This window comes from Vanessa atalanta, chromosome 10, assembly GCF_905147765.1.
Source record: "Vanessa atalanta chromosome 10, ilVanAtal1.2, whole genome shotgun sequence".
Classification (NCBI taxonomy): domain Eukaryota; kingdom Metazoa; phylum Arthropoda; class Insecta; order Lepidoptera; family Nymphalidae; genus Vanessa; species Vanessa atalanta.
The window spans coordinates 9,743,185-9,815,273 of record NC_061880.1 but is presented as its reverse complement, the minus strand read 5'-3'; the positions used below and the strand labels follow the sequence as shown (position 1 = coordinate 9,815,273).

The window sequence follows — 72,089 nt, the reverse complement described above, 5'->3', positions numbered from 1 at the left end:
TAGATAGTTATGAAATACGTACACTACAATTTCTTACGTACGTACACTCGCTTCAGATAGACTGTAATGAAATTGTAGTGATCTAAGGCAAAGGTTACAATTAAAAAAATCTATCTGTACTAATATTATAAATGCGTAGGTCTGTTTTTCTATCTGTTAACTACTACTGAACCGATTTTGATGGCTATTTATAATGCAAGCTTGATATTCAGGGAAAGACATAGGCTTTCTTAGGATCAGAAACTGACGACCAACCGAGCGAAGCTGTAGGCAACGGCTAGTTAAAAATCAAATTATATTTTTTAACGATTCTAAGGCTATATTACAATTTTATTCCGGTACGAAAGATTACGTAACAATAAAAAAAAAACAATTTTTAAAAACATTTGTTACGTAATCTTACGTAACAAATGTTACTAAAAAGTATATTCCAGTTGTTAATAATTAGTTGATAAAAAAACGTGACCGTGTTACAAAGTTTTCTTTTATATAAATGAACATATTTTTCAGTAACATGAAATAAAAATACAGTTTTTGTTTGTAAAACATTAAAATGCATTGTCCACGGTCTATAAATATTTGTGAAGACATGAACAATCTGGAATACTAGGTCTCAACTATCGCATGTGTAGCATCTCTTATGTACTTGCATAGATATATACGACATTAGGCTGACGTCGTATGGCGTGCGATACTTTAAGTATTCATTTGCTTATATAATATTTTTTTAGACTGATGAGCAAATCGGTTTTCTGTCATCTACAGATACAAAATCTTTTTTATCGGTATAGATGGCAAATACGCCACCTGATGGTAAGTGGTCGCAACCACCTACACTGTAAGAAATTTTAAACATTCCTTACATCGCCAAACTGCTAATATGTTATAATATCTCTGTCGTGTTATATCCTGGCGTCTCGTGGCACTGGTCCACATATCCTTCAAACCGAAATACAACAATACTAAATATTCCTCTTAAACTGTAGAATATCTGATGAGTGGATCGTGCTTACCTTGACGGACTTGCACAAAGCCCTGTCACCAATTGAATGTCTTAATTATACATCAATTGATAAAAGTATTCAATTTAAATACGTACAAGTATACAAGAAATTACAAGGATAATTTTTTTGCGAAGGACTTCCTACTCAAATATTAATTCCAGCCAACATTAAAAATACGGAGACGATAATTAATCAAAATGGTGAATAAAATGTCGATGCAGTACATAAAAAAATATTGTTGTTTGGCGATATAATGACTAGTTAATGTGAACCACAATGATTAAAATTAAACGCTTATTTTTTTCACGGTCGCTAACACAATACTTATATCGGATAATAATATTTATTCAGAACGAATTTGCAACAGCTTAGTATAAATAAAAACTTACCAAAGGTGTAAAATTCAAAGGTGTTTCAATATATACACATTAACATGCACACATAGAAAATAGACGTTACATAGACATGACATGACATGACATTACACAAAGATAAATTTGAAATTAGAATATGTAACTGTGAGTCACTATTAAATATTATAGCATGATTTACGAAAGCAGATTAACATTCGTGTAAGTTTCCCATTCACAAACCTGCTTGCAATTCTCCGACCAAAGGTAATACTGGATCTGAATATAATAACAGACAGCGTCGCGTTCTAAGCAAAGTAATTGTTAAATACTGTTTATATCTTAACATTAGATATCCTGTAACTGTAATCGAAATAAAACAACAATATTGAATATTTTCTTGCTTTCTGCTATTGTGTATTGCTAGAAAGCTTTTAAAATTGAATAAATAATAATACACCTAACATTACATTACATTACATTAGCAGCCTGTAAATTTCCCACTGTTGGGTTGGAGGAGAGAGGTTTGGAGCATATTCCACCACGCTGCTCCAATGCGGGTTGGTGGAATACACATGTGGCAGAAATTAGATACATGCAGGTTTCCTCACGATGTTTTCCTTCACCGCCGATCACGAGATGAATTATAAACACACCTAACATTATTTGGAATATATAAAATTATAGACGTGAACTCCGCTTTCAGTATTATAGTAAAAATATATTACTATAATACTCTATATACATAATGATAACACATTTTTATAAATAATTAACATAAGAATTATTATCATTGATATATAAATAAAAATTGAAAAAAGTTATTGTACATATCATGACATTGGTGGCATACAAGACAATTTAGCAAGTAATGCACGGATTGGTGAATTCAAATATCATTTATGGAATACCAAACAGAGTTTCGAATAATACTATTATTCCTTCTAGTAAATTATTATAGTATAGAGAATAAGTAGTTTTTGTATATAGAAGAGTTTATTGTAAACAAATTTGAGGCACCAGAATTGAAACAGATACCTTCATGAAGAATTGTCTAGGAATGCGATTTCAACAAAGACATTCATTCTTATATAGACTAGTGAATTAAAAAATGTGGTACTTATTGGTAAGAAGGTAGTTTTCTTTGGCTTTGTTGTTCAATATTTACAAGGAGTTACCAGTTTAAGAATGTGAGATGATGATATTCTTCTGATGGCTTTCGGCCTTCGCGGCTGTTCTCAAAGGAGATTGTACAATTTTGTAAACATAAAAGTTCACTTTCTATTTCCTCATTGCCATATCCGATAGAACAACAAATCTGACAAGACATCATGACATCTTTTAAATCTAGACTACTCCAAGAAATTTCTACAGAAAAAAACTTGTCCTAACTAGGATTTGAACCTAGGGATAGGTGGCCTTCTTAAATAGATATTAGATCAATTAGACAGATATATCTCAAGCTTATAATTATACTGGCTCACTAAAATATCAAACTGGATCAGAATGAGTGATAAAATTGTTTCTCCCAATTAGAAGATATATTAGGTTCTATTGGCTTACTGGTATGACATTACCAAATAAGTACTGATAGTACATTTAATTATTTTCTGTAACAATCTTACACGGCTGTTCTAGATGATTCTAAAGATTTAATTCTACCGAAGAAAACTTTTGCTGGTAAGCAGTGCAGTGAATGGGATATAGTTATAGTTTGCGACAACCTTGTATAAGACGTTCGCGTGCTTTAGAACTATTTGTATCGCAGCGAATGTGTAAGCAAATTAAACTTTAACTTTGAATTTTATTACTGTCTTTAAAAAAGGTTGCATCAGCTATTCTAGATACCAAGATTAAGGCATGTCAAGATACTACGGCACAAATTTATGGCAAACAAAATAATTTATGCACATTAGTAGTACCTAACGACGTCTGTAAACGTTTTTGATAGAAGGAAACCTCCCCTTCTCCTAAAGAGAAGGAATTTACCTTTTTCATCCTGCACTATGGGTTGATATGTATTGGTATACGCTATAATAGAGATGTGTGGCAAAAATTATCCGGCGAGCCGATTTCCTTATGATATTCTCCTGTGCTTCGATACCATTAAAAAAAAAAAAGAAAAATAAACACAAATTAAGCGCAAAAAATTAATCAGTTATTAATCTGTTGTCTTTGTTTCGACGAACATTTCTACGATTACGTATTCTATTCAATGTACTATCTCGGGTCTATTAGTACTAAAATCGACATGTCGACAACGACAACGAGATCATGTACAAACATGTATCGACATTATCGATACATGTTTGTACATGATCTCGTTGAAAAACTCGATCGATTTTTATAGAAACTTCTATGATGCTCTACCGAATGAGGTTACATTCTAGAAAAAGCATTATTTAATGATGATAATACCTACACCTTAGGAATCAATTATCTTTAGGATTTTTCATATTTTGTAACTGATAATCGTAGCCGAATTGGTATCAGAACCAAATACAGTACCTATATATAAGTATTTAGATTATATATTTGTTTTTTCATATGTATTAATAATAATATTTATTTATTGATATATAATTATATATGTATTATATATTTACATTTATTTATTAGTTTTAGTTATAGATAAATGTTATTTTATTTATTATTACTGTACCACCCTTCTCATATTCAATGAGTTATCATCAACAACGTTCGTTGTCTGGAAGAGATCGCTATGTAGCGATACGGTCGTCAAAATTGTACGCTCCTTCATGTAGTTTTTATCCATGTTTATTATTTATTTTCTCTTTGTGGTGTACAATAAAGTATAAAGTAAAGTAAAGTATTTTTCCGAACCCACAAAGTGTCATCATTCAAAGTTACATTTTTTTTATGTCATACGTGGCAAACGTGCAGGATGCTCACCTGATGGAAAGTGACTACCACCGCATATGGACATCTGCATCACCGGGGTTCTTGCAGGTGTACACTTACTCTCCACAGTATATTTATACTGTGGAGAGTAAGTGTTGGAATATATATTCCTATGAAGTCAAGGCTGCGGAAACTTGTTTAACAATCAACGTAACGTATTTCAAGCATTATATAAAGTTGGATATTCAACTCGATTTTGCATGGATACTTAAACTTTTTTTTAAATGTATGGATGTTGCACGAATATGTTATACGAAATATATTTTATGTTAGATATTTTTTTATTCTGTTAACGTTACTATAGTAGAAGTAAAGGAGATGTCCAAGTGGTTCCAGGATATGTGAATCGTACCGAAGATTGCGAGTTCAGGGACCTATGAATTTTTATGTGCTTAAGTTGTATTTATAATTCATCTCATACTTACCGGCTGAGAATGTCATCGTGAGTAAACCTGCATGTATTATATAAAAAACCAAATGTGCATTCACCAACCCGCTTTAGAGCATCGTGGCGAAATGATTTCTCCAAGCTTTTCCTCAAAAGAACATGTAGTCCCAGTCCGCTGCAGGGTTCAAACTATTTTTTTTTAAATGAATTTAGGCTTGTGTTATTATCTCAATAAGTAAGGTTGTAAGGGTTTATTCATAGCTTAAATCAGAATATATTGTTTAAAATAAATAAGGTGAAAGCTTGAAGACAACGTGTATACCTATGGTTGTTTTGATCCAAGTTGCACTATTTCAATAGCAAACTTTGTTAACAAATTAAGTTTGAATAGAGGATATGATTTATTTTGACTTTCCTGTAAAAGGTTTATATACTAGACTCGTTCTGTAGAAAATGTATACGATGATCAAGTATATTTAATAGAAGAGAGTCAGAGGTCTAAGTCTACTTGGTCTCTCCCTTAAAAGATCCCCCCCTTAGAATCCACTTGCCCTTTACCATCATATTTATGACTCCCTTAAAAGATCCTCTTCAGAATCCACCGCTTTACCATATATGACTTAAATTACTCTAAACTACAATATACATTATACAAATGTTAGTTTAGTGCCAAACAAGAAAACCAAAAAACCTACCTACCCTCAAGCTCATCAATACATTTTAATATTCCTATAAATACTATAATTTGGTAGTTCATGGATAATTTGTGTGATTGCAACGATTATTTTTCAACAATTTAAACTTAACCAAAAGGAAAAGAAACTTTATAACACAATGTGACAAATGATTTCAGATAACACTTACACGATAACATAAGCCAGTGTTCTGTTTTATTTCCTTATCTTTTCATCTTTTCTCTTGTCTTAACATTGAAACAAAAGACGCCATATCATATAAAAAGAACACGAAAACTTGTCAAAGTGCAAACTGCATAGTACTGTAAAGGAAAGAGCGCCTCGTGTTGTTTTCTTTTTGTACATCCGACTTCCGGTGAATCTTTCACATTGACTGGATGAACTTAATACAACAGGAAGAATTATTATTGTTTACTTATTGCCCGTGGCTTGTCCCCTTTTTGTGAGAGGGTGGTGGGCGGGTAGTGGTATAGTATCGGTCGTCAGGTGTTTGGTATAAAAAGCAGCCTTTGTCTTTCCTTAGAGTTCAACATATAATATGGGTATTAATGTTAGCAAAATTGCCAGAAAAAGATCTAATTTGAGAAATGGTATTCGAAAATTAATTCACTTATCATATGTACATATGAAACGAGGCCGAGATAGCTCAAAAAAAAAAACGTCGTGTGTTAACACTAGCTAAGTATAGGTATATATATGAAATAAACTCCAAATCTTCTTAGAAGAAGAAATTTCCAGCTCAGCTGTAGGTTATAACTTTACTCATATCTCTTTAAATTGCCATTGTTCTATGCTATACCTTAGAATAGAATTATTTTATGAGTGTTGACGATATTTTGAACATATCAACCCCAGTGTGAAAAGTGCCTTAAAACTGTCAGAGTAATGTCAAACTTTTCACTTAAGCTATTCTTCTTGCATCTGCGAATCCACTGTTACGGCTTTATGACTTAACTTCGAAATAGCTTTGTTATATGATTTTACATAATAAATATGAAATGTTAAGAGCCTTTCACAAAAATACCTCATATAACGCATCAAATATTTTTACGAATGATGCTGTGATATTTTGCTTTCTTATTCAGAACAGTATTTCAAATTAGTAGTGCGCCAAGTGAAGTGACAAGTCGTGGTCATGTCTGCACATAGATCTATGTATGACAAAGGTGACCAAAATGAGAATGTTTCCTATATATGGAAACACACAAATATACGAATAATAAGTGTTTGGCGGTAAATCAGAGTGGACCCTGGACTCTACCCAGATGGGATTCGTGTTATTTGTCGAAAATGCCGTGAACATGTCTAAAAGTTCATACTAAATAGTCAGTATACACTTCTAAAATATCCTAATGTTTCCGGGGCGATACAAAACACTTGTGTAACTCAGAAACAGTAATTCCCTCTACGATGTTTCTATTGTCATTCTAACCGCCATATAGTTCGGCCTTCTGAAACGTTTAGTCACTCAACTCCAGGACCACAGACGTAACTTTAACTTTAAACGAACTTTGATTTGTAATATAATACTGACTCGCTCTGGGTTCGCATGGGTAGTACTAAGTATAGGGTCGCAGACTTTTCTTTAAATCTATACTTTAGGCATAATTCCAACGTATATTATCAGCGGGTGCAACAGCGAGTGGCTTGCAGATGCGTTGCCGGCCTTTAAAGAAGGAAAGCAAAATGGATTATAATATTTAATTAGCGTTTAACACGATAACACGCATCAAAAAAAGCATGCAAGCAAGCATAAGTTTATTTTCAACATTCAACGGTTCCAACATACTTGATTGGAGGATTTTGTCCAATTCCGTCGGGGGAGATACAACCCACTCATCACATATTCTATCGCTAAACTAAGTATTGTTAAGTTCAAGGGTGAGTAACCCAGTGTAACTAAAGGTACAAGACAACTTCGTTCGCTCGGAATGCTTAAAATTTCTTCCAGTACCAATTTAAGTTGATGCATTATCTTTGCTGTTTACAGTGTTAAAGGTTAAAGTATTAAAAACAGTTTGTAATAAATCATTTTTACTTTCACTAACAAGTTAAATATGCGTCTTACAGTAGTATCCACGCTAGTTAACATTCTGTGGTTGTTCGTGTTTAATAGCTCAAAATTTTCTTCCGTTTACGGTTTCAGTTTACGATGTACACCGGAGTTCAGCCATACTGGGCCACGCTTATATTGCTAAACCAAACAGAGTAATTACTCGCTTTAAGTTATTCGAGTGCTTTATTGTATACAATTATATAAATCTACTACAGAAGCAGCGGGTACATTTTAATATATTCTTTATTGTTAAATTTTATTTTTATTTAAATTACGAAGTTAGTGGTTCGTAGTAATATTTACAAAAAAAAAATCTGGAATAACATGTTTTGGGAAGTTTAATAAGTATTAAGTCCTTACGTATGAAATTGGCGTTTTGTATGGGAAGAATATAAAGTCATTTTTTTTAAATATATTTAATTAACCAAAGTATGCACCGTTGTTATCTGTGCACTTTTGCCATCTTATAGGTAGTTCATTGATCCCTTTACTAAATAAATCATGAAGGCGATCATGAAACTCTTTGAAGGCGGTTTGGACTGCCGCATCGGAGTTGATTTTTTTTTTTATCTTTGTAAGAAGTTGTCCAAATTCCGGAAATAATGGTAATCTTGTGGAGCAAGGTCCGGCGAGTACGGTTGATGTCGCAGACATTCCAATTTTAGTTCAACTAACTGAGTGGTTGTTTGTTGGGCAGTGTGTGTGGCAGTGGCCTAGAGCGATTGACCAATCTCGGTTGTTTAGTAGCTAGTTCTTCCTTCATGGCCTGCAGTTGCTGACAATAGATATCTGCCGTAATCATTTGGCAAGATTTTAGAAAGCTGTAGTGAACGACACCGGCCCTAGACCACTAAACACTCACAAGTTACTTTTTCCGAGTCAATGTTTGTTTAGGGCAGGATTTGGCTGGGTCTCCAGGGTTCAGCCATTGCGACGAGCGCTTTCGATTATCGTACAGTATCCACATTTTATAACAAGTAATGAATCGATTTAAAATCCCTTCATTATTGTGTCGGTTGAGCAAAGTTACACAGCAGTCGACGGTTGTATGCAAGTTCGACTCACTCAATTCATGAGGTACCCATCGTTCAAGTTTTCTTAGTTTCCCGATTTGCTTCAAGTGGATTAATAAAGTTTTATCACTTACCCTGAAGCCTGCAGCTATTTCTGAAGTGGTTTGTGATGATTCCGCTTTCACAATAGCCTTTAATTCTTCATTTTCCACTTTGGTCTCTGACTTTCCACGGGGTTGGTTCTGAAGGTCGAAATTTCCTGAAAGAAAACGTTGAAACCAAAAACACACCGGGCTTTCTTTTGTGACACCAGCGCCATACATCAATAATCCTTCGAGCTGTTTCTGCAGCTGTACCACGGTAGAACTCGTACTCGTAAATATACCGATATTTCATGTTTTCCATTGCACGGTAACAAGCGACACCAAAGAAAAAATAATGAGGAAAAAACAAATGAATGACTGTTTTCAAAATTCAAATGTACCAGCTAAATGAATTTATAAGTTTGAATTTGGAATTATTAACCAACGAGGAGATATTTCATATTAAAGTGGTCAGTACGACAAAACGCTAATATCATATGTAAGGACCTAATATTTTTTTTTGTTAATAAAAAAATACCCCGAGGAAGTAATGAATAAAGTGTTTTGTTTTTAATAATTATGATATAATTATAGATTAAGAAATGAGGTTTCGATTTTAAATAAAAATGGTCTTGTACGGCCTCTTATAAAACTATTGTTGTTATTTATATGTAATAAAATCAGCTAATTCCTAGCATAATTGCACTCGTACAGCCAAACAGCTTAACAATACGAGTATAAAATTTTCATTCAATAAATATTACTTATAAAAACGTCAACAATGTTCGTAACAAAATAATCAACTAACAAAACATTCATACTGTATTAAATTTCAATGTTTTCTTATTATCAAATAAAACAATATTATGATTTTCTCTCGTAAATATGACAAAAGACTTTCTCCTCATTAGGCAATGCTAATTTAAATTCACGTTACGACAGCGGATAAATTGCTGTAAAATTCGTCTAAAAGCGTTTTAATAAGCAGCGTTAAGCGCACGTTCCGCTTGCTTTAAATTTAATAACATACACGTATAAGATAAAATTATTTAATGATCCCCTTGTTAAGCGACATAGCTTTATGACATTTTAGTATGTTAGATTTATTATCACCGTTTGCTGAAATGTGAAACTGCAAGGGTTTATGCTAAGTAGATTTGTTAATGTTGTCTTAGATTTTCGCGATTATTACACATTGAAATGAAACTAGTTTTTAACGGATTTAATCGCGTATATTAATTATTTTAACATCCCGACGTTTCGAGCACTTTGCAGTCTGCCCGAGACCACGAACACTGCAAAGTGCTCGAAACGTCGGGATGTTAAAATAATTAATATACGCGATTAAATCCGTTAAAAACTAGTTTCATTTCAATAGATTTGTTAAATAATGAAGTTAATTTTTAAAGTGTCAGGTATTTACCTCTTTGGTATAGTGGCTGTTCTAGGTTCAAATCCCCGAGCCGATAGAAAGTTATAGGGTTTATTGAAAAATTCTCTCGTCAGAGGTTGAATGTACAGTCCTGGTCCTCGGAAGTACGTAAAGTCGTTGGTGAGCCGACGTGATCGAAACTGGTCAGGACGACATCATAATCAGGTTAACCTTACTAAAATAATAAGTAAATATTTAATTCTCATATCCCGGTGGTTTTTTCTTGGTCAATATTTGTATACTCAAATATTGTCCAAGAAGATTGTCTTAAGTATAAAAATAGATGTTGATATATACGTATTTTTAGGATCGCGAATCTTAAAACGCTTAAGTTGGAATATTGGTACGTTCCGTTATGTATTTATAGAGACAGTTTTCGTACTAACCACTTTGTTGTAACTTTTCACTAGATGGCGCTGTAGCACATTGACTAATATAACGTTCAACTGATCACTCCAGATTATGAAACAGAAGATGGAGCGTGCGAAATATTATAGTGAGGCAACAAAGCGAATACAACTTCAAAAGTGAATACAAATTCCTTTTAGTGCGAAACAACGCGTTTTTTTGATAAAACGTCAAAAGTTGTTATTATTTTATATCGAGGTAGTAAGAAATTATTGTTTATTCACACTACCATCAAAAGTAACAAGAATACACACTTAATACGGTTATAAAACTTGAGTATGCAGTATTATTTAAAATGGTTTTATACAGTATAATGACATTGTATTACATTTCACTAAAATTGCTATTGAAAATTAAGAAAGTGTTTACCCAATTTTTAATACATCTGTCAATTATTTTTTTTTTGCATTAGCAGCCCGTGAATGCCTCACTGCTGGGATAAAGGCCTCCTCTCCCTTTGAGGAGAAGGCTTGGAGCATATTCCACCATGCTGCTCCAATGCGGGTTGGCGGAATACACATGTGGCAGAATTTCGTTGAACGATTTTTCGACGATGTTTTCCTTCACCGCCGAGCACGAGATGAATTATAAACACAGATTAAGCATATGAAAATTCAGTGGTGCTTGTCTGGGTTTTAACCCGAAATCATCGGTTAAGATGCACGCGTTCTAACAACTGAGCCGTCTCGGTTCGGCGTTATATGAACGCGCCAATCTTTTTTTTACACACACTACTGATATAAAACATTAAACAGACACAGAGAAATATCAAATAGATGATGATAATCAAAAGAAATATAAATTCGTATAACAGTTAGGAAAGTCCAATTCAATTACGTCACTGAAATGTATATCAGGTTTCATGTTATCTGAAATTGGGGCACATATTAGAGCGTTTAGTGCAGGGAAATCATCCTCTTCATTATATCGAAACGTCACTTGTCTCGTCGACATCGACGCGTCACGTCTATTGGCACTTCTACGCTAATTACAGCTGCACTGACATCCTAGATATTGATGGTTCGTACGTCACGGATTTAGTGCTTCGGAAAATACTTGGAAATAGATTATTGATGTCCAAGAACTATTATTAAATGTTTCGAATTTACTTTTACATTTAATGTAATGTTTACATTGAGACGAGACTACTCAGTGCTTAGAATATGTTTATCTTAACCGATGATTATGGGTTTTAATTTGGACAAGCTTGCGGATTTAGTTCATCTCGTGCTCAATACTGAATGAAAATCTTACGAAGAAAGCAATCCGAATTGGACCAGCACAGACCAGCACGATGGTTCAGCAGACCTTTTTCTCAAAGGAGAAGGATTAAGTGTTTTAATTTTAACCTTATACATACAAAAATTAATCTGCTATCTTTAAAAGTGATTTCTGTTATAGTTTATATCGTATGAAAAAGAAATGAGAACAAATTAAACTTTATGTTTATAGAGAGCAGGAGTCATGAACATTATTCAGTGGTCAGAATTTCGGGTGGGTATCGTCAGTCGTTAACGTAAAGTCTATTGAATCATAAACATTTTTTATAACCATTTTAATTACCCGTATTATCTTTACGTATACAAATATTATTAATATATTTACACTGATTATATTTTAAACAGAGTTATTATTGTTTCGTGTATACAAATACGTTTGTGTGGGCTTCAATTAATGTCTATTTTATTACCTTCAAAGTAATTAAACATTAATATTCAGGGTATTTTGTTGTTCCGAAAATTCAGAGCAACAGGTCTAAATAAAATGCTATCTCTTTCTCGCTTGCGGTGTTAAAAAGGATAGCAAGTCATCTATTCGAAAATAATCAAATTCAAAACTGTATTTAATAAGTTAGGATATTATTGATATAATTACGTAAAGAAACGTTGTAATGGCTTGAATGATGTAGTCCTGGTTTGTCACTAGGAAAGCGAGGGTTTTTTATATTATACTGAACTGTGATGTTTGTATTTATCTTAGTAAATATAAACAAATAAGACGACCAATAAATAAACGATAAAAATGTAATTTAAATGAGCTGATGAATTTGTAAATGAAAATGTAGTACCTACGTAATCATAGTATAGGTACTACTATACTTAAAATGACTCTAGTATTTTCTGATTTAAGTACGGTGATTAAAACGAGATTAAACTTATGTAATAAAATTCGCTACATATTTTATTTGTAAGAGATTTATTGTTCTTTTATTTTAAATATTTATAAAGTATGTTCTTCAAAGAATTTCGAGCTTGTCTGTCGGCATAGTCAGCAACCATTTCTTTATAATATCGCAGTAAGCAGTAACAATTGCTTCAATGATGGGGTTGCCCATTTCCTCTATGATTTCCCTCCAGCTTTCATTTAAAACATCATTAATCGGCTTAGCTGCAACCAAAATTATAAAATAATGATAACATTTCTGTTTTAAATAATGAAATATGGTTGGAATCAACGTAAATATTAACAATTATTTTCTAATGCAACATTTTGAATACGTGTATAGTTGTTATAATCAATTCGGTATTAGATATGCTTACTAAGAACGCATGTAACTAATTTGTGATAAGCATTTTTTTTAATGTTGGTACTATATTTAATAGAGTTAATAAAAAGTATATTAAATTTTATGTTTTGCACATTTTTTATATATTTCATAATTAATGCAGTGCTTACCCTTTGACTCATCACCTCCGAATAGATTATCAAATTTTATGTGTACTTTTTCAACCAAATCATAAGTGTATTTGAAACCAGTGACTTTCCAGTAATTTTTTCCGTTTTTTTCGATTACCTTATATTTCGCGTCGATATTTACCACTATATTGTCTGTGAACATAAAATAAAATCATCAATAATCTTTAAAATGGTTACATAATGCGGAAGAATGATCCTTTGGTCACGGTACTTGGTGGTAGGGCTTTGTGCAAGCCCGTCTGGGTAGGTACCACCCACACAAATATTCTACCGCCAAGCAGCAGTACTCAGTATTGTTGTGTTCCGGTTTGAAGGGTGAGTGAGCCAGTCAGGCACAAAGGACATAACATCTTCGTTCCCAAGGTTGGTGGCGCATTGGTGATGTAAGGAATGGTTAATATTTCTTACAGCGCCATTGTCTATGGGCGGTGGTGACCACTTATCATCAGGTCGCCCATTTGCTCGTCCGCCTACCGATATCATAAAAAAAAAAAACGTCGAAGTTTTCAACAAGTCGATTTTTTTTACACGGTAACTCAGATATCGATCTCAGAGTGATGACTGGCCATAATGATATACAAATTATACATACTGGTTTTTAATTCGTAGTCTCCGTTGCCTACTGTTTCAAAGAAGAGAATCTTTCCTAGCAAATCATATTTGCCAGTTATATGGAGAGGGACGCCTAAGGTCAATTTCACTGTTTGTTTTTCTACGTCACGCCTGAAAGAAATAAAAGGATATGTTATTAATTATTAATCCTACATTGTAATTGTCACACTAACATTATAGTAACGAAAACAATTGTATTGCAAATAACAAGATTATATTAAGGTAGTACTTCGTATTACACACTTGGTGGTATCGCTTTGTGCAAGTCCGTCTGGGTAGATACTGCCCACTCATCAAATATTCTACCACTAAACAACAGTGGTCAGTATAGTCGTGTTTCGGTTTGAAGAGTGAGTGAGCCAGTGTATCTACAGGCACAAGGGACATAACATCTTAGTTCCTAAGTTTGGTGGCGCATTGGCGATGTAAGGAATGGTTAATATTTCTTACAGGGCCATTGTCTATGGGTGGTGATGACTACTTACCATCACGTGGCCTATAAACTCGTCCGCGAACGTAAGCATTAAAAAAATTTAACTATTTCAGTCTTCATTTGTTTTATAAAACAAATGAAGACTGAAATACGATAAACATTCTCTGAAAAGTGAGAAGTAGGGTTGTAATTAATAAAAATATTGTATACTCACTCCAAATACATGATTTTTGTCTTGCTCGCACCACGAATAACATTATCTCTTAGTTCTATGCTAAGACTCGGTTGTTTCGATTTTATCTCAGGGACGAAGAGTGGGTCGGTACTTGGAATTCCTAATTCTTCGTTTCCGAGTGTGAAGTGAGGTATAGTTTCTTGTGCGCTTGATTTAAGGCAAGCCTTATCATCCGCTTTGCATGGTTTAACAACGAACACTATAACAGATTATTATTTTTTAATTTATTTTAGACGGCCAACCTTTCCATTAGATGGTTAGGTTAGGTAGTCAACATCTCTTATATACATTGACATAGCAAGAAATATTAAATATCAGCAGTTACGGGCCTATTCTCAAAGTTAATCCATTTTAATCTATTGATGTTTGCGGAAGAAAAATAACTGCTTAATCGGTGTTATCTACATATTAGGCCTGGACAACTCAACATAACGATTGTTGCTTTATTTTGCATAAATGGCTAAAATGTATGAGAAGTACTTATATATTGTACACAAACGTAATGTGATGTTGAATTATTAGCATTAGCATTGTTTTTTAGCATTAGCAGCCTGTAAATTTTCCCACTGCTGGGCTAAAGACCTCCTCTACCTTTGAGGAGAAGGTTTGGAGCATATTCCACCACGCTGCTCCAATGCGGGTTGGCGGAATACACATGTGGCAGAATTTCGTTGAAATTAGACACATGCAGGTTTCCTCACGATGTTTTCCTTCACCGCCGAGCACGAGATGAGTTATAAACACAAATTAAGCACATGAAAATTCAGTGGTGCCTGCCTGGGTTTGAACCCGAAATCATCGGTTAAGATGCACGCGTTCTAACCACTGGGCCATTTCGGTGATGTTGAATACAGTTGTGCAATTGACTCATTGAATTGAATAGAACAAAGTACGATTTCGCTTGTTGACAACTGTTGAACGGATTTTGTCTTGCCTAACGAGTTATATAGACTAAGATGTTTAATGTATACATTATATACAGATTGCATATATTAAAGTCAGTTAACATAAAAAATAATACGACTACTAAAATAATCGTACAGTATTTTTTTTAATTATAATATAATTAAATATTGTGAACAAAGTACTCTACTTTAAAAGTTGATATTTTTTCCTTATTATTAAAATGGTTATAACTCAAATACTATGATAACGTTATCGATAAAGCCCTTTGCGGAATCATTTGTCTAAATTCGACTTATCAGCAAATTCCAAACTAGAATCTATTTGTAATATCAGCTATCTGAATGATGTATTTTAATCTTCGGCTGGTAGTGAAACTTCGAAAGTAAAATAATTCGTTTCGCTATAATGAGGCCAGTCGAAGATCAATTCGTTCTGTAATTGTTTAAGTATGTTTCATATGTAATTATTAGGTAGAATTTAACAACGCACTAAAATATACCATTGTTTCAATAAACGACACCATCAAACTCAAGCTCAAACTCAAATTCCTTTATTCAATATAGAAGCATTACACTTACTTGTTGATAGTCAAATTAAACACTACCAACGGTTCGGAAAAGTAAATACCCTGACTTGAGAAGAACCCGTGAAAGAAACTCAGCTGGTCTTTTTTTTTGTCAATCTAATTAAATACATATACTGAATATGTAGCAAATAAAATATCAAGCAAAACCAATTACGTATCACACGAGCCGAACAAAACTATTAAGTAAGGTGACCAATACATATAAACCCATGCATATATTATTTCACTTACTACAATGAAATCAATTTTCAATTTATTAGAATTAAAATTAAAAAACCATCATCTACCTGAATGAAAAATTCAGAATAAAAATTTATGAAAGGAAAACAAAAAAAAAAAAACAAATATCTAGAATCGGTTTTGTTTAATACTTAAATTGACCGTAAGACTTCGGATCTGAGGATTCATTTGCCAAATCTGTTGGTGAGGCTTAGGTCTTGGAGTATAACGAATGTACATGTGTGTTAATGCGATATCATTATATCGTTATGTATAGATTATTATAGATGAACAATATTTTTTGTAAAGATTTTTAGACTTACTAATCTTATTAGTAGTCTAATATATAATATACGACCATGCTAATACAATGAACTAAAAATATTGTCTTAATATATTTATTAGATTAAAATGTTTTATGGAAATCCAATATTATTAAAATTTAAATATTATTAATATATGTACGTCTTGAATCGTATGACAATAAAAATCACACCCCATATTACATTTAAGTAACTAACAATGAATAATTTATTTGAATATTTTTAAATAATAGTAAAATGTGTTTATAACAACAAATTGTTACCTGCGTTAGCGTTTGTATCGATAATCAAAGAGCCTAAGAAACAGGCTAATAAACACAACCACTTGAACATTTTTAATGAATTCAAAAATAAATTCGTGAGTATTATTTAAAGGTTATTTAAATACTGATGTCGATGCCTTCGATTCGTTTTTATATATAAGTACTGATGTTGAATAATTTTGTTTTTAAAACGAGATTGATAATCTTGTCTGTTATATGTACTAGGTACGTTCGGGTCAAATTATACTAATTTTAAGATGTATTTATTGGATGTAGATGTATTATTGGATTAAGATATTATTTTTTATACTGATATTGTTACTAATTAAGTAAGACCGTCTGGTAGTCAACTACTCTTGACATATTCAACCGCCATAAAAGCAATACTTAGTATTGTCGTGTACCATTTTAAAGGGTGAATGACCCAGTGTGACATTCACCCTTTGAAATGGTACATGGCGACTATGGGCATAAAACGTAATAAAATTCCGGAGGTTAGTGGCGAATTGCCAATACGGGGGTGAGTAATAATTCTTATACTGCCACTGTCTAGCGGCAGTGGTGAATACTTTCCATTAGGTATCACTTGACTACCTATTTTAAATAAAAAAGTATATACTTATGATGTCGTAAATCTTTATGTCGACGATTAAAGGTTCCCAAAGATGTCATATAAAGTTGTACAAAAACCCCATTAATAACGCTTGTCCACATTTAAAACAGCGATCTTTTGTTAAAATCCTCATGCCCTACCCACTTGGCCCTATGAACTCTATTTCATAAATTATTATTGGTAAAACATACAAAAAGCTTTTTATACCATTTTTTTTTAAATAAAGTTGGTTATTCATTCAAATATATTTTTTTATTATGACATTTAATACCTCTTTCGACTGTGAATCGAATGATGATCTTATTTTGAATATGTTACATATCTAGGTTTCATAAAATTACAAAAATATTAAAAAATATATAAAGCGAATATATAGACATCTTTATTAAAACCAAGTTGGCCAGTGGTTAGAATATTGATTATTATTTTATTTTTTTATTTAATATACAACATCCACGGGCTCACAGTTGCCCGTGCCTTTTTTTACATTTTATTTTTATAAATTGTGGTGTTATTTTTTTTATATATTTTTGTTATATATTTTTTACTAAACATCAGCAGATCTTCGCTATATATATATAAAAATACTGTATATAGTAATTTATATATATATATATAAATTACTATATACAGTATTTTTATATATATTGATTATTATTAACCGATGAATGCGGGTTCAAAGCTAGGTAGAACCAGTAAAGTTTTATTCCGTGCTTGGCGGTGAAAGTATTAATTGCGGGGAAAATTGAATGTGTCGGATAAAAACCTGTCACAGGTATATTCAATTATATTATCCTATGGTACGTAATGTACTCAGCGTTTACATTGACTCCACAACGCGTAAAGAGTTTCGGAGATATAACATCTCCTCGTTTCACCCCTCTGTTCATTTAGATCGCTTTCGTTTTACAGTCCTGGATTTAGAATTTCTCGTAATTCACAAAGACCATACACAGATGTTCATTATACTCTTCGGTCTTATGCACAGTCTGCCGAATAGTGTGGATGTGGTCTAGGGTGATGCAGCCTGATCGAAAGCTGGAACTCATCAATTCGTCTGGCAGACTGATAATCTCAAGCTTAGAGATGTCCGTAGGGTATTTTTCAAGTGGACCAATGACATGAAGAAGATGGTAGAACTCTGCTGGATGGTGGAGGCGAAAAACCGGAAGCTTTGGCTTATTTGGGAGAGGGCTATTGTCAGTAGTGTATTGCGTTTAGCTAATAATGACCCTTAAACATCTAGTTCAGATACCTATTATAAAACGACAAATAAAGTGCTACTTCGGTTTGGTCTGAACGCAATAAAATCCAAAAACTACCGTTCTCACTAACGGGCAGATTATTCATGAAGAAAGTTTATTTATATAATTTATTAAGTATTTTGCGTAAATTGACTGAAATATGACAATGATTGTTGAAGATATTGAAAAAATGATGCCAACACAGCTAGCGGGCGCCGTGTGAAATGTTAAATATATTACTGAATAAACGTTCTATGTTTACCAGTTTTTTACCCGCAAAGACAGCGAAGGCGAAGGCCAGTACGAAGCCACGAAGGCTAGCCAGTAAAGCATAAAAAAATTGCTTTAATTATGCTGATTGTGGTCGGAAATATAGATAAGATTCATCTTAAAATAACTTTTTTGTATTTAATTAATGTTTTAAAAAACTTGTTTTCTAATGTTTGTGTGTTTATGTAATATAACGAAAAAAACATACTGACTGGAATGGAATATTTTGATATTTACAGTATACATATATATTAAATCTACCGTAGCTCATTAATCTAAATATTTTTACATATTTAATGTTTTCTATTTATATTTTACAAGTCACAGATAACTTAGCATAAAAGGTATGCTTATCCCTTGAATTATTATGAAAGATTTCACACCCGAATAGGAAAGAACAATAACTCAGACACATAATAATTTACAGGTCGACACGTACAATCTGAACCTGTATTGCACTCTAAGATTGTTAAAATATATAATAAAAAAAACAGTACGAACTATTTGGTATATGAGAAGGCACATTTCATAAACTTAAATATATATATATATAGTGTAAACTCTATATACCGGCACTCAAGGGACTGTGTGTATTTCCACGTTACAGAGTAGTATTGTTTATTTGTCGTTAAATGGAGAGAAGAATTTTTTTCCATATTGTGGACATGGTAGAGCAACTAAATCCAAAGCCTGCCAATATCACTTATATTCTCTCTCGCCTCCATACAGAATGTATCAGTAAAACTTTCGTTAATACACATTGATTTTCTCTTACTTGCCACGTTTAGAGTTTGAAAGTTTGTGGCAACTAAGAATATGATAACGTATAGATAATCCATGACTCCTTATAATAACAGTCTAGGCGTGCAAGCAAATCCCAAATTAAAGAACGGATTTCTTAGAAAGTTCGATATATGTATAGTAAAGTTTTGTTCGAATACGAATTTCCACCAGCGTCCTTTGTGGACATTTTATTTCAGTTGCTTTGAAATAAGTTCCTAGTTGTTATACATTTTTGGAGGGCTAAGAAAACGGTTATGTTTTTAAAATAATGTACAGTACAAGTTTTAGAACAATTTTTATTTTACGGCATTTTTGTGGAAAAACAATCAAAAAAATATTGACATAATGTCGTTTTTCCTCTCGCATTTTTAAATTTGGATAAATAATTATTGTTTTAATATTGACAAGTGACCAATGTTTATTTGTTTTTATAAATCAGAAGAAAAAAATAGAATTTAAATTGACTTTTTTTGAAAAAATCTAAAAAAACGTAGCAAACCGAAAAATGATTCACTTTCGCATTATATATGTGGGGGTTAAAATTATCGCGAATAGTCACGCCTATCACCTCCTAATACGTCGAATTACCAATAACCCTCTATATGATGCATGAACTCTAAACACGGCGCAGTTTTTACTAATTTTGGCAACTAAAAAAGAAATGCTTTATAGGGTTTGTGGTTAAATTGAGTGACGTTACATGGAGCTTACACTGTACATATATCATGACATAGTATAAAACAAAGTCACTTACCGCTTTTTGTCTGCCCCTGTCTATGCTTAGATCTTTAAAATAACGCAATTTTGATGCGGTTTTTGTAACAGATAGAATGATTCAAGAGGAAGGTTTATATGTATAATACATGTATAGTGTAGTAGAGAAACAGTGATAATTGTGGAGGTTTTTAAAGTGATGTCGTAAATAAACACACTTTTTGCGCTTACAGTGCAAACGCTGGCTGAACTCTACGAGAAAGATAAAAAATAATGTAGTACAATATTGTACACCTTAAAAAACTCTACAACAACGTCTGCGATGGTATGTGTCTATCTCTTAGGGATAACCTACAGTAACCATTTTGTATCCTTTAATTTTTACGAGGAATAATGGCTTATTTTCGTCATTAATCCTTATCCCATTAAGTAACAATTAGTTCTTAAATAAAGTTCTTAAATACATTGTGCGTTTAATATCGATCAATATGGCCCTTTATATCATGTAATTTAAATTAATATTTTCGAAGATATTACAGATATAAAACGTAGGAACATAGCGGTTTGTATTGTCTAATGACTGGAAAACTGTGGACGTTGTATATAAAGACATACTTATTTCGATTCAGCATTGCACCCATGCGAAGCAGGGGCGGTTCGCTAGAACAGATATGATATAAAATGATAGATAGAAAATAAATAACCAAATGAAATAAAAATACAATTAACATATTATTAATATTGATATTTTAAATTTTGATTTTTATTTAAATACTCAAAGTAATAAAACATTCCTTTGTTAATATCATAAAAAGAAGTTCATCCGAAATAACATTCGTAATCGATCACTTAAATCCGAAATAAAAAAATATATTATATATTAGTTTTTTATGTTTATACATAAAGGACATTTTTATTAATTGACCAATTAAGTGATTTGATATTTATGTATATTTATTCTTAAATAAATAAATTTAAAACACTCGTTAGTGAATGTTAATAATTTTATAATAGATTCAATCGAACCTAAATAAATAATTGGATTATGAATATTATTGGTCGTAAATAAAGATAAAAATTACAGAAACCTTCTTTGAAAATAATGAAGGATTTAAATTTTAATTGAATGTTTAAACTTGTGATGGAGATTTTAAATATAAGATAGTATTAAAATGTTTTTTTTTTCAAAAAGATCCTCTAAAATTAAACAACAAGAATCTTACCGAACATTACTGTTAATTAAGATTTTAGCGTCAAAAATCTTAACTAATATAGTTAAATGACGTGTTCTTTTTAATCTTCCTAGTTCAGGTAGGTACGGATGACTTTAAGGTTTTATTTTATAAATGATGGGGTGTATAGAAAATATAACAACGCAATCAGGGCAGAATTAGCTAATCTTACCAAATGATTATGGAAAGCCTCACGTCTATTTACACATGCTTTATTTAAATTTCCGTGGAAATGGTATATACCACCGAAAAACACTGCTTTTTTTTATTTGTCATTTATGAATTTCCAAAAACGTTGAAATGACTTTTTTTGTCATCAGCGGAACCCTAAATATAGAATTCCGTATTTCGAACCATACAAACTTTCATCCCCATTTTTACACATTAGAAATGATGATTATCTGTACAAACCCTCTATTTAATCTTATCCATAAGGATTTTTTGCATAAAATTTCATCCTATAGAGACTTAAAAGTTTACTAAGTGGATTAGGCCCACCGGCTTAGGCTGAACGTTTGTCAGTCAGTAAGTATAAAAAGGTGTTTGAAACATATGTATTTAAAAAAAAAAGTTATAAATTGTAAAGTATATAGCCTACTCCAATCGCAGGAGGAGCGAACTTAACATCTTTGACATTGAATTGACACGGTTTCGGTCAATATCTTGAATAATTATAATTATTAGTCATGGATTCGTAAAAACTGGCGGTTTGATTTTTATTTTGTTTATCTTCCTCGGTTGGAATGGGTGTAATTATTAGCAGGAAATCCTTGAATAAAATTTATTTTAATTATGATTGATAATACGTGGCAAATAATTGGAATTACATGTATACTATAAAAATACATCGATATCTAACTCGCAGTGTAGAAAAGGTGAAAGAACCAAAAAAAAAATCACGGATATGTTATAAATAATTTGCCAATTTTTAATACTATATCTAAACCCGACTTTACCGTTTAAGAACTGATTTTAATTCATAGTTCAGATAAATAAAATAGGAATTTAGATCAATGTTAAAATATATATTCAATGCTGATTGAAACATGTAATAAATGCACCACGGCTATTTAAACTAGTATAAAAGTGTATTAGCATAATTAATATACTATGTAGTTCGAATTTATGCGTTAATTTTCTTTTGTATTAATATAGCTATAGAAGAAACAAAAAAAAAGTCAAGCAAGTCCTTTAGATTTCTCATTGCTGGTTCAAGGCCTGCTATGTTTTGAGGAGAACATTGGAACAGCGTAGCGGAAAATACTTCGAACCTAAATATACACAATCATACATGAAGTTAATAATAATATATGCATTGAGAAAGTTGCCCTTCGAAATTCGAAATAAATAAAAAAATACTTTTTGTATGATATAAAGTAGACATCATCATATAACTATCAGTTTTTTTAATTAACGCATTTGATTAAGTTAGATTTATCTGGTATGTAGAAAAAAAACAATCGGTCGGACAAATAGAAACCACCGCCTGAACTGATCCACCGCCCATAGATCTAAAAGTCAAAAGTCAAAGTCAAAAATCTTTATTTAATATAGAAGTGTTACACTTTAATAGATAATGAAAAATTTACCACCGGTTTGGAAATAAACACCTCGGACCTGAGAAGTCAAAGTCAAAGTCAAAGTCAAAAATCTTTATTCGATATAGAAGTGTTTGCACTTGCTTATTGATTGTCAAAAATCTACCACCGGTTCGGAATTTAGCACCTCGGACCTGAGAAGAACCGGCGAAAGAAACTCAGCGGGATATATTTTTTTTCATTCATTTCAGGCCTGAACTGTTGCGTTTTACACAATTCAAGGTCACAGACTCGATTATTTTGCATTCATAAATAATTTGAGAAACTCATAATAAGTTTATTTGGTCCGGTGGGTGCAGTAGTAGACTGCTGCATTTGTAGAAAATCTACAAATGCAGCGTGTGATACAATTCTCTAAACTTAGATTTTAAGATGAATAAAGGCTCTACTGTACCCAGTAGTTGTTATAACATTTTCTAGAATATTACGATCAAGACAAGTTACTATTGCAGCTTTTCGTTTAAAAATGCACACATTGGATTGTGTCTGGAACATAGATAGTGCTTTCCCAATAATCGAATCTGAGTTACATCCCTAGTATTTGTAATTAAATTGACTGATTTACCTATCGAACCAGATTACAGCGATTCAATGTTAGGCAGTACTATAATTGGCAGATGATAGGCGGACTTAGAGAAGACAAATATATAATGGTTATATCTGCCGAATGCCTTCTTGGTCTCATGGCTAGATATAAGGCTGCAGATAACGAGGTCCTGCGTTCAAACCCCAGGTCGGACCGATACAAAGTTAGTAGGTTTTATTATCGAAAAAATCTTTAAAAAAGTCTAAATCTATATATTTTACGATACATGTATTCCGAAAGAGGTGCTTCGTATAATTATGATAGAACTTGATAAGTTCGTTAATTACATATTGTAAAAAATCCTTTAATCAGGTTTGAACGGGATTAAATCAAAAAATACCAAACGGTAGCTATTCAGTAACAAGGAACTCGAATCAAACCGCAGAACTATAGTGTGAAATATCAGAATATGATATTTCACCTTTACTATATAAAAAATGGCGGATCATTGTAAGTCAGGTGTCAACATTTCACGAGTGAGATACGAAGTGATTTCTTACAGAATCGCACTGCTGATTTGAATACGTTTTTCACTAATGGACGGAGTGATTCACGAGCAAGGTTTAAATGTATAATTCATTAAAATTTTCTGTAAATTTGTGGGAATGTGATAATGATTTCGTAAATAAGTATTCCGACCAATAGTGTTGTATGTTATGATAAAAAATTTATTCAGGCCCTTATTCTATCTGTGCGAAACTGGGTCTGTTAGCTAGTCAATAATTAATGATTACACGAACTTACATCCATGTGAAGTTCTATCATAATTATACGAAGGATTCGTCCGAAGAAATATCTTTAAGCTTATAAGCTTGGAATACATGTAGTATTGCGTAGTCATACGCCAGTCTCGCACTTTTGTTGAGACAATAATTTTTAATAAACTTACTCAGCGTACCTTCATTTAATTTAGGTCAATCGGAATAAGGTAAATGAGAGGGAGGAATGTTAATATATGCGGACGAAGCTTTCGTAAAATTATGGAACTTCCCATACAGGTAAGTATAAGTCAACAACATAATACAATAAAAGATTGATTGACGAAATGAATCAGATTAGTTTTCTATTAAAAGTCGATGCGTGTTATAGACAGCCCTTAGATTGTGGCTAAAAAATCCTTTGATATAGTGACAGCTTGCCAGTAAGTAAGCATAAACTGTATAGTGGCATCACGGCACGTTCTGCATACACCGAACTATGGGATTCGATTAGTTTGATTTACATGCAGGTACGATGCTGATTGGACGGAACTTTGTAATGGATCATTGTATACAATTCTGTTAACTGTTATTCATTTTAAAATGAAATATATCTTGTATATGTACATAAAAGTATATGAACAAACTGTTCTATGTTTTTTGCGGAGGCTTATTCCACTTCTTGTGGTGTAAATTATAAGCATTCAATTAGAGAAGGCTTTAGCCCAATGGTGGATTTGTGATTTTAACTTTGAATTTTGTTTATTTATCAGTTATATATATATATATAAAAATATATGTTTGTTTGTAACTTTAAGTCTGTTAAAACAACTATTAAGTAATATTTAATATCTACATACTTAATAAGTTTTTATTTTGAGTTAATTTCTTACAGCGCTCAGCCTAAACCAGTGGATTCCTTATGCAAAACAGGTGGAAAGAATTTTTCAAAATTAAAAAACAGGGATAAAAGTTCGCTTTTTTTGCGTGTCAGTTGAAAACCTGCCATGTGTATTCAATAACTTGTACAGGTTGTTAATTAACTTTTGACTTATGAGTAAAGGACACAAATGAGAGACAGTATGAAATTTTCCAAAACGACGAAAATTTGTATAAAAGTTTGCCATTTTTGATTTAAGAATGAATTAATTAATTTTGATGGAAAGGGTCGATAACCCTTTACAAAATTAGGTGGGATTTCGAATTCCGGTGAGATATCCCACACGGGTAGTTAATAATAAATATTTTTTGTTACAGAATAATATAATACAATTATGAATAGCCATATTATATAAACAAATGTTTCGAAAATAACCGCGAAATACTAAATGCGACTGAGCAAAGGGACCATTATATAAAGGGTATATTTTGTTATTAATTTAATAAAGTCTACTAAAAAATTAAAAGCTACTAGTATTATATAATATAGATATAGGCAGTGTTACGGAATATACTCGACGGTAGGTTTCCGCTTTCTGAGCATATATTTCTTACTAATGTAGTAAAATTGGTTACGAGTTGATTGATCGGTAGTTGTAGACTAGATGGATGGGGAGAAGACGAGAATATAGTAAAAAATAATCCTCTTTGATATTCTATAAATATTTTCTGAGCAGCTTAACATTATTTAGTTGCGTACACATAAATCCTTTTTTATAGCGAAGGTTTTTAACTGGTTACTGCACTGACAATGAAATATTTCAACATTTACATTGCCTCGCCAATCCTGGGATTTAAGATGTGATGTCACTTTGCTTTCAATAATGCTAATTATTAGTGTTTGGTGGTAGTATGTATAATGAATGGTACACAGACGGGCTCGCACAAAGCTCCCATTCTAATCTCTTACATTGATGAGATACAAACAATTGTATTGCTTCTTTAGTAGTCAGTTTACTATTCAACAGTCATCTCTTCGTCTTCATCATCTTAGTCATCTCTTCAAATGCATCTAAAAGTCAAAAGTCAAAGTCAATAATCTTTATTTAATATAGAAGTGTTACACTTGCTTACCGGTTCGGAAATAAACACCTCGGACCTGAGAAGAACATCTCATTTCAATCTGCGACTTAGATATCTCTAAGAGGCCTGAACTGTTGCGTTTTTTACAATTCAAGGTCACAAATACGATTATTTTGCACTCATAATTAATATGAAATTAGCACGTTCCGAAAATTATTAAGCTTATTTATAAAAAATTGAAGATTGATAAAACTATCAAAATAAAAAAAAATATTTGACTGAGAATAAAAAAGCACTAACTAGTTTTGTATAAATATTTAGATATAGTTTAAATAGATAAGCCTACTTATACAGAACTGTTGATTGTATTGAATATACATACAATATGTACACATTGTTACCGCTTCTTGTTGTAATGTCGTGCCATTGTATTGATTTCATTTTACAAAGATAGTGCGTGGTTAATTAGTGGAAGTAGTCATATGTATAAATATGTATATAAAAGCTTGGTGTAGAAATAATGCACTGAGTTTTTATGTAATTAATTTGTATTCCTAATTCATCTCGTATATTACAGGATGTAATTTTATCACAATCTTTTATTTATATAACATGTTTTTTTTTAATTGCGAATATTCTGGGAAAATTTTACCTCCAGTTTTTGCCATGTTCACGCCAATGATGAGATGAATAAAATTTTTCTGTTTTTTTTTTTTAACTTATCTTCTTAAATAAAACATCGGTGTGCCTATTTCCATTAACATCGCTTCTAAGAGCGATCTAAATATAAAATATAAAAATCACACCAAATATCTCAAGTACTAAACGAGGATAAATTCTATGTGAAAATACCTTTACATATTTTATGAGACGGAGACTTAAGAGTACAGCCGGAAATATTATATATCTTCCAGTACCGACTGCATCTGCTATTTCATACAAAATTCAACGTGTTCCATCTTAGCATCGATTCCTAGGCGAAGTTTGTTCCGAATAGACGTTGGATCTTTAAAGTTGGATCTTTCTCTAAGTACATTTAAAGTAAAATTATCTGAGACTTACCTCTGAATTTCTATTCAAAGTTGACATTTAAGCCAACTACATTACGATTCTTCAGTTGGCTTTAATTTGTTAGAAATTTGGTAGGTCGTTAACGACAGTGGGTTCAAAGTTACATTTACGCGTATTAAAATAAATCGTACAGAAATTAAAATATTGTACCTGTATTATGTTAGTAGTATATACACATAACATTTGGTTACAAATAAAATAATACTCTTTTATGCTTCGAAAAATAAAAGTATCATCGAATGTTTTGAACAAAATATGTTTGTCATAAAAAACATTGTTGTTTTCATCACGGTTTTTGAAGCAATCGGAGAAAAAAATGTACACGACATTACTTTTTTTTTTATTTCGAGAGATTGAATACAACCTGTATTATATAAAAACTGTCATATAAAGCCGTTTATTTCGTTCAATAATATGTTTAAAAACTCTGTTTCCGAATCATTTATTCGTTTTATTTTGTGAGTAGAGTTATATTTATTATTCCGGAAAATAGACATCAAAAATTGAATTTTCTGGAACTGTAAATAAAACTGTTTATTTTTTATTCTTTTTATTAAGGAAATATACATTAATATTTGAGAAACTATGAATAAACTGTTATAAGAAGGCTCCTTATATTTACTGTGAAGAGAATTTATCGATGTTTGTTGAACAAAGAACAAATTGTAATCTAAATAAATAATAGGAAATTATCCTGAAAAATATCCAATGCATAGTTCGATCTCGCATTTGTACAAGATCCACTATAAACAAGCACGAAGCACGCGCGCCCCTTTTAATACATTTTTGTTAGGATTTCTACTATAAGAACATTTTTCATTTTGTCTATTTCATAAACGTTAGTCATCATGTTTATTTTATAAAAAGTATTGTTAATTTAGTGGCTAGGCTTCAAACATTGAGGTCCTCTGTTCAAACCTTAGACCAGAATAAGGTTTTATTTGTGTGAAATTTGGTATTGGTTGGTCTAGTGTCTAGAGACTTCTCTGGGGTGAAAGTCGCAGGTCCTGTGGATTGTAATGATACTTATAGTGATTTTCGTTTCGTTTTTTTTCGATTGTCGTTTTTATATCTGCAAATTTGATGGTCATCTTTTACATTAAATAAACGTTTAACTGCTGGGAAAATTCTAAAACTTTTTCTATGGACTTTAAGATTGGAATCTATTCAACAACGCTTTTCCAACGGAGGTTGGATAAACATATGTCAGAATTCCATTCCAGACATGCAGATATCACACTATTTTTTCCTTAACCATCGACTACGAGAATAACTAATCACAAGTACCAGAACCTGGTATAAGATATACATAGATTTGGGATATTGCCAATTACTGGTAGTCTATATCAAACTAATTTAAGTTGCTAAAATTTGCAACTTTAACCTAATATTATGAAGTATTGAGCATCGATATAATTACGACATAAAGTATTATCGTTGTATATAATGTTTATAAATCTTCTGTGTATATTTAGACGCTTAACTTCTTCTAAATACCTGGAACAATTTTGTTGATTTTTTTGTATACGTTTGAGTGGATATCAAGATGGCTATATTGACCAAGTGTGTGACTTTTTGTAATATTAAAATAAAATTTTAATTGAATTGAAAATTGAATTATTTCATTTTTAATTTTCTTGAACATGATGAAGTTGGGACAGGCAGCCTGCCCATAAAAAATATATATTAAAAACCTAAATTGAAGGGATTGTAAGGCCCATTGAAGAGTTTAACCATCTACTTGCTCTATCATCAGATATGTTCGGTGATGATGCACAGTTTAAAATCTATAACAATTTAAGTAGGTAACTTCTGGTTGTAAATATGGACAAAGGTGGCGTACTATCAGTGCTATCAATTTAGACGTCAGGATAATTAATATAAATAAAAAAAATACGAATGGACGGAGTTCGAAGTATTTATTGATTTGATCGATTTAAAGATTTGTGGTATCAATGAATATTTTGGTAAAAAACCTAGTTACACATTTGTGTGTAGTCGAAAAAGGTATTAAGTGTGATTTTTACAATTGTATAAGGAATTAAAATGAAATGAATTTCCTTCCTTTCATTTGAATTCCTTGCGTGGAATGTAATTCATAACGTTCCATTATTGTCGAAGTTGATACGTAAACGTATACCGTTCTATTGAAATTAGTGAAATTTAAATACTTAAGAATTATATGAAACATTGAGGCATTTAAAACAAAAGAATTATTGGCTGGACGCGTTATATATTTTTAAAATATGGCCAATTGCATTTTTATTTTATATTATTTTTGATTTTTAAATAATACACATAATGACCTAATTGACCGAAGTTGGATCGTACGTTCACCGTGTACCTTATCTCGATGGGAAACCAGTTACAACGACTTTGATTTCAAAAAACTATTTGTTTACAACCTCTTTCCTTCTTTTTTATTTATTCTTGATTACGTTTTTCTTTTTTTAATTGCCGATCGACAAGTTATAACAAGTGGACATTCAGCTTAAGGATGATTTCGATTCGAGGTCGGGTTTGAATGCTAGGTCGGAAAAATAAAAGTTTTTGTAATTTTCGTTAGGGAATTGGTATTGTTACTCTACGCTAGCACGTTAAGCCGTTGATCTTGGGTCTTATATGTCTGATTATGTCAGATTGCTGTCTCATCGGATTATAAGACTTACGGAACTTGTGCATTGTACTCGGCTGGTGACTAAGTGCGCTTTGCCCCACATCATTAACAATAACTTACATTAATAGCCTCAAAATTTCCCACTGCTGGGCTGAGGCCTCCTCTCGCTTTGAGGAGAAGGTTAGGAGCATATTTCACCATGCTGCTCCAATGCGGGTTTGTGGATATACATATGACAGAATTTCGTTGAAATTAGACACATGCAGGTTTCCTCACGATGTTTTCCTTCACCGTCGAGCATGAGATGAATCATAAACACAAATTAAGCACATGAAAATTTAGTGGTGCTTGCCTGGGTTTAAACGCGCAATCATCGGTTAAGATGCACGCGTTCTAACCACTGGGCCATCTCGGCTCTTAACAATACTTGTGCTACGGTAATTGTTTTGCAATATATGAAAAGATCTCGAAGTTATATAGAACTATAGAAACGGTTTCTTTCATTGTCAGTCAGTAGTTATTGAGGTTTTTCATTGGCGATCCAATGTCATGACTATTCATAAATTACTAATGATGAAAAATAATTAATCTTATTTTTTCTCATTGCCTAATGAATAATTAATTTAAACTTCGGAAAATAAATTAAGCTTTGTATTGTATAAATTATGTAGAGGTCAATTAAGGTCACATTGAAGATAAATATTATTATCATATATTATACTATATTATTATGACACAGCCGAGATGGCCCAGTGGTTACAAAACGAGCATCTTAATCGGTGATTGCGGGTTCAAGCCCCGGCAGCATTTAAACTTATTTAATTTATGTTTATAAATCATGTCGTGCTCAGCGGTGTAGGAAAACATCGCGAGGAAAGCTGCATGACTATAATTTCAGAGAAATTATGCCACATGTGTATCGACCAATCCGCTTTACCACAACGTGCTGAAATGGGCTCCAATTCTGCTCGTCAAAGGAGCGGAGGCCTTAACCCAGCAGTAGGAAATATACAGGCTTTTACTTTCTACAGAAACAGTTTTGAAGATCAGAGTCGTAATTGATGTGTTCCGGTTTGATGAGTCAGCCGGTGTAACTGTACAAAAGGACATATCAACCTCCCAAGGTCGAAGGCGCATTAACGATATAAAAAATTGGTAAAATTTCTTTCAATGTCGATGGTTTGTGGTGCCCACATACCATCACGTGGCAAAATTGCCAAACTGCCTACCAAATATATAGGTATATGTATATATACACACACAGATTATATAATACGCGATTAAGAACTAGCATAAGCGTGGGGAGAAGTATTCCATAACTCGTTATCTGCAACGACGTGAGAACTGTATACATTTACGGTTTTTACTCGGTCCCTAATTGTCTCCGACCGGTATTTGATATCAGCGTTGCAGTGAGAAGATTATGGTAAGTATTTGTATAATGATATGAAACTCGCGTTATTTTAAATATTCAGTTAACGATGGTAAGGTTTTTTATTTATTTGAACACGCTCGTCCTCCTTTTTCAAATTCTTTTAATTTTTGTACATATTTATTATTAACTTGTTGTCGCCTGCAATTTCGTTTTGCGTTTCGTTGCGTTTTGGTGGTCAGGCGTTAGTCTTTTCTTGGGATTCAATCTTGCTTTATACCAAATTTCATAAAATTCGTACCAATTCAAATTGTATACACTCAGTGAAATATATACGTTTGAAGGGATTTGAACCGGTGACTGTTAATACCCATGCTTTATGCATTCAAACTTTCCTAATCTATACTTAAATTTTAAAATCGAAAGCAATTCTGTCTGTCTGTTTGTCTGGCGATCTGTTTCTCTTTCACGGCTAAATAACTAAATTCGGTCTGAAGCTAGAACACCAAGGAAGGACATAGCTACACCGGACACCCGACGACCGACCGCTTAAACGCAAGCAAAGCCGCGGGCGACAACCATTACTTATATAAGACAACAGTTGATAAAAAATATAGTGTAGTCCAATTTATTTATTGTAGATTTTTAACAATCAATATATTAGATGACTTCGACTTGAACATTTGTATATGTAGACTTATTTCTTCATGAATTAAAAAATATATGTTAGCTGTTCTAAGACCGGTCTTCATTATAACGCATATAATTACAATTTTTATAAAAAATAGTGTAATATTTAAATTACTGTATTAGAATAAAGTCGACGTCTATTCGTCGAGATAACTTTTAATTTTTTTTAAGCTGTATTATAGTTAATCTAAGTATTTATCACTTAATACATTACAAATAAATCGTATATAAACGTCATAAAAATGTGGATATGAAATCTCTAAATTTTCACATAAATTAAAAACCTAGATCGATCGTTCTTGTTAGTTAGAAGCCGATTTTACAATCTCCTCATCATCATTTCCTCTTAACTACGAATGAGGGCTTTTGTTTCTAGAGCACTATCGATTTCCAGCCGTGTCTAACGGTAGGGTTGCTATACACAATGTCCCTATCTCTCTAATTCTCGTCTATGATTGTCGTCATATGACGTGGTGAATATTATCAAGGGTACCTATACGATAATAAAATCACTTCTAGATGTGGTATTTTATTATATTTATTTAAAGTAATTCAATTTATTTACTTCTCATATCCACATACAGATTAGATGTAAATTTAATAAATTCTTTTTTTTTTATTAATTAATTTTTACTCCATTTTTATTTAATTTTTGAATGTCTTAAATATATTTGGTGTTTTGAAGTTTTATATGTTTTCAGACAAAGATATTTTCGATCAGGAGAGCAATCGTCAACAAATAGACTACTATGGAATTCAAAGGGCGTATTACGGTACCTACATTCTAATATCAGCGTCCCTCACGTCATTATTCTGAAGTGCACTCCGATCCCTCGCTGCAACACGTTATAATTATTTGGAAAGTTTTCTCTATTAATGCTCGAGAGGGTAGCTATCAAAGTCTTTTGTGCGAAGCTTACAACTAAGCGTCTTGAATACGCGCGATGTTTAATAATAGAACGCGTATGTTCTAATGAGTTTCCAACAAGATAGTGTTATAATATATTATATTGTACGTGAATATTAATAAATGAAAAATTGCACTGATTCTAACCTTTGGGCAACGAAGTACATACATACATAATTGTATTTAAGTGACATGACTTTGTATTTTTAAATGTTGAAAAAAAGTAACTGCTGAGTTTCTTGCCGGTTCTTCTCGGTAGAATCTGCATTCCGAACCGGTGGTAGCCTCACGTAATATAGTTTGTTAAATGACGATTCAAAAGTGCTTTTAAAAGCCTACCTGAATAAAGTATACTTTGATTTTGACTAGAAAAGATTTCGTAACAAGCCAGAGTTTCTAAGAGCTATGGAGTTGTATTAAACATATACGAGCGTCGTTGCTCTAAAAATAAATAGGCCAAAATTATCCGCCCTAGTTTCGCAAACTTTATCTAAAGCCAGCTTAAAGCCAGCCACAACTTAGCTAAATGCACAGAACACATAATAACCGTATATTAGGGTTTCAGCATACGAATTCACGATATCGTGTTTAGGTAGCTAGATGCAAAGTTTCTCATTGCATAGAATATTCATGTCCTAGCATCCGACTTTGCAAAGTTCCAACATCGTTTTAATTACGCGCAGGCTGCAATAGACACCTCAAAGTTACACCTGATCTATTAAAGTTTAATTGTGCTTGTAGTGTCGCAAATTATGCGGCAACGCTTTACTTCGTATCTGAAGTCAATTAGTTAGTTGCGGTGTTAACTAGATTGTTTAATAAATTAATAGCTGGTGTTAAAATAAACGCGTGTAATTTAATCGCTTCTATATTATATATGTAAAGTTTTCCTTCATTCCAAATAACATCAAAAATTCGCCGTGTGTCTTATTTTTAATGTTTTTATTTTTAAGGACTGATTTATAAAGACTGTGCATTGATTTTTAGTTACAAAATGAATATGTCAGGTGTGGGGTTCGAACCCACGCTCCCTCTCGGGAACCAGAGCTTAAATCTGGCGCCTTAGACCACTCGGCCAACCTGACTTGTCTAGGATGTCTAAAATATTTTAACCCTAAAGCAGAATCCATAGTGTTACGCAGAGTTTTGGGAATGTAAATACAATAATTCATATAGTTCCACAAAACATACGAAATTTCTACATTTTAACTGAAGTTTACTTGCACTTTAGAAAAGATTTTTTATTATTCATATTATTACTTTACTTTTCTGTCCGTAGAAATTTTAAGAAATGATCTGTGTGTGGGTGTGGGCGCTCGTATACAGCAATAAGTAACATGTGATGTGGTGTGTGCATTTTCTATTGTAAATAAGCAATAGACAAAAGCAAGACTGGTCAAAAATTAAAATACATTTCTTATTATTTCAATAGTAAATAGAACGAAGTATAAAACGCGCTACGTACACATGGGAGTAGAGAACGGAAAGGGGGCAAGAGAGTATAATTCTGACGACTCAATCTTACCCCCAAAGCGCGCCAATAGACATATTATATTAAAAATTGAAAATTGTTATGACGGTTGAAATTTTTAATATTTGTACAAAAAGTCACCATAATATGTTCCAAAACATCCATTAAATACATAAATCAGTTTTATGCACACCTTTAGTGACCCTTTTATGTGACTCGCTGACAATACTACACTGTACGTAGCTCCACACCGTCCGTGACATCATCAAGTATTAATTACGAAAAACATTAATTAAATTAAAACATCGCTGAGAGAATACGAGTTTTACTGAAATAAGAGACGGCGATCAGTTTAGATCATTTAAAAAAAAGTACTTCATTATTCTTTATTTGAAAAAAAAGAACTTAATTCTTCTTCATTTAAAAAAAAATAACTTAATTCTCTCTTTTCAAATGATTTAAACTAGGTATAGAAGACACGTATGTAATGAGAACATGTGAAATATTTAGATTTTTTACATTTTTCTGAATATTTATTTGGAATTAATCTTTAAGATCGACGTAAGCTATGTATTAGGAACCAATATTGCGTTGAATTCGATAAAAAACCAGACGAACAAATACATTTGACATACTAACGAACGCTGCCTTTTTTTAGATAAAAATATCTAAATAAGTACTTTTTATCGAAAAACCCGTGATGTGATCTATGTCTATTTTATCATCCTAACCGAAATATATAATTATAATATTATTCTTTTTCGGCTTTTTGAGGCGCAACACAATATTAAGATAAAATGATATTATGCGACTCTGACTCCTAAACTAGATTCGACTGTAGTTTGGGAATCACCCTACCAGCACACAGAAAACTAAAAGCACGTATCAAACATAATTTATTATGCTATGAGGCCATATGAAATAAATGTTGAGATTTCTTGTTGAGTCTTGGACTTTTGTCCGATTATTAGAAAATTGGTGCATATAAGTTTTTTTTATAAAGTAGGTTTTCGATATATCCATATTTTTGATAGCGTGGCAGTACATCAACTTCTATAGCGTTCGATCGATCGCGAAGACAATTTATATTACAGACAAGAGTGGCAGGACGTCAGTCGGGTTTAATTCTTGATTTAAATTTTAATATATTGTATTTTTTTAATGATGAACTTCTGCTATCTTGTTACTGGATTTTTTTATGAAAATCACTTAACTTTTTAAAAGCAACATTATTATTTTTTGATATTAGATATTTTAGATTTTCTTGGTGGTAGGGCTTTGTGCAAGCCCGTCTGGGTAGGTACCACCCACTCATCAGATATTCTACCGCCAAATAACAGTAAACTGTATTGTTGTGTTCCGGTTAGAAGGGTGAGTGAGCCAGTGTAATCACAGGCACAAGGGACATAACATCTTAGTTCCCAAGGTTGGTGGCGCATAGGTGATGTAAGGAATGGTTAATATTTCTTACAGGGCCTTTGTCTATGGGCGGTGGTGACCACTTACCATCAGGTGGCCAATATGCTCGTCCGCCAACCAATGCCATAAAAAAAAATTATAGTATTATCATTTAATTATTCTCAAACGTTTTTAATTTATTTTAATGTGTATGTTATTTATGTTTAATACATAATATATAGAGTAAGCTTTGTTTCCCACGAAAACTCTCGTTTTTTTTTTATCTCAAATTATCTGAAATTGATTCATTAGTGTATATTTGCCTATCCGGAACATATAACAAATGTAAGTTAACATATTATCAGCCTAGTGTATGTATAGTGTATTTAATTGTTTTATTTTAAAAATATAACTGAAGGTATGTATTTTTATTAAATATTTTTTTCTAATATAGTAATGAATTAATATAACAATTTTATTAGAAAAGAGTATATAACATTTGTCTAAATTTATCAGAAAGACATTATGTAAGTAGTATTTTTATGTATTTATGTAATTTGTATAAATTCAAGGACCAATTGTTCTTTTTGAATTGAGGCACTGTTATTGATGATAATATTTGATTTTGGATATATTTATTTAATAAATAAAATCATACACTGTATTAATATTTACATTAAAAAGTCAAAACGAAATGTATGACTATCCAAATGTCAGGTGTGGGGTTCGAACCCACGCTCCCTCTCGGGAACCAGAGCTTAAATCTGGCGCCTTAGACCACTCGGCCAACCTGACTTGCTCGTAGACGGTAAAATATCGCATATGTACATTGAAACAAATAATATAAATATGAAATACCTTATTTTTTTTACAAATTAGCAAATTCTATTAAATAATAAGTAAACATATAATATAATATGTTCATAAATTCGAGTTTCCACAAGCACTCAAATATTACAACATAACGTTATTATGACGTAATTTGATAAGATAATTAGGCATATGTTTTTTTATTGGCGGGTAAATGATTGTCAGTGATTACCATCAACTATAGATATTGGTGCAGTAAGAAATATTAATTAATTTATTTACCAACCACGGGAACTTTGTACCAGTAGTTACACTGACTTAATCACCCTTTAAACCCAAACATAACATTTTTTTTACATTAGCAGCCTGTAAATTTCCCACTGCTGGGCTAAGGCCTCCTCTGCCTTGAGGAGAAGGTTTGGAGCATATTCCACCACGGGGAATGCGGGTTGGTGGAATACACGTGTGGCAGAATTTCGTTGAAATTAGACACATGCAGGTATCCTCACGACGTTTTCCTTCACCGCCGAACGCGAGAAACACAAATTAAGCACATGAAATTTCCGTCAGCGGAAAAATATATGATGAGTGGGTTATACCTAATCAGACGGGCTTGCCGAGCAAACAAGGAATAAAAAAAATGTTTCCAAAGGCAAGGAAATCGGAGATAATTGGTTAACAATTACCTGTTTAACATTCACCAACTGAGACTAATTATTCTAATACTAAGATCTATTATTGTTTTACTGGATATTAGAATTATTATCATTCTACTCTCAGCAAATTGTTTGTTATATGTGAATAGATAGTATGAGTATATCTACTCCTTTTTTTCATTGGAACAAGCTATAGGAAAATGAATACGTACTCAATGAGGATATTTTAATAGAGCTTGTTTGTTGTAAAAATGTAAGTTACAGTCTCATAACGTCCCACTCCCGGGGAAACGCCCCCTCTGCCCTTAGAAGAGAAGAAGCAACATAATGAAGCTCACTTCATTATGTTGCTCCAAAGCGAGTACTCATTGTAAATTCTTATTCACTGCGTGCAGGTTTCCTCACGATGTTTCCTTCATCACCGAGCACGAGGTGAATTATAAGTACAAATTACGAGTAAGCACATGAATTTAGTGGTGCTTGCTTCGGGTTTGGACTCAGAATCAGTAAAATATCATTTCATATTACACATGCAAATAATTATATAGTAAGTGTATGACTTCCGGGTCGGTTCTAGTTGGTAAAATTGAAGAGTCTTAACTTTTTTCTGAACAAGGATAATTGTTCAGAAAAAAAAAACTTTTTTCATCAATATAGATAGCAGTGATGGTTTTATGGCTTTGTGCCCATAATTATGCTCTTGTTTGACGATGAAGGGAAATATCGCGAAAAATATTTCAGAACTTCCTTCATATTACAAAGAAGGTTGCTTATGTAAATTAAAATATTTCTAAAATATAGATAAAACAAATAGAAGATCGCACAGTGGATATAAGAGGCGGTAGATCCTAGGAAAAAGTACAGAGCAATACAGAGCAAACACCACAATAAGATCGTTTGTCTAATTCTTGTTTAAACATTACCTTATAATTATAACAGTGGAGGACAACATTCGGATGAAAACGATATAATTACTTATGTCGGACGAAGTTTTGCGGTGAGTTTATTTACCGACTTACATTGAATCAGCACAGTGGAATAAACTTCAAACTTTTTTCGTGTCATGAGAACTTTGAACAGCCGTGGAATTAATGGTTTTAAACTAATGCAAGCAAGCAAAATGAAATATACATAAGATCATGGGTTTTTCTTCTTTAAAGCATAACACAATGTGATTCATCTAAAAACAGAGTTTTATTTGTTAAAAACAAATGAGTTTTACATTATCAATATTAACCGATGACTAATACTAACCTGAAAACAGAAAATCGACAATTAAATGATCATGCTTATCATTTCTTTTTTTTTTTTAAAAACCTTCATCCTTACTTTTAAATTAAATTAATTAATTAAAAATTCACGTGTACAACTAAGTTTTAACGAAATGATTAAACTACAATTGAAATCAACTAAAGCTTATTCAGTCATTCGGATAGTACGATACGTTTTGACGTTTACCTCACTGGGGCTCCCTCTCTGCGAACACTCGAATGTCAATGTCAACACTAAGCTTACATAATATATGTAGGTATACAGCTGCCAGACAATCATGTGATATAGTACATACATATACACTTGTTATATAAAAATAACAATATATATTTTAAGACAACATTGCAACTAGTATTTAGTACATGTAGTTTATTAAAATACAATTTGAACCCTTGTTTATTTTTTAACAAATAATATACATATGTCGGCGGAATATCACGTATTTAAGAAAAACACGTGCCCGGAAAATATTTTTTTTAATTATTTTTAATAACTGAAAACTGTTTGATTGTTAAATTAATAATATTTAGTGAATTTTGAGATGGTTAATTTGGTTAAAATATTTTAACGGCCATAAATAGGTGTTATATTGAGTGAATAGTACCCCCACCCATTTTTGTTATGGCCGAACCGATTTTTGTAAAGGCCGAACGCTCGCCAGGGCTTGTTTGAGCCGTCGAAGCGGTCGGACCTCCTCAGTTTGGAATAAATCAGAGAAGAATATTTCCTGAGTTTAATTTCATACCTTCGAGGATGGATAGAAATCCAAGCCCTGACATTTGTGACGGCAGCAATGCTGACGTCATGTTTTTTAAAAACAAGCCGGGACAAGACACTCCTTCATATATACAAAGGTAAGCCAGTCTGGTAAGGTACCACTCACTCATCATATATTTTTTCCACAAACAGCAATACTTTTGCCCGTCCGCTTATCTATTCCATATACAAAATTAAGCCAAGTGATCTATCCATATTGCATATCCCCTGTATTGTATAATAAGTACGTCAGTCGTCTATTTGTAGCTCTTATTTAAATACCAAATATCTCTAAAAATACAGTGCAAATGGCAAAGTTGGAATAGTAATTAAAAATTCAATAGAAACGCTTAAAATTTGTGTTTGTAATGTAAAGTAATAATGATAGTTGATGAATGAATTATACTACAGTAATCGTTGTATAATTTCAAAATGGTTTACTGTTAAATTATTTACTGTGTACTTATCTTTTGTTTTATCTCTAAGATATGAATAGTAGATAAATTATGTTCTCTGTTATCTTCTTTAAATATTTTGAATAAATGACGCCACAATTTTGGCATATGTGTTTTGTTTCTTTTCTTGTTAGCACTAAACTAATATTATAAATGCAGAAGTCTGTATGTTTGTCACGGTTTCAAGGCTAAAAGATTGAACGGATTTTGTTGAAATTTAGTTTGAGGCAAGCTTGAACTCAAAGGTTGAACTTAGGGTACTTTTTTTGGGACCATGATGAGCTGTATGCAAGTTGTTCAATTTTAAAGATAATAATGTATATATGGGTTTGTAATATCTTGGAAAAAGTTACAAAATTATATTTATTTGGGTCTTACTTCAGAAAATTTATAGTGTATACGTGGGAAGAAAGATTTGGGTTGCGGTGGAACAGACTTATATTATATAGTTCCTAATATTATAAATGCGAAACTTTAGATCGATGGATGTTTTGTTAGTCAATCACGCCAGAACGGCTGAACGGATCTCGATAAAATTTGGTACAGAGATAGATTATTGCCTGGAAGAGCACAGATGCTTTTTATCCTGAAAAATGAACGGTTCTCATTGGATAGATTGGTTCATTTTTTTACAGATCAATGTATTAGAGAATGACATAGGTTACTATTTATCCCGGAAAAATGCTAGATTTCTATGGGATAGCATAAAGTCAAAAGATTAGTGCATTTGTAATTGATACACTCCGAAACTACAGAAGTGATTTTAATATTTTTTTATTACTTCATTATTTATAGGCTATTTTTAAGTAATATTATGATTTTAGTCCGAAATAAATGTATTTATGAAATGAGACGTTATATTTAAATACTATATTACTATGTAACAAAAACAAAAGATATTTAGTATCAAACATCAAATAAGAAAATTCATACTTTTTTAATTTTATACCAATTCTTTTTTTTTACTATTAGTGTATTATGTATTTTCCATTTTGAAAATACTTTTGTTCCGAGAAGTTCATAAAGATAATAATGTAAGCGTTCTAGGTACTAGGTGTATGCTACAGTACATATAAAAAAAATATTAAAAAGTGCCATGGCAGAATAAGGAGAATTTTCGTCACAAATTGAATATCAAAGCTATATATACTAGGTACTTATCCAAATGAATGAATAAATAAATGTTATAAAATAAATATACATACGAGATATTTTCTTATTGAGCGGAATTCTAATTTTATTTATTAATAATTTTAACCCGTGCTAAGCTGGGGCGGGTCGCTAGTATTGTATAAGATATGCGTTCTAATAATAAAAACGAATGACTGCGTATAATACACATAAAATAATATATTTTATGACAGAAGTTATTTAATTCCGTCTATATGGTGAGAGGTCAGTTTAGGGTCGCTCGCAAATACCAGAGACCCCCGATTCTCGGGATTCCGGTACTCCAGGGCACAGGTTTTAATTGCGAATGTAATTGCTTTAGCGAAAATTATTCCTGCGTATAATTCTAGCATGCGGACGACGTAAGAAGCGTATTTATAATTTCCGGAGTGACGATGTTTTATGTTGGAAGTTTATCATACTGAATTATTTTAACAAATATTTAGCTGCACCTTAAAACATTAAAAAAACTCTATAATATATGTTGTATACATGTATATTGCAGTCGTTGTTATTTCAAATAATTTTTTCTCTCTCTGTACTTACTTCTTTATACTAAGTAATGTTTTTTACACACTGATTTTAAAATATTCATATAATGAATAAACTTATTTTTTATTTTTATTCTTATCTCGTATGCCATTATTATTTTAAATCAATCTTGTATTAGGTATCTGCATTGTGTCGTGTAATCTTTACTAATATAGATATATATGCGAAACTATCTCCGTCTGTCTCTCTGTTACCCTTTCTCGGCTAAGCCACTGAATCAATTATGATGAAATTTTGCAAATAATTTGGTACGAACCACGTTGGAACACTAAAGATAATCATAGGATACTTTTAATATCTTTTAAGAGAGTAATGTTGGGGATGAACGATTGTGTAACAGTTCTTGAATAATTCTCATGCCAGTAAAGCCTGTGGATTCAGCTAGTATAATCTATTGTAGAATTGCTATTAATTGTGCTTTATAAAATACGAAGATGTTATAGTTTGAATTTAGCAAGATAATAAAATTAGAATTAATTTATTTTAACGTAAGAAAAATAGCCATAAATTGATTGCAATAGATTTCAAAAGCATCGTTTTAATTTATGAAAGCCATTAGTCCATTGTCTTCGATAATAGAGCTATTTGCCTCGTTGTGAAAGGAAGAACAATAGGTACAACATAATAGGCTTGTTTAACATCTATTTTCATATAGATTGACGGCGGGCGTGGATGTTGAGACGCAAGTATGGGTAGTGTGTAATCATGATTGTGGGTCACCTTTGTGGGCGTAAGTCCAACGCATCTAGTTTCATACGCTGGGCGTGGTTTGTTATTTATTTTATAACGACGTACGAATAGCTCGGCTAATTGATGACAAGTTCTACTTTAATCCTGTCACTGTTAATTTAATATACAGCTAAATACGCCAACTATCATATCTAAGATGTTGACGACCTCCGTGGTCGAGTAGTGTGTACACCGGTTTTCATGGGTACGCTACTCTGAGGTCCCGGGTTCGATTCCCGGCCGAGTCGATGTAGAAAAAGTTCATTAATTTTCTGTGTTGTCTTGGGTCTGGGTTTTTGTGGTACCGTCGTTACTTCTGATTTTCCATAACACAAGTGCTTTAGCTACTTACATTGGGATCAGAGTAATTTATGTGATGTTGTCCAATATTTATTATTATTATTATTGTATTTTTTGTTCCTGTATGGAATATCCTTCATATATAATAATGTAACGATTGAAGTGGTACCCGGTCAATGGGGATTACTCGAAGGCTGGCGTAACTAGATTTCTTTATTATTGTGTATCTTCATGTCTATGTGTTTTATAGTCGTATGAATTTTCATAGTAATTTAGTTAACAATTTTTAGTGTAATACAAAATATTGATACTGTTGAAAATTTTGTGGCCGTTATTTAACTGGATTTTTGGGAACAAAAGTATTTTCAAAGTGTAAACTACACAATACAGGAACCGTAAAAAAAAAATTGCTATAAAATTTGAAAGTATGAATTTTCTTAATTAGTGTTTAGGCCTTTGTGCAAGCCGTTCTAGGTAGATACCACCCACTCATCAGATATTGTACCGTCAAACAATAATACTTAGTTTTGATGTGTTCCGGTTTGAAGGGTGTGTGAGCCAGAGTTACTATAGGCACGGGATGTAAGGAATAGTTAAAATTTTTTAAGGCGCCAGTGTCTACGGGTGGCGTTGACCACTTACCATCAGGTATCCAGTATATATCCAGTAGCCCATAAGCGGATGCGCTTACCTATATATAAAAAAAAAATTGAATGTTATTATTATTCAATTCATCCTTTAATACCTTAAAAATATTAAATCAAAACAATTTATTGCAATGTCATTAAAAATTGATTCTAATTGCAAATCCATTATTATACAATTAATTTTAACTTACGTTTACATTTAAAAGTCATCGTCCATAGATAACAATATAAAGAAAACGGTTAATATATTATATGAGACTCATTTCTGATATTAGATTTACATTTATATTTATATTTAAATCTCACTTTATACCTTTCACCGCGAAAATTTCCTTTGTAAATAGCGATAACCGGCTTTGCAGTCAACAACTTTGACTTGGTGATTTAATGGAGACACGTATTTACAATATGAAATATATATAAATACTATATATCGGCCATGCAAATGCATCAAAGAAAACTTTATTCAGTTGGAAGAAGTAACGAGTCAACAAAGCCGTTACGACTGAAGAACGGAGTGTGGTATAAGTGATATACCAAAAGGAATTTACTATAAACATTTATTATATAATATGTAAATAATATTTACAATTCATTCTATAAGTTTAAAGATTTTTAATATACATATTTTTTTCTTTTATACACTTTGGCGGACGTACCTTTTTTAAAGAGTCGCCATTTTATTGATATTGACTCTCATTATAACTGTATAGATATAGTCACGTGGTAGTTTATACTTTGTATAATAAATTATGTCATAAACATTTAGTAAAGTATATTTAATCGCATGAGCCGAGATGGCCCAGTGGTTAGAACGCGTGTATCTTAACCGATGATTTCGGGTTCAAACCCAGGCAGGCACCACTCAATTTTCATGTGCTTAATTTCTGTTTATAATTCATCTCGTGCTCGGCGGTAAAGGAAAACATCGTGAGGAAACCTGCATGTGTCTAATTTCAACGAAATTCTGCCACACGTGTATTCCACCAACCCGCATTCCCCGTGGTGGAATATGCTCCAAACCTTCTCCTCAAGGGAGAGGAGGCCTTAGCCCAGCAGTGGGAAATTTACAGGCTGCTAATGCTAATAAAAAATTTAATCGCATTAAATGAAAACTCAATTACTATTTTCTTTGAAGTTAATATAAATGAAATATACATATAGACATACGCACACACACACACAAACACACACACTCAGATACGCAGGTGGTCGTATTCATTCTCACAAACACTGACATCGCGACGAAACAATCAACACAACGCTACAAATTACAACTTGCATATGATTCTTGTCTAAAGTCGTAATCTAACGGAATTAAATTTCATAAATAAGAATCGTCAGCCTTTGCTGCTATAAATAACCAACAACGTTGGTTATAAATAAAGTTAGTGAATAGATGTACTATACAAACATAATTATGTCCTTCTGACTGATTTCGCCCACGGCGACCAATCTCTAGGGAGACCATGCAAGGCATAGTGCACAAGTGTGTGTACTAATACAGTTTCACTCTCTATTCCCTCGCTCTAATAATCAGATAGGATGGCATAATCCGATGAGACGGCATTTTTGACACTACCGAAAAGAGTTCAGGTGCAGGATCAAGGTTTAGAAAAGAGTTTAGGTACCATGGCGGATCCAAGGTACCTAAACTTCTCCGACTTAACGGCTGGTTGAAGCCCTATTTGGTGCACGAGTCCGGAAACATCGATCACGACGTTCAAGTCCGTATAAGCGCTGCTTATGTTAAATATCGGGAAGTCACAGGTGTGGTCTGTGACCGTAGATACCGCCCAAGCTCAAAGGGCAGATATACAAGAGCATCATCCAAACGGTCCTTCTATACGGGAGCGAGTGCTGGACTACCACGAGCCGATCACTATCTCGGCACATTCAGGAGCAACACGTCACGGAGATGGAAATGCTGAGGTGGATGTGCGGCGTAACGCGGGCTGACCGCATATGCAACTCGTACATCCGAGGTAGTCTTGGGGTCCGTAATGTAGCGAATAAGCTCCAAGAGCATCGTCTGAGGTGGTATGGCCGTGTCGTGCGGCGACCTACATTGGGAGAAAGTGCCTTAATATATTTGTACCTGGAACTAGGTCTCCCGGGCGCTCAATGAAGCGATGGCTGGATGTCGTAAAGCAAGTTAAGAGAGCCAATGGACTCACACAGAATGACACTCAAGACCGTACTTGGTCGGAAGGCAGACCCTGGCAATAGCTGGGATTAACAAATGCCAGGCAGAAGAAGAAGAAGACTAATATTATAAATTAATGTGAAAATAACTCAGTCTGTCTGTCTGTTGCTCTTTCATAGCCAAAACACTGAACCGAATTCGATGAAATTTGATATACATACTTTGGCTACGTTTTATGCCTGATACCCTACGACATCTAGCTTAAAATATTTATTTCGAGAAATTACTACAATTTCAATTGTGTTGAAAATATATTTTCGAATATTACATATATCAACGTCATATTACAATATTTTTTATTGTTTTAACTTGTACCAAAACGAAAGCTACATCGGTGAGCTGTTACCGCAAGTCTGAAGTTCGCTTTAGACGAAGCAGCTATTCGGCTAAGCGTTTTATCGCTCCGTCGCAGTCAGACTTGCGTACTTGATGCCGTGACCAGCTCCTCCTCATAATATAAACATGCAACTGAGCTGAAAATGTCTGCTCCAGATAAACCCAAAAAGTAAAAATTAGTATCATTTATAATTTACTTAAATTCGTAATTTTTTTATGATCATCTATGGCGCGAATCATTTACGTACAACACAGGTGCTCCTTTTCATATTAAATGATATACAACAACTTTCGATGTTCACTTATTGATATATTACGTACATAATATTTCTCGCTAAATAATCTCTGATGAAATATTGTTAGCGATACTGCCAAGCCGCAACAAACATGTATGGCCAGCACAACTCTAAGCTTTGAGGTTATTACATAATAACCACAAATAAACCACACATTATAGTACATTATAAATAGTCTGTAACTAAATACTTATTCATATTTAACTATATTTAATGCAAAAGTAGGTGTGTTTGTTTGTTACTATTTTAAGTCCTAAATATTTAACCGGCCGTCATGACATTTTACATGCTTGACGTACCCAAGGACATAAGTTACATGACACCTACCCTCATAAACGAGATAAGCCGCGAGCGGAAACTATTTTGATATATCACTTATAAAATTTATCTTGATGATACAAAATATATTATTTAATTATGTTTTAATATATTATTAATCATTATATTAAAATATAACTAGTGGTTGATTTCTGTGATAGTGAGTTTTATTAATAATACATTTGCTTTTTGATACTTTAAGTGTTAAGCGAGTTTAACAAAAATAATAATAAGAAAGAAACACGAGAATATGAACCGCAGAGCGTGTGCCGCTAATATTTTCGCAGGTGACCGCAAAATTCTAAACAAAGCTTTGTTGTCCAGGCCACATGATTTATACGGAATGCTGTGATGCTTCTGCGGTTGGTTCTGAGTTTGCGGGATAAATCAGAGGGAAAGATAACAAAGGGGTTTTTAAACTGGATATAGTTTTTTGTTCATATTATTCAACTGCCCTTTAGGTTCGAATTTAATGTAAAATATTAAACATTGAAACAACAATTTTAAACATTGAACAAACTTGATTAAGGCATTACTTAGACGTAATCCCTTATGAAATTAGTGCTCTATATTAAAAAAAGCGATAATATTTATGTCATTTTGATATCATTTTAGCAGACTCAAAAATGGGCCACTTGATCGATAGTTGTGCGTGTTGGTAATCGTGGTCATCGTCGTCCATACTATGTATACATCATCAATGCTTCAGAAAACTCAGGAACTAAGATTTTAAGTCTCTTGTGAATGTAGTTGCGCTGGTTTAACCTTCGAATTAGACCACAATATTATTAATCTTTTATATATATATATATATATATATATATAACCGGTAGATATGGTACCTACTCAGACTTCCAGTAAGTAAATCATAGTAATACGTCATTCTAAAGATATCATTGATAGATACAACAGCAACAGTTACAGCCTGTAAATTTCCCGCTTTATTGTTGCTTGTTTGCTGTCTCAGTTTGAAGAGAAGGCTTGGAGTATATTCCACCACGCTACTCCATTGCGTTTTGGTCGATACACATATGGCAGAATTTCGTTGAAATTAGGTACATGCAGATTTCCTCGGGATGTTTTCCATCACCGCCCCCGCAAGAGATTATAAACACAAATTAAGCACATGTAAATTCAGTGGTGCTTGCCTGGATTTGAACCCACGATCATCGGTTAAGATGCAGGCGTTTTAACTACTGGCCCAAACTCGGTTCCTCATAGATAAGTAGATAATATATATATATAGATAAAGCACTTAAATATTATATAATATATAAGCACGTAAACCAGTTGGGCCTAACTATCTTCCGCACTAGTTGGATTCTCATCCAATAGGATTATGGGAGTAAAGGAATAGAGAGGAAGAGTACACTTCATACATTCACGTACGCATTTATGTACTGCAATATCAGCATAGTGGGATACTCTCTGTTAAAAAAGTCTACCGGGTTCGAACTCGATCAGAACGATATCATAGATCAATAATTTAAGAACGTCTAACTAACACGTAAAAACGTAAAACAATTTGCGTCAGAAAATATTCTGTCGAATGTTACACAATGAAAATGTAATCATTTCCATCATTTGTAATTCATCATATACGTTTAAAACTTCGTCAACGTAAAAAAATATCATTTAGTATTATTAATCTAAGTTGTATATTTACAAAAAAAAATAATTATTTTCACATGTGATCTAATATAACATTTGTTTAATATATTTTAGCTAAACTCATACTTAACATTCAACTGACGTCCATAACATCATTACGGACGGCAAGCTCAACAGATAACTAATACCAGTGACATCCCCTACTAAAGACGCAAATTAAATTCGTATTCCGATCGTGAAATCAAGATAGACACTTCGATGCACATCTGCGTCTCAGTGCTCCCAGACTGACATTTGCAAAGATAACCATACAATTGATTTTGAATCTTATTTCTTAACCCATAAGGATTATAAGAACGAATCGATTTTGTATAAAAGTGGTAAAAGGATTACAGTGAGGACCACCAAGATCGTATTAGTTGAACACGAACGATTGTCTCGTTTGTTTTATTCAATGTATGAAATTTGGATTACATTAGGGCTCTATAATCCGAATACTCTGAAGGGTCTGACGAATGAAGTTGTAAAACTGTCTGACAGTTTAATAACTAGATCATGAATGATGGATACTTTATTTACTGAGACAGTCATTCCTAGAGGACGACAAAATATCTAAAATGTTATAATATGAATTGAAGTCATTTTTCATGTAACTAATTTTGTATTAGTAAAGTTTCAGTATCTTACTTTGAACATCACCCCAAACAAAAAAAAAACACTGTGGCCGTCAAACAACGCTCGGCAGATAAAAACAATGAAATTGATGGTTATGGAAAAAAAAACATCTATATTAATAATTTCGTGCATTTCGTGCGTTACGATAGATCCGAACGACAACTATCCACGATTATATTATATTTTCGATTTTTAGTCGATACCATATTTATGTATATCCACGAAATTCGTATAATCGAGATATTTCGAATAAATCCATGAAATTTAATGACATGACAGTTCAACGGGCGGCCATGTTTGACGTTTACGAGTGCGTTCAGAAAAGCTGTGTAAAGAATAATTATTGTTAGTTTTCATCACCTAAATAGAAAATATAGATGTTTGATAATCACAACGTATATAAAAAAGTTATATGAAAACTAAATGATAAAGCGTATTTGTTTAGTTGTATTTATTTCGCCCGAGCGAAGTCGGTTTTTTCATATAGTGATTAAATAAAATCAATAAATATAAGCAGCAAAATAAAAAATAGAGTTTTGTTACTAAAATGAATATTTTTTTATTTCTATTATAATAATACTAAGTGTCCGTCCCGATGAGATAAGAATTAACTTCCTGATCGTAGCGTCGGTTCAATCTATACCATACACTCAAATACCAAAATCTGTCCAACTGTTCGGGAGAGTTCAGTTACATATAGGTATATAGAAAATTTATAGATATAAGATATAGTACGCGCCACTTACATATAAGGTATAGAGAAGGCTTAAGAGAGCGTCGTATCGTTTGCCGTTACGGTATACGATGAAGTCTTACCCAAGACTTACCAATAGATATTTAATAAAAAACTTATCAAATATCACAATAAAATAGAAAACACATTGCGCTAGAAATCTTTGTCTCTTGCAAGACCCACTTTCTCTAGTACATAATCAAACCCTATATTTACTACCCACCTTAATCAATTCCAATCGTTTCTAGAGCAGTAACAATCTCAATTGAATTATTTACGAAACAAACAAACTTCGCCTCTATTGCAAATATAATTCGGTCTATATTTACTTACAAAATTTAGGTATAACATGTATTTAAGAATCAATCTAAGTTCAAGTAATAGTTGGTTTTCCAAGACACAGTACAATGACAAATACATTCAAGTAAAGTAATGAAATTATTAAATAAACAGTAATGTTAAATATCTTTATCGCGAAATAAAGAAATTATATACGAATATATGTTAACACGGCTTTGTAAATAAGTTGGTAGAAAAGAGTAATTACTGGTTCTTTTTGAACCGTTTTTATATTTAATATAAATTTGGGAAATGACGATTTAAATGTTTGAATAAAATATGTTTTAATTTTCATTATAACGAGAAATACAATGATCATCAAACAGAAAACTTCACTTACAGAAAAGCAATGATACATAGAGGCTCTTAGCCGAAGTACGCATCGAGATATTTTATAGCATTTTCCCTCGATCGAGACCTTTCTGCTGACCGCAATAAATGCTCCACAAAAGAGATAAAAATAAGCCAGATTCCTTTCTAAGAACTGGATTCAGTCAACGTAATGAAAAACTCGCCCGAAAGTATTCACCAATGCTAATAAAGAAATGCTCAATTATGAGATTTCATTTAAAATACTATTTCTGATAATGTATTTATGTATTGCTGATCATCATTATATAGTACAAAACAAAGTCGCTTACCGCTGTCTGTCCCTATGTACGCTTAAATCTTTAAAATGACACTACGGGTTTAGATGCGATTTTTATTTAATAGATACATTGATTCAAGAGGAAGGTTTATATATGTATAGTACATGCACAATATAATAGAGAACCACTGATAATTTTAGAGGTTTCTAAATTTTAATTGTAATACATATAGCTTGTCTTTTTTGTGACGTTACCGACGGTCAGTGTAGAGTTTTCTAAATTGAGTTTAAAAAGCAAACGCATATGTAAACGTTAATGAAAAATTTATATGGAAAATTGTAACGCACTCCTGGCGGGTTTTTTTTACATGGCGTTTCTTCATATACATTTCTTATTAAAGTAAAAGTGAGTTTGCATTTAAAGTTCCTATTACATTGCACCGAGTGCTGCTGAGATATCTAGACGGAAACAAAAACTTGTATTATCCGAACCGGATTCGAAACCGGGACCTCCTAATCTGCTATATACACTATAGATGGCCACTTAGCCTAATTATAATTGATATACATGTATATACTAATATTATAAATACAGCATTTGTATGTTTGAACCTAATCTAAATAACTTTGAAAAGTGTTGCAGTGCAATATTACGTTACATGACGACGCAATAGATACTGACCTAGGTAAGCTGTGACGATGGCGAACTAGATTTATTTTATTAATTTAGTGCTAGTCTGTGTAAAGGTCGAGTGAAGTTTGCGTAACATTGGACCTGTCAAATGTAGGTCAAGTTAAGAAAAGCAACCGCTTCAAGTACCAAGAGTGCTCGGAAGAAGTATTTAATGAATGTCACTCTCGTTTTATTTACACGTCTTAAAGCTAACATTCTTTGAAATATTACATTAAGATACTTTTTGGGTAAAATTCCTAATGAAGATTCTTAACGAATGCCGGGAAAATCAGATGTTCATGATGTATCTGGATTTTACAGGAAATAATCACTAAATCTAGATAACCTTTATAAGGTTATTTTAATACACACAAACATTTTAACAAAAATAAAACCGATAAAAAAATATATTTCCAAACAATGTAATAAAAAGAAAAAAATAATGGGTATTCTTATACAACTTAATAATCAACTTAGTTTTTCTACTAATTAATATGTAGGTACGATCTATGAGTTTACCACGGAAGAAGATAGGTACCAAATTTAAATCTAACTCAACATATACCGATGAATAACAAACAAAGATCGAAATATTTGTTTGATTTCTAAGTAAAATGAAATGAAAAATATTAGACTACTTAAAAGTCGATTCACGATTATATAATGTAGTTAAAATTATTGTTATTTTTATTAGGAGTCGATACCACACGGGAAACACTTGCTTTCCAATAAAAAAAGAATCATCAAGATTGGTTCACCCAGTCGAAAGTACTGAGGTATCAAACAAAAAAAAATTTAGTCGAATTAGCAACATCCTCCTTTTTGTTCCTTCCAGTTGTATCATCGTGTGTAGCAAATTCATATAAGCGGCGTAAATAGAGGATGAAAATTTGTATGGAAGATCGTTTTTGAGTTATAAAAATGGAAATGAGTGTTAAGGCTTCAGTTTATAACTAAAAACAATAGAGTATGGAATGTTATAAGAAAGTTCGTCATTTTTGTCGTTAGAAACGAGAAAGTTTCGCGAAAGTTCCGTTTTTGTTTAGTATCTTTTTGTCTTGTAAATATGACGGTATAGCAAGAGTCACTTTGGTTTTTGAGATATTGGTAATTTGACGACACCAGAATAGTACGAGTACTTTCGCATTCTTAGATATCAATATATTTATAAATTTACAGACGTATAAAATATACCAAACGGCTAAAACACTGTCGTCTCCTCTGTGATGGATTTTGGTTACCCAATTTTAAATTATGACCTATGTGTTAAGAGGGCATATGAACCAAAATTGCTAATCTTTTACTTGTTATTGATGTAAATCCAAAGTTCAAAGATAAAAATGAAATATTGTATGTATTTATTAACTATATTATATTTTTTGATCAAAATATAAAAGTATAAAATTTTCTCTATAGAAAAAAAGCTATGAAAGGTCCTCTGATCTTTGAATTTTTTTTTTTTTTTTTTTTTTTTTTTTTTTTTTTTTTTATGTCATAAGGTGGCAAACGAGCAGGAGGCTCACCTGATGGAAAGTGACTACCACCGCCCATGGACATCTGCAACACCGGGGGGCTTGCAGGTGCGTTGCCGGCCTTTCAGGAAAGAGTACGCTCTTTTCTTGAAGGTTCCCAAGTCGTATCGGTTCGGAAAAACCGCCGGCGAAAGCTGGTTCCACAGAGTGGTTGTGCGAGGCAGAAAATGTCTTAAAAATCGCGCTGTTGTGGATTTTCGGACATCTAGGTGGTGCGGGTGATATTTGGAATTTTGACGAGATGTCCGAAGGTGAAATTCAGCAGCCGGGATTAATTCGAACAATTCCTCGGAACATTCCCCGTGATAAATTCTGTAGAAGATGCAGAGCGATCCAACATCTCTACGCAAAGCCAAAGGATCAAGCAGATCGGAAAGGGCTTGATCGTCGATAATTCGAGCCGCTCTACGTTGGATACGGTCAAATGGAAGGAGCTGGTACTGGGGAGCACCCGCCCAGAGGTGAGAGCAGTATTCCATGTGAGGCCGAATTTGCGCCTTGTATAGTCTTAGACGATGGGCCGACGTGAAATACTGTCTTGCCTTGCTGAGCACACCAAGCTTTTTTGATGCCAATTTGGCTTTGCCTTCCAATTGACCGCGGAACTGAACGAGACTCGAAACATCAACGCCAAGTATTCCGATACTAGCTGTAGCGGCTAACGGAATGTTCTCGAATCGTGGAGATACGACAAATGGTGTTTTTTTAGCAGTTAACGCGCAAACTTGCGTCTTTTTGGGGTTGAAGTGAACTAGGTTTAGCCGACCCCAGTTCGAGACTTTGTTTAACGAAGACTCGATTTCAGATACAAGTTTGTTCCGGTTATCTTCGACGTTTTCCATGTTTGAATTTTTTTTGTATATACTCGTAATGCTGAATTTTATTATTATAAACATAAAAAGCTTTCGGTACTTACTACATGTTCCTTCTGCGAAAAACAACATCTCTAGTCGTACGCCACTCATACTTTAAGCATTTGTATATTTGTATTTTGTTTTTAAAATCAGTATCAGTCGCTGCGACGTTGTTGAGTCAAGAGGATTATGGAAAAAAAAATCTACAACGTTTTGTATTATTTATCGTATTATGGTTATAATTCGAAATTCGAATCGCTGTAGATGAAAATGTGATCGCGTACCCAGAAACGTAAGGGACGCGCGGATGAATGCCCTTTAAAAGATCGTCTATAACAATAATAAGTATTGTCTATAGAAAATAACAATTTAATAGTTAGAACATTTTTTTATCTCAATAGTTTTTGCTGATCTCTACTAGAGTTTACGAGTATTATTTATGTATAAGTTCCAATCTATACAACATTTAGTTCAAAAACAGATACTATTTATATTTTTGAGATATATACGAGACTATTTAGAAATATATTTTTAAAATCCGTACAAAAAGCGTACCTAAGATTCAAATTGGACAGGTATGTCTGATTTAGCATTTGCTAAAATGTCACAAAAAATAATTTCTAATGTGATCTCGTAAGGGTGTGAAGTTTGGATGGACGCTTTAAAATGTTTGTAGGCATTTTTACATAGTTCCGATATCTTCGAAGGCATTTGCTGAAACTTATTTACAGAAAATACTTAAAATGTTTTATTAAGCAAGCCTTTATTTAATTTGCAATGCTTGTTTTTCAGTTTGTCAAACTTGGATTGGCTCCTGGCGAAGGAATTTCTCAACGGTCGTTAGCACAGGTACAATATTTCATAATAATGTCAAAATGTTATTACCTTTTTTTTATGTAATAGGTAGACGGACGGCCTAATGGACTATCTGATTGTAAGTGGTCACCACCACCTACACAGGCTTACTCACCCTTTAAACTGCAACACAACACCCTACCACCAAGTCATTACCACCAAGTAAAATGCAAACACTTGTCATATATCAATAATAATAATAAAAAAAGATTAATTTGGCCTTCAATATGCCATGATAGTGTATAATAAATGAAGTTATATTTATATCATCGTATATTCTAAGTGTTGGTAATCGAGCTTGCAAACTGGTATGAGAAACAACCTTGAAACAGCCGGTTTTCTTTACTCAAGTAAGTGAAATAAGTCATAAAATAATTAAAACGTAACGAATCATTTATCATATCCGAACAAACTTGTTTGTAATTATGTCGTTGAATACTTGTATCGATGTTGTGGATATTATATATCTGCAGTACTATTCTGTAAAAATTTACATCGTATTTCACTCGTGAAATGTGAAAATCGAAAACTTGATACGCAATTTTGACGCGTACCTTTGAAATGTTTTTTAATCATTATTGTCAACCTCGCATATCATTCTCTGATATTTCATGATCTTTTTCTAAGGCGATTTTCGAGTTTGTTCTAAAATAATAGCTCTTCTATAACCAAAGCTGTTTTATAACGGAAATAATTCAGCGAAATAAATTGCATTTGATTTATTAAAATAAGGACGTAAATCGGGATGTCATAGCGATTCATTGCCGCTTGACTGTTAAGATCTAATGCTAACCTATGTAATCATTAAGCAATTCTTACTTACTTAGATGTTATATGCATTATGCCCGTAGTTATGCTGTCTAACTCATCCTTCAATAGGAGTTCAAAAAGAAATATGGAAAATGACACCGTAAATACAGATGCTAAAAAAATATCAAAAAAGAAAAGTCCCGCTGAGTTCCTTGCGCCTGTTCTTCTCAGTCTGTGGTCTCTTTTTTTTTAATTTGGCTTTAAGTATAATTGTTTAATATTGAATAAAGATTTTTGACTTTGACATTGACTTCCAATCGAAATATAAAAATATCAAGTGCTAATGCTTGGCGATAAAACATATGATGACTGGATAATACCTATCAGACGAGCTTGAAATATTGTAATAAACTTAGTTAATAAGAATATATATATATATATATATATATATATATATGCATTAGCAGCCCGTAAATGTCCCACTGCTGGGATAAAGGCTTCCTTTCCCTTTGAGGAGAAGGTTTGGAGCATATTCCACCACGCTGCTCCAATGCGGGTTGGCGGAATACACATGTGGCAGAATTTCGTTGAAATTAGACACATGCAGGTTTCCTCACGATGTTTTCCTTCACCGCCGAGCACGAGATGAATTATAAACACAAATTAAGCACATGAAATTTCAGTGGTGCCTGCCTGGGTTTGAACCCGAAATCAACGGTTAAGATGCACGCGCTCTAACCACTGGGCCATCTCGGCATATATATATATATATTCATGTTTAGTATGTGTATTAATAAAAACAGTGTTTTGTGAATTGCTTTTGTAACTGCTTGATAATATTTCTCAAGTCTTTGTGATGAGCAAAACACTTCACGTATAAAATGTATATAAAGCCCTTTTATGTTTTTTGATAAAACATACGTTAATAATTCAATATTACCATTTTTTAGATTTTAAACGATGTCTTACTTTTTGTCGAAGATAGATTTACGTACACTTTATATAAAGAATAAAAAAAATTATACCTTATTTCAAATACATTTACACACTCAGTCGGGGTCTATTCAATTTATTGGTTGTGAAACGATAAGTCTAATTTAGACTCAAACGCGTTGTTCGGTGATAGCTATTACGGAGATAGTCTGGTCTTCTACTACACACATAGTTCTGTATAGCTTAAGCGCGTGCGATGGTTTCGACGCTGACATTCATTGACTGTATGAATTATTAGATTCATATATTATATAACTTTTATTATAATAACTGAGCTAAGTAGGACGAGCATACCATCAACACAGAACAGAAAAGAAAGAATATAGAGATATATTTTTTTTTACAAAATGTACATTGCTTACTAGTTTTAACTTTTTATAGTAGAAGTCTTAGTATTCGACCCATTAAACGGTGATGCTATCGACTATCAAGACCAGTAGGACGAAGAGTTATAGAGGACATAACAATAATGTAGAACTATCAAACTCTGATTATTCCAAATCGAATTACTTTGATTATAAGTGAAACACTGTATTGTATTTATTCAAATTGGTTGTTAACTTCAAGATATTTCATGAGCTAAATGTTCGTGAATTTAATTGTCTACTAACGCCTCGTAAAATATGTTATTTAACTCGGTGATTATTTTATATATCTTTGTTAAAATTTGCTGCATTAATGGAAAATAGAAAAAATAATAATTATAAAACAGTAATATGCATTCAAATTTAATCATAGCTGCGTTAAGCTTCTAGTGGATGATAAGCTTTAAGCACCTCAAAGGAAGGGTCTCGGTGGGTGGCAGCAGTCGTTTTAGAATTAGGCGTTAAATTGTATAACTCTGTTAATCTCTTAATTGAAGTTCGGGAATGACTTTGTTTTAATGTAAATATTAGGTTCACTTAACGTACCTTATATTGAACTAGTATACGCAATCATCATCTGGTTTAATGTTTATACAAATAAAATTACTTTACTCTTTTTTTTTTAACATTCCAATCCTTTCTACGACAATGTGAATGAGGAATAAAAAAATAGAGTGTTTTAATTTTTTTTTATATCTATTTTTTTTATGATATCGGTAGGCGAACGAGCAAATTACCTGATGGTATCGCCTGATGGTAAGTGGTCACCACCGCCCATATACAATGGCGTTGTAAGAAATATTATCCATTCCTTACATCACCAATGCGCCACCAACCTTGGGAAAAAAGATGTTACGTCCCTTGTGCCTTTAGTTACTCTGGCTCACTCGCCCTTCAAACCGGAACACAACAATACTGAGTACTGCTGTTTGGCGGTAAAATAAAAGCCCTACCACCAAGTGAAATATAATGAGATTGCGTAAATATCTCGTATTTGATGCTTACGTCAATTAAAATGGTTATTTATTCAGAAGAGTAAATTCATCGTTGAAAGTTTTACTCAATAACACTTACTTAAATTACTTTTTTCAATGAATTTCGTAGCAACCTATATAAAGTATTCATAGAAACGTTTTAGTATGTGTATCGCTGGAATTATGGATTAAAAGTGACTTCCACAGTAATTTCTCCTTTTGCTTTTGACATATCTTCACTAGAATTCTCTAATAAAGTATATACTATTCTTACTATATGTAAAATACTTGCGAATATTGTTTTAAGCATATAATTAATGTTTCTGCCTTCACTATAATATATGTTTTTAACTTTTCCATTATATTTAATATTTTGTAAACAATTTCCAATTTTCTAGAGTTACTAGTAAAGCTTTATATCTCTATATAAGATATACTTAAGTGATCCTTTGTACAATATTTTTCTCATATACTTTTGTGTATACGTTTTGACGCCAAGTAAATAAAACTTATATTTAACATTATCACAATACCTACATTTCTATATAATATGATTTCTGAGATAATCGCAATTCTATTAATGGCTCGGTTGAGACGCTAGTATATTGTGTTTGCTCAATTTTATCAGAGATGAATTTGTTAAGTAAAGATAAAGACATCAAGTTCGGCGACCGAGGATAGCACATAATTTTATCGCGACTAACGGTCTGTATGAAATTTATCTGTCCCTTTATAGGATAACAAAAAAAAAAATTCTTAGCAAAGTTAGTGAAGTTCCCTCGGTCAGAGGTCGCTTCCCTCGGGAGGAGTGACTTATGCGTTTGGGTTGAACACTTCGAGCTAACAATGTCGATATTCAATAAATTTATTTCTAACTTTTGGTTTTACTTCAAGCTATAATTATGTCTTTGTTTCAGATAATTTTTTATATGAAAATACAAAGTAAATACAACTATTGGTTGTATTTACTCTTCTCTATGTTTATATATTACTAGCGGCCCGCTCCGGCTTTGCACGAGTGCAATGTTGGGTACTTATTATATACGGAATGTCTTTATACACAACGCTCACCGTTTTTTTGTCATTAGACAGTACAAACCACTATGTCTCTGCATTTAAAATCTGTAATAACTTTGAAAATATGAATTTAAATTTCATGCTGTAGGCTATATTAATCTGTATCAAAAGCTCAATGTATTTAACTTATTTAATTGGATAAGAATTAATGCTGTATTCCATAAAATCGCTTCGTAAATAAGTTATTATTTCTCGTAAAAAGTAAAAGATAAAAAAATGGTTATTGTGGGTTATCCCTAAGAGATAGATATATACAATATCAGATTTTTTTGTAGACCTTTTTGAGTTGTACAATATTATAGAAAATTATTTTGATATATCTCGTAGGGTTCAGCCAGAGTTTTCAATGTAAGCGCAAAAATAAAAGTGTTTATTTACGACATGACATTAGAAACTTCTAAGCTACTATATTATGCATTTAAATATAAGAACCTTCCTCCTGAATCATTCTATCTCTATCATATATCACTCTATCATAAAAAATACATCAAAATCCGTTGTGTAGTTTTAAAGATCTAAGCGTACACAGGGACAGACAGAGAGTGTGAAGCGACTTTGTTTTATAATATGTGATGATAATACGATTTAATAATTTAACGATATATAATTTTGGGTTCCTTGGGAACTTAGATTTTATGTCCCTTGTAGTTACACTGACTTACTCACCCTTGAAATTGTAACAAAACAGTACTGAGTACTGTTGTTTGGCGGTAGAATATCTGATGAGTAGGTGGTACCTATCCAGATGTCTATCCGGGCTTGCATAAAGTTTTACTACCAAGTTAATATTATTATATAATATGAACAATAGAAATGAAATAAAACGTGAATACATATTATTAAGAAATCATTGACACGTCTAAGAAGTTAATGGTTTTCTAATAATAGAATAAAAGATCGATTTGATTGAAGTTAAGCGGTCTGTAATAGCACTTGCGAAGCGTTCTATTTATAAATCGGTAGAAATGCATTGAGTATTTGAATGGGCCACAGGCTACGGTGAGCTGACGGTGAAATTGTTCGGGGCATAACGAGAGCGCACAGAAATTATGTAACCGGCGACCGTTTTAATAACGGGCAACTGGATTAAGCCTGTAATACACATATAACTGTTTGTGAAATGGTCCCATTTAAAAATAATTAAGTTCCAATTTCAAACTGTAAACAGTTGTATATTCTGTCTGATGTTTTCCTTTGTTCCATTTACGAATTTGATTTTTTAAAAGTTATACATCTATAGAAATAGCAAGTAAACATTCATGTTTTATTAATAAAACATAAGTTATATATAATTTTTTATGCTCTCTCGGGAGTTGGTTGTTTTTTGCTTACGACGTTTTGCACTACTGTTAGTGTGATATGTTGAATTATTTTTGAATATACTTTAGACTGTATTCAATGTTCATAATTTTCGAAGACTATATTGACTTTGGATACAAGTAATTTATTTTATTGAGATAAAAATATAGTACCTTTTTGAGCTTAACAGTACCACCAATAGTTTTAAATGTACCACCCGCTTTTTATTGCTTATGAGAGCGGCGTGTGGAGCCGGCTTTGTTAAGTACCGGGAAATACTTTGTGTGTTGAATTTGTTGTAACAGTATATAATACCGCTATTGTCTTGGTCTGACCTATAAACTGAGAGTTACAATAGCAAAATATATTATATCATTGTTTTTTCGAACCGTGAAGGTCACGTTTATAATTTTACCACACTCTGTTATGTATAAGACCTAATTAAAAAATAAACCTGATGTTCATTTGTTACTAATGTACCTATTTATTGAGAAATGACCATATTATCCGGCCCTTTAATGGAATAATTTTAAATTAGTATTTCCCAAGTAAATATTTAATAATAAAAGCCATAATAATTATGATGTTTTTTTATAGATCTCAATTTTTTGCAATTTTAAAACAATATCCTTAAAAACTTTATACATAGCCAACCGTAATATTTACAATTACATTATAAAAGACCCGACGTTTAATTAACTATATTTTCAGTACATTCCTTTAGCTTAATTACCATCTCTTCTTGGCTTTGCATTTAAATGTACTTTAATACAGAATGAAATTAGTGTTTCTTACGCCGTGTGAATACTGAAGCAAAAAGGTTTGTAATGTGTTTTAAAATTTACTTACGCCTAATTATTTGCGAATTCTTTTATCGAAATAGAAGAAAAAAAAATTATAAACTGGGGATAGTTTTTTTGGTATTAACCAATAAGAGTGAGTCGACTCATAGTCAAACTTCTTATATGTAATGACTTTTACTAATAATCGAAGTTTGAATTTATTTTTAAATATTGAAAATCCAAACTGAAATTGTCGAAACCTTGATGTCGGGAAATCCACAATAGCGCAATTTTTAAGAAATGTTCTGCCTTCCACTATGGAACCAGCTTTCGTCGGCCGTTTTTCTGTACCGATAGGACTTCTTGACCTTCAACAAAAGAGTGTATTCATTACTTAAAGGAAGGCACTTACGCATCTCCATGGTGTGGTGGTAATCACTTACTATCAGGTGATCCAACTGCTCAAAAAAATTTATAGAACGATAAGGAGCCGCAACCCATCGAATTATTAACACTACAGTTCATATTAAAAATTTATATTTGTTACCTTTGCATAGTAAATATCATTGATGCATTATAATATAATATGTTATAAATTAATAACTGAGAATAAAATTCTCACGAATAAAGTATCTTTATTTAATTGTTAATGCTTGTCCCGAGTTGGATAAACTGGCCAGAAATTTCGTCAGGAAGTTTGTCCCGAAATGTCCGGATTATTATCCGTTTATCAAACTGTCTGACTATTAACTTCGATAAAAAAATGTAAATAATAAATAGTTTATCATCATATTAATATTAATTGAAATAATGAGATAAATAACATATACTTAAACTTAGTTAACCCGTAGGTCACACATTCAATAATTTCAATTTTAAGGAATGAAATAAAGGTTCATATATTTAATATAAATAATTAAATATGAATATTTATTTTTAAAGTGTTTTTTATAGGTTTCACTTTTTCTAAGCATGCAAAACCGCCATTCATGGCACTTACTACATTCAGTTTTTCTGTAGGATTAAAAATTTGTAAATGCTTATATAGACCTAAATTACAAGGGACATAACAATTTAGCTTCTGAGGCGGCTGTTACTGTTTCAAGCTCACTATTATTTAACTTATTTTTCTGTCCTTTGTCAATGTAATGAAGAAATCTAAAAAATAAATAAACTTCAAGTTTTCGACGTATTTGAACACATGATCTTCGGAAAAAATCCGCGCGTTATATCCACCGAACTGTCTTGGCTCTCATTAATATAAAACAGAAATTCCAAATTGCTTCAAGCTAAGTTCTTGAATATTATGTAACATTTAAAGACGTACATTTTAATCCATATCTCATTGAAAGGTAACAAATGTCAAAGTAAACAGAAGCCTTTGAGGGGAGCAAACAATGTGTTCTTTGTACTATAAGTAGACGTAAAATTAGGTCGAGAAGGTTTGAATAAGTAATTTGGAAAAGATATAATGTAAATATCAGTATGAATGGAGAGGGGAGATGGGATCGACACGGATTTCAACGGATCGTTCAAAATATATATTGGCATAACATAATAATAAACTTAAGTTTAATAAAAACCGGACATACTTACCTTACTACGGCTCAGCTAGAAGTATTAGGTTTACGTTATGTACGATATTATAAACATATTTATGTATATTATTCTTTTGTATGTGTCTATGTCACTTAACTCAGCTAAAACTTTTGGACTTAGCCCCTGGATAGTTTTGATAGGACTCGGTAGGCGGCTTAAAAAAAAGTTCATTCACCCGTACAAAGTCGGGACGAGTAGCTAGTTATTTATATATTTTTTTACAGCCTCTTTACTTCATTTGCTAGCGCCAGATCTCACGTTCTGGGCTCGAGCTCCGTTTTTATGAGGAAATCGAAAGTGTTACACTCCCACGCCTCAACAAGCATAAATAAGCCGTACACCCACACATTGATATAACAATCACACATGTATACTTGTGAATACAAGGAAGAACATTTTCCACAACATTTAAATACGTTATCAAGTATTTTTGACATTTCTTGTTGTTGTTGAGCCGAGATGGCCCAGTGGTTAGAACTCGTGCATCTTAACCGATGATTTCGGGTTCAAACCCAAGCAAGCACCACTGAATATTCATGTGCTTAATTAGTGTTTATAATTCATCTCGTGCTCGGTGGTGAAGGAAAACATCGAAACCTGCATGTGTCTAATTTCAGCGAAATTCTGTCACATTTGTATTCCACCAACCCGTATTGGAGCAGCGTGGTGGAATATGCTCCAAACCTTCTCCTCGAAGGGAGAGGAGGCCTTAGCCCAGTAGTGGGAAATTTACAGACTACTAATGTATGTCTTGTTTGCTCGTAGGTGGAGTTAAAACATTTTGTATACTATTTATGCTAACATCGATAAATATTTAAATTCAATATTAATTAAATGTGAAAATTACGACACTATAGGATACGAACTGGTACCCCTCGAGTATCGTGTTCAAGTCACTGTCGTCCAATTATTCAAATTTGATGTTTTCTAAGTGAGGGAACTTTTAATAGTATCAAATTTTGAATTTTTATCCATCGTAATACCCGCGGGTGTGTATTATAAAAGCGTATCCAATCCTTTGTATAAAATTACCTATGACAACGTTTTATGGTATCGCCGAAGGACGTTCGAATTTTATTATCTAATAAAGAAATTCTTGCACAAAATTTGTAATCGTAAGACAGAAAATATTTTTGCAATTCATTATTACAGATTTATAGCGAACATTGCGACCGTGCCTTGAATGGTTGGCTGAATTTTTAAATTGTAAAATATATAAGATTTTACTTTGACAATATCGTTCGCGATCTTTAAAAAAATCTTAAGGTGTCGTGTGATACTCAGTTCGAACGAAGTTTTTTACGCTATATGTTACTTATAAGTAATTAAAGGCCTTATTGTCTCCACTTGTGACAGGAGGGCTGGTTCGTTTTTTGCACAGAGGATCGGAGTTGCGATTCAACGGGGACCGGTGCTAGCATTCTTGCCGTTTTACCATTTCACTCGGTAATATTTTATACAGTAGCTATATTTGAATCATATTTGTACATATTTAAGGACTTTCTCTATTTAAGGACTAATCGCAAAAAATGAAGGAATGATAATAAAATTGTAATGGCTATTTGATATATACGAATACAGCTGACGCACACATATCTATACTGCAATATGTAGACGTAAACATATATATAGATATAATAAAAACATACATAGTCTTACAGTTATTTCGGCCTAGCTCTTATCACGAAGTATCTGAAGCGAAAAGTAATAATGATGGGTTAATGTGCACAGCGCCATTTTGTCACGACATTACACTCGCAAGTTTTATTTTAAACTAGCTGTGCCCGCGACTTCGTGCGCGTTGTTTGAATTTAAGTTATTTGGATATTGTAGCGTGATTTTATTTTTATTTTATATATAATGCTAAAATAAAAGTAAGTAGCCTAAGTTACTCCTTATTACATCCGCTATCTGCCAGTGAAAGTCCCGTCGAAATCGTTTCAGCCGTTCCAGAGATTAGCCGGAACAAACAGACAGACAGACAAAAATTGTAAAAAAATGTTATTTTGGTATATGTACCGTGTATACATATACATTTAGTAAAAATGGGTTATTATTCTCCAATTTTATTATATGTATAGATTTCACGGACTAATTAAGTTCAATTGTAATGTTATCTATTATTCAGAATTGAAAACATTTGTTCCATAAAACATTACGAAATAGATGTTTTCCTATATTTAAACGATATACGATATAATTTAAGAAATAAGGATATTTTGAATTTAGACATTGTTTTTTTTTTTTCTTCTTTTATGCAATTACATAATTTATGTTTATCTTCGCAATTCTTGATATATTATATGGTTATTATCAGTATTTAAATAATAATAAGTTTCTGTGTTTTCTCTATTTATTTCATTTCTTCTCCGATATATATCTTATTTTAGTTATTATTTTAAGTACTACATTTAAAGATTTTTTTATAGGTAGCCATTTTTTGAAGCCTTTCGCTTTGTATCTTTATCTAGAAAAATAATAATAATCTTTTAATTTATTAAATTTAGTACATTGTAATCAGTATCGATAATTATTTTTCACTTTTGATTTTATATAATGTTATGCATAATAAGTTGGTAAATGACCCACATGATGGTAAGAAGCTACCACCACCCATAGACAACAGCCCTGCTAGAAATATATACCATTTTGTACATGTATTATTCAATAAAAGATTATATAGATGATTAAAAAGCGTGGAGCTTATCCTTGTTGACTTCTTGAATTGTATTTTACAAACATAACTTTGTATTTTAAATATTGAAAAATAGTAACTTCTGATTGCGGGTTATTTTTGGTAGAATCTACATTCCGAACCGGTGGTAGCGTCAATCAATATATTTTGTAAAATAATGATTCAAAAGTGAGTGTAAAAACTTACTCGAATAAAGTATATCTTGATTGCCAATGCTCCACCAATACTGGAACCCATAAAATATATGAGCCTTTAATTATATTGGCTCACTCATAATTCAAACCGGAATACACTGACCTGCTACCATATAAAGGGTATCCTCCCAAACGACATCACCATCTGAAGAAAGTATTCAACACTTTGACGATTTAAAAGTGCTTTTATGAGCGTATTTGAATAAATAATATTTTGATTTTGAGTATTGAATTTTCACTATAAGTATCCGACGAATAGGATACGTTTTTCAAAAGAGGCTACACTTAAATCTACAAGTTGAGTGTGATGTTCTACTTATTGACATAAAAAGTATGGAACGAAGACAAAAGCTCTGAATATCAGTAAGTAGCTTAATATTTAGGGCAAGATGGAAGTCGACAGTGCCTTAGCTGTTTCATTGTTTCAAATTGCTATGGCATTTTATGTTATGTAGGCAAAAGCCTAAAATAAGTTGAATTGAAAATCTATTACCATTATAAATATGCTTGGATTAGTGACGCATGTACAAAAAACAGATTATAAAAAAAGTAAGTAGTCATATGAAACTTTTAAAAATAAATAAATAAGTAGCCTCAATATTATTTCACAAATGTCTTATGAATTTTCGTAGACTAATTCTCATTTGTCTTTAAACGCGTTATTATACAAATATTTTTGATCCCGTCTTAAGTATGTAAACCGCATCCATTTAATGTTGAAACATTTCAAATTGTTAAAATTGAAGTGGTTGTAATAACGCACGAACTACATTGTGATATACATAGTTTCACCGTTAGACACTACATAGCGCTGTTTCATAAAACCTTAAAATGACTCAGTTAGTTTTAACTGCCTTTCAATTATTATCAATCTGATTTCATTATAAAAAGAAACCTATACAAAGTTGTTTACCTACTCGATAAGAGATGGCGCTAGTTGTAGCAATTCATGAAAGATATGAAAAGCTTTAATTCCAGAAACACAAACTGACTGTATGTATGTGTGAATAAACAATATTGCCTATTAAGCGCCTGAATTACGCGACTTTGTTTACATATGTCGTAAGGTAATCCAGCGAGATCATCATTAAATAAATAGACAAACTTAATCCCGTCAGCGAATAAATTTGGTGTTTGATTAGCTAGTAAGCGAAATTTGAGTATCGCTTTCTATAATGCTTAGCTGTTGTTAAGTTTAGTTTCATAGTATTGTTGTTAGTTAGTTTATTGATACATATTATTTATATTAAGGAGGTTATATACGTTACAAGCTTTAAAAAACTCTCACCACATTAAATATTTTATATCAATTTGTAGTTAAAATAGTGAAATTTTATAAAAACAATCCTTATAAATAGCATATTATTTATATTTGAATTATTTAAAATTAAAAAAAGGCTTATTCATGCGTAATATGACACTGATTTCAAATGTAGTTTAAGTGTTTTAAAATATATTAAATCCTAGTCTGGCAACATTGGTTAGTAAACTATCTTCTATTGAAATCATTTCACTAATATGACTAAGTATCATCCTTCGGGTTTTTACGTCAATTACGTAATATCGTTTACGTATACGTAACGTAAACGTATTTATTTATAAGTTTAAATCTTATAGATTATTAATTATTAAAATAAAATCAACGTCACGAATGAGAACTGTCGATAACATCGCATGCACACGTTTCATTCATATTTTATTACTCCATCGCTACCTGACCGGTTACTTGTAACCAGCTATCAGTTTATTAAAACAGTCACAGGTTGTCAACAAAAAGTTCCGACAAACGACGAGACAGACAGTGGCGACCACGATTTTTTTACAGGGTTGTGAGATAGTGTCGTGAAGGATGGCTATTTTATGCAACCTCCTTGTGTTGCATGAAATAGTCGATTGTAATGTATTAATTTTTTACTTATATTATAATTCTATTGAGTAGTCCCTTAAGATTCTGTTTTTGAATTACAATAAAATTTGCTATATGATGATATTTTAAACTAAAATTGCTAATTTAATTAGAAAAAAATTATCGCTGAATTTTGTCAGTTCTTTAAGATTTAAATCGATTAAGATTTAAATGCGAGGTTCTCTAATTTGCTATTTCATTGAAAATAAATTACATATATACATATTACGACTTTAATTTGTTTAATTATGTACATTTTTATTTTATACATTATATTTATATTTTATTGTTACTTCATGTTAAAGTTGTCTTCTCTATATAAGTTTAAATAAGGTTATTTGGTTTACAGTAACTATTTATTGTATTTCAAAATTATTTTTTTGGATCAATTAATATAATGAATATTATAGTAAATTATATTATCAAATTATATAACATTAATAAAATAAATCCTTTGAAATTCTTGAAGACTGTGTGTATGATGTATAAGTAAGTTAATAAAATAGTAAGGGCGTCTTGTTTCTGAACACACCTGCTTAGAATCTTGATATAAAATTTCCAGACTTCGAAATCCAGTTAGTCAGACCTCTCGCTTTCTTTATAACGTACTGTTGTAATACAATACAGATTGGAAGAGAAAATTTCACGGTTCTAACGAAAACGGTCGATGCGAGTCAAATGAAAAAAATATTGTAGACAACAAAAGCGCGCTTTTACATATTTTGATTCGCTGGGGTATAATGTTTAGGCATATTTTATATTTCATTGTCAAACCCTACAAGCGGAGATTCGACATTCATTTTTACTTTATTTCATTTTTTCTACGGCACTCGTAAAACTTAGGTTTCTTGTCTCGAGGATTTCTACGACGTCTTGTGATACATCTTAGCGAATATATTTTTAAGAAAAATTAACTAAGAGTTTTTTAGTGTGCTATATAATATTGACGACCTTTTATATTAATAAGAGTGCTGTTTCGCTTTTGTTACATCCCTGAATGGTATTATTGTTAAAGCATTTTAGTAAATTAAAATTATTTATTTATAAAGTAGATTACATACAAATATATACAATCATCACAATACAGGATAAAAAATAAGTTCAAGGCGTTGTTATCGCAACAAAAATCTCGTCCAGGCAAACTTTTTTACAGAAAAAAGAGCTAACATAACATAGAATTAAATTAACATTACGAAAATTATCAACGTTGTTCGATTTTGTTTCTTTCGGGAACTTTTTTTCAAAATTATAATATCGACTTCAATCTTCAAAATTGTGTGAAAGACGATATGGCTAGAAAGAATGTTACTTGTGAGATGACGTCAGACGGAGAAGTATGGAAAAAGACATGATGATGAATATCAACTTCAAACTAAATAAACTTATTCGATTAATGATGAATATTGAAATAAAACAGTCGCGAGATTATAATATACATATACAAAGAGTATACTATAAAAAACTAATTTTATTATTTTAGAGTTACAGCTACGCTTTCCTCTCGGCTAACGTCGTACTATTTTATTAGTTGCGTGTACTTAGTGATCAACAATTGGAATATTTTTATCGACGCGTTCTCAGCTTTGACTGTCTATCGAAATATATAAATAATCAAAGCGTATTAGATTGTTTCTTTATTGAGAAAAAGTAGAAGAAATATGTACATAACAAAACGATATTCCACTTTCAAGAAGCGGAGGAGTAACTTTGAACGTCAACTGATATAAACCTTCGTCTTAAAAGTACAGGATGAAATTAGGCAGCGGTGAAACATTTACTATTTACTATTTTTACTGAAATTTGTCGACAGTATATAAGCATATTACTCTAAATAAGTCAGTCAAGGTCAGATTAGCTTCAAAAAAACATTCGATACTGTTAGGTCAATATAATAATAAGAGTACAGACAGAACACAGATCTTTCTTTACAGTAATCGTATTATAATTTGGATTTTATATTTCAAAAGCAAATAAATAAATTTAAAAGATTTTTAAATAAACTGCATAAAATATTTTGGAATTAACATTAATTTGCTTAATAATGTTGTTGTTGAAATAGGTCATGCAAATATATGCTTTCTGGTTCGTATATTTAAGGATTAATTAAAAATTATCGTATTCGTTATTTTTGATGTTGATCGGATACTTACGAATAATGAAGATAAAATGGTCACGGTGTCGGAAATCCTGCAGGTGGAGGTAACATCGATACACTTCACGGCTCCTTGGAAAATAAAAAACAAAAATTTTAAGCAAAGATTATAACAGTGTTAAGAAATGCCTTTCTTTAAAAGTTTCATGCATACATTTATTTTGCCTCAACGGACAAGACTGACAAGCTTTTACTTCACACTTACTTACACTTCACTTTACTTTAGCGCGTTTCTTTTTTATGATTTGATATTGGTAAATTTGTATGGATATTTGTCATTTTTAAAGTTACACTGAAAATCGGTGTGAAAATAAGGATATAACTGTTCTATTTGCGTATAAATCAACGACGATGATGCAATCAGGACTAAATTTCTTCATATTTTAAATTAAAAATTAACCTTTGTGAGAAATAAAAAATATTATTGTTTTCGAAAATTCATTCTTAGTTTATTTTTTCATTCCTCAGTTTATTCTTCATGGCATAGGTTGGCAGACGATTATATGGGCCACCTGATGGTAAGTAGTCACCACCGCTCATAGACAATGGCGCTGTAATAAATATGAACCATTCCTTACATCGCCAATATGCCACCAACCTTGGGAACTAAGATGTTATGTCCCTTGTGCCTGTAGTTCTGACTCACTCGCCCTTCAATCCGGAATACAATAATAGTGAGTACTGCTGTTTGGCAGTAGAATATCTAATGTGTGGGTGGTACATATCCAGACCTACCTGCACAAAGCCCTACCGCCAAGATAAATGTTTTCTTAGCTGTGCTTATTAATTATTATACCATCAAACAATAATAATTTGTATTATTGTATTCCGGTTTGCACGATGAGCCAGTTTAATTAAAATCTTAGTTCCAATAAAAATTAAATCTTTTTACATGAGGGGGTAATAATCATACAAAATCTTGTACGTTTGTTACCTTTGATAATAAAGATCTTAATACTACCGACATGTTTCTAGTTATAATAAGTATATTCTTAATAATATTCATATTTGAGTAATCGAAACTCGAACCTCTTGAAGTTGTTTTTTAATAACATTAGCAGACGATATAAAATGTGATGTGAGTTAGTGATATGACGAGTAATTTTAGTAAGAGATTACATTTCGAAAATTAAGGTCGATTAGAAATAAGCACCGTATTATAACTAACCCACGTGTGACTTGCGATGAGTTGATAAATTAATCGATATCATTTCAAACATTTATGATACGTTCTATTTTATGATATATCGTCTACTTCATGATAGTAGATCATAAAAATGATATGTTATAATATGAAACGTAAAAAATGATGATATAATTGTGCAAGACTTACTATTATACAAGTATTCGCCCGCGGCTCCACGTGTGCGTGTTGGGATGAGGTGTTTACGTCACAGGTTATAGGGACCGTAGTTACAATTTCATGATAATCGTATGAGAAGTTCAGCATTGAAGGCATATATTTTTATATATAATAGATCGGCGGGGTGTTTGGTGGCAGAATATCTGATGAGTAGGTGTTAACTACCCAGACGGGCACAAAGCTCTACGTCCCTGTAGAATTAACTCACTCACTTTCACTTTTATAATATTGCTAACGTATAAAGAAAAATGTATAACGTGCGTCGGAAAATCATCCGTTACCATCATCATGAACTCCTGTTCATGACGGACGAGTCGAAATAACACAAGAGACTGATAAGTAGATAAATAAATAAGTATAGTAAATACAACTAGATTATGTATAATAATATACTTCATATACCAAGGCCTTGGGAAATGAATTTAAAATGTATTTGAAATAATAAGTATTTTTTAATTCAAAATGAATCGTTTTAGTCTTTGACAATAAAAGCATAAGAATTGTTTGCACCTGGCTTAGCGGCAAGGTGACAAAATGCTTTGATCACTAAATCCTTATCTCGGCTGAAGGTGGCGTTGGAACAAAACACATCCAGTCCACAGATAACAGACGACTTCAGGACGGCGTTAATTGGCTAACTGCTTTGAAGATCTAAACGATAACGTAAATTGAGCAATTACAACACCCGAGTACCGAAACGTTTATATATTGAGAAACTGCTGAGAATATATTTTGGTGCATAGTATTATTTATATTATACAGCTTAATTAAATCTTGGTACAAAGTATTGAAATATTAATAATATAATCCATCTGATCGATCGGGGTCAATCTCAGAGAGCCAACTGAACAGACTGGAAAGATTTCAGGCGCAGTACCATCTGATTTACGTGCCTTCCGAGTCATGGGTCGTGTATACACTTTCAGGCTTCTACTGAGAATTTTTGACTGGAAATTCCAAAAATTTTTATCGGTCCAACCTGGTGTTTGAAATCTTGGGATCTGCGACTTTATATCGGTCAGACCAACGAGACTGTCGAAAGTTATGAAATAAATTTTGGTATTGACCAAATCGATGAACGAGTGGAATGGTGGCAACATTCATAGCAGCTTCAACTTGTGGAATCGTATGATTCGATTCAATCAAAACAGTACGGATTTCATGATTATAATAATTATCATCAAAACGTAGCTTGAACAATAACATAATATTTGAAAATAAAATAAAGGTGACGTCATTGAATCTTACGTAAGCCTGATAGAATAATTTGGTAAGTCAATTAAATGGTTGTAATTGTATACAAATTGATAAAGTTCGTTAATTAGTAGGTTCCTTTTTTGTAAAGTAATGGTCAGATTTTATTTCTTTAGTGTATAATAAGTTTTCAAATTCCAACTAAAACATGACATAAAAGTGAGACGCGCGACACGATTATATCTGAGTTTGTCATCTAACATGGCGCCTGACTCCTCGACAAGAAATCGTAAAGGTTATCTCACCTCTGCTAATGGATTCCTAATTAATTATTAATTTTTATCGTAGTTCTCTCCGAAATTATGAACTTTTTTCTTACAGTCTTGAAACGAGGTATCATTTTACTTGAACACAAGATGAACTTTCATTAAAGTCAATGCAAGATTTAGACAAGAGTATTTGAAATTAGAATACATAAATTCGACAATGTTCCACATTTCGGCATAGATGTTTTGTTAAGGAGAGTTTTAA

At 32.2% G+C, this 72,089-nt stretch overlaps 1 protein-coding gene and 2 non-coding genes across 3 annotated transcripts; all 3 read right to left on the bottom strand.

Moving 5' to 3' along the window:
• Positions 1–12,587: 12,587 nt before the first annotated feature.
• LOC125067095 lies at positions 12,588–26,993 on the bottom strand. Its single transcript, XM_047675474.1, has 5 exons — positions 26,978–26,993; positions 14,308–14,527; positions 13,641–13,771; positions 13,028–13,180; positions 12,588–12,739 (listed from the first exon to the last, which is right to left on the bottom strand). Exons 1-5 carry the CDS (start codon positions 26,991–26,993, stop codon positions 12,588–12,590), a joined length of 672 nt encoding a protein of 223 aa, XP_047531430.1.
• A 6,990-nt stretch (positions 26,994–33,983) lies between these two features.
• On the bottom strand, positions 33,984–34,067 carry Trnal-uaa. Its single transcript has one exon. It is a non-coding gene; the product is annotated as a tRNA-Leu (tRNA).
• Positions 34,068–36,562: 2,495 nt separating this feature from the next.
• Positions 36,563–36,646, bottom strand: Trnal-uaa. Its single transcript has one exon. It is a non-coding gene; the product is annotated as a tRNA-Leu (tRNA).
• Between the last annotated feature and the right edge of the window lie 35,443 nt (positions 36,647–72,089).

What these genes read in the sequence shown, in the direction of transcription:
- LOC125067095 (XM_047675474.1), bottom strand. An exon ending in ACAAAAATCATGTATTTGGA is followed by an intron (nt 13,772 to 14,307) that starts GTGAGTATACAA and finishes TATTTCTTTCAG; the next exon opens with GCGTGACGTAGAAAAACAAA. An exon ending in CGGAGGTGATGAGTCAAAGG is followed by an intron (nt 12,740 to 13,027) that starts GTAAGCACTGCA and finishes TTTTGGTTGCAG; the next exon opens with CTAAGCCGATTAATGATGTT.